At 40.9% G+C, this 72,089-nt stretch overlaps 1 protein-coding gene across 4 annotated transcripts; it reads left to right on the top strand.

Moving 5' to 3' along the window:
• Nucleotides 1-365: 365 nt before the first annotated feature.
• Nucleotides 366-32,145, top strand: LOC131243304 (CBL-interacting serine/threonine-protein kinase 23-like). 4 transcript variants are annotated; one of them, XM_058242546.1, is made up of 15 exons: nucleotides 367-1,114; nucleotides 13,677-13,739; nucleotides 22,139-22,210; nucleotides 22,296-22,403; nucleotides 22,501-22,581; nucleotides 25,580-25,633; nucleotides 25,759-25,884; nucleotides 25,970-26,059; nucleotides 26,247-26,369; nucleotides 26,455-26,571; nucleotides 28,812-28,928; nucleotides 29,660-29,716; nucleotides 29,877-29,951; nucleotides 31,493-31,637; nucleotides 31,975-32,145. In XM_058242546.1, exons 1-14 carry the CDS (start codon nucleotides 947-949, stop codon nucleotides 31,571-31,573), a joined length of 1,332 nt encoding a protein of 443 aa, XP_058098529.1. In that variant the 5' UTR covers nucleotides 367-946; the 3' UTR covers nucleotides 31,574-31,637; nucleotides 31,975-32,145. The 4 variants fall into 4 exon arrangements, with proteins under 4 accessions (XP_058098538.1, XP_058098554.1, XP_058098529.1 ...); XM_058242555.1 differs by lacking the exon at nucleotides 13,677-13,739 and having other exon boundaries at nucleotides 366-1,114; XM_058242563.1 differs by lacking the exon at nucleotides 26,247-26,369.
• Nucleotides 32,146-72,089: the final 39,944 nt, after the last annotated feature.

Genomic DNA, 72,089 nt, shown 5'->3' on the forward strand with positions numbered 1-72,089 from the left:
TTAGCCTTTTCCAACACCGACCGAATCCGAGTACGCGAATCGCACGCTACGGACTGTGCAGAATCTTGGACCTAGAAGTAATCATACACTACTGTTTCCTATGGTGTGGTCTATATGATATTTGGATAAGCTTAATTTTTAGGCTATTAACCTAAAATGATCTGAAAAAACTGATAGACGGCGTCGATATATATATATATATATAAATCATAGTGGACCATACAGAGTTTACTCAGTACGTCGAGCGTAGTGAGTTACTCAGTACGCAATCCGCTTCCGTTGTGTGAAGCCTGGGTCGCAACTAATCCGCCCCCCCTGTCCATGTATATCCAAACTTCCCGCCTATAAATACTCCAATCGTTTGTCGCCATTTCAAAGAGAAACAGAATTTCAGACGAGAGAGAGGGAGAGAGAGAGAGATGGAAAATCTCGCATCTGAATCCGTTCTTCCTGTCCGATTTTTCTTCACCGCTTATCAGATCTCGAACGTTGTCTAAGAAGCGTCCGATCTCCCTAACAATCAACAGCGGCCGTACGATCCTACGAGAGTCGAGATGAACGTGGTGAAGTCGCAGGTCTGGCAGCCCTGCAACAAGAAGAGATCTTGAGCGCGGTTTATTTGTCTAGGAAGCGTCCGATCTCCCTAACAATCAACAGCGGCCGTACGTTCCTACGAGAGTCAAGATGAACGTGGTGAAGTCGCAGGTCTGGCAGCCCTGTAACAAGAAGAGATCTTGAGCGCGGTTTATTTGTCTAGGAAGCGTCCAATCTCCCTAACAATCAACAGCGGCCGTACGATCCTACGAGAGGCAGGATGAACGTGGTGAAGTCGCAGGTCTGGCAGCCCTGTAAGAAGAAGAGATCTTGAGGGCGGTTTACAAGAAGATATCTTGAGGGCGGTTTATTAAAGCTAGGGTTAGGGTTTCATTGGCAGAAGAAGGAGAGGATGAGCGGTGGTGGGAGATTGAAGGTTGGGCGGTATGAATTGGGGAGGACACTCGGAGAGGGTACATTCGCGAAGGTGAAATTCGCTCGGAATGTTGAGTTAGGGGAGAATGTCGCAATCAAGATCATCGACAAGGACAAGATCCTCAGGCACGAGATGATTGGTCAGGTAATTTCATTTCTTCTTGGGGAAGATGAGTGTAGGCTGTTGATCTTGTGGAGATGTACTGGAGATGGCGGCCTATGGTGCCAAAGAACACACTGATTGGACGATCCTGGCAGGCTGAGTTGTGATCATTATCTGTTTGAAGGCCATGGATCAGACCATCTGTCGACAAGTGTGGCCGATCTCTTTGAAGAAAATTTTTCATTCCCACATGTATGGGAACACCAAAGTTTATTGCTAGATATCTTTCTCTGTAGTTGTAGTTGTTGTGTTTTTTTTTTTTTTTTAGTTTTTGTTTTTTTACACAAGAACACACAGACCACATGGGCACTCGAACCCACAACCTCAGTGTTGAAATACACTGTCTACCACTGAGCCATCGTTTGGATGCCTGTAAAATCCTTAAGTGGTAAACACTTTACATGTATGTAGTGTTTTGGATGGAAAAGAATAAAGGTTGAAAAGTGTTTATAACTTTTTCCTGCAAAAAAAAGAGAGATTCAAATCGCAGGTAAAGAGTTTACATACTCAAGCGGACCGTGGCTGCTTTCACTTTGGTCCAGGTTGCCCCTTCCGTGACCCGAACACGAGACGTGGTGTTGGCTCTAGTACCAATTGTTAAGAACCTAACCAATACTCCAAAAGCCCTAGGACTGACAGAATGTGTAAAGTTAGGCTATTAAACCCTTGGGATCATAACGCATGGACCCTTTTGTGTGGTGCCTGCCATGATGGGTGCAGGATATCGAATCCATTTATCATGTATGTCCCCTGATTTGAGCATTTTTTCCAAAAAAAAATCCAAAAAATCAGGCTGTTTGAAAGATCAAGTAGGCCACATCATGGGGAATAGTTTAGATTGGGATACTCACCATTAAAATCCTTCTAGATATTTTGTGGGGCTCACCATGTTGGCCTTAAGACATGTAATGTGTCCATCATGTTCGTTGAAATTGCCTCAACCCAATGGCATATATTATATTAGGTCCTCTTTTGTGATTGGAAGATTTTGGCGGGATTTACTGCTCCAAGCTTTGCCTGGTGTCAATATCTACTTTTTAACTTACTTTACAAGTTAGTAAAACATGGAAAAATGTTAAGTTGTAAACACTTTACCACTTAAGGCCAAACATGATAGGGTCTTAATAGTTTACCTGTCAAACTCTTTACAAGTATAAAGTGTTTATGACTTTATAGGCATTCATGTGATTTTTTATATGTTTTTTGCTATATTATGTATGCTGTTGATTGCTTCAGGGAAGTTGATTGTTAGTTATTCTTTGCTTTCAATAAACTCAGATGATTTATTAAAAAGTTCCTTTCTTCCTTTTTGCATGTAATTCATGATTTGATTACCTTTTTTTTTTTTTTTTTTTCTTTTTTCTTGGCTATACCTTGCTGCTAAATTCCTTTATTTTTCTTTAATTCATTTGGACTTGAATTTTGTTATATTATTCTTTATTTGATTTATGATGACGATGATGCTGTTTTAAGGGAAATTTATCAAAATATAATCATTTTGAATTTCTTTGTCCAAAATTGGTTCATTATTAAAGATTTTCCAAAATTCAAAATTGTTTACCAAAATACACTTCCCCATAACTTCCTCTAGCATGTCCATTATCTCTTGTGATGAGTTGGCCTTGTTTTAAGCTTTTGGCACATACTACCAACCAAAGTTCGGACAAGTTACACTTTTCCTACATGTGCCAACAAGATGAACATTTGTGCGATCCAAGCCACTCCTATGAATTTCTTAGCCCAAAAGTTGTGTGGATTAGTCAGGTAGGCTATGTGTGTATAATGTATGTAGACCATTGGCCAATTTCTTTCAACAATCCGTTTTCAGTAGTCCACATGGGCTACCTGATGAGTGAACCTTCCTACTTTTTGGTCAAACAATCTGCACTCTGAGAGACACATGGTGAGTGTCTTGGATCTTGGGTATACATGTCAGATTGGTACACGTAAGAGGCAAGTACAAACTATATACTTGCTTGAGTAGGAACATTTACTCGGCTTTACCTTTGGCCTTTTCTGCCACAATAAAGTATTGTTATATCCTTATAGGATAAGTGAGGACTAAAGTCTTGTATCTGGGATCATGTTTTAGTGAAACTGTTTATATGATTAGCCTCACCATTGATGGGGGAACTAAGACTCTCAGATTGGAACATTTCAACCCTTTGATCTTAACGCTTATCCTCTGAATATGGACCATTTTTTATGCAGTCAAAGTCTAGCCATATGTGTGAATTGTCTTCAAAGTGGGCCTATCTGTCCGCATGAGTGACCAATCTCTTTGAAGAGTAGTTGTGTGCCATGTGTACCATATTTTATGCATATTATTTACTATTTTATAGATTATGCTCCTGCTTTTAGGAAAGTCCAGGCTCTAGATGGTGAAAATTTTAGGATAGTATAGTTCCAATCCAAAAAAGAAACTTGGGTATGTAGGCTTTATATTTGGGCATAGCCCTATGCATGTTTATGCTATTGTAGAATTATATTCATGGTAGCATATTGAGGGTGTTGGTAGCATATTTGAGGGGGTTAGTTTTCGGTAGCAGTAGGGAGGAACTGAAATTGTTTTGTATCATGTTTATGAATCTATTTTATTTTTGGGTGATGTTTGCTGAAATTTCTTGTACATCTTGTTTTCAATTTCTGGACTAGTTTCCTTTGATCCTGGCTTGCATTAATTTCTTAACTGTTGTTTTTGGCCATCGATCTAAATCTAGAATCTTCCAATCTTGAAGATTTTTGAGGCAACCATCATTGGTTATGCATCTTGTTAGATCAATAGTTCAGACATTGAATAAGACCCCATATCAACAATATTGTATACTAATCCTATAGTGGAAAATGGCATCACAAGGTAGTCATGGCGTGGCTCCATGCTCTATCAGGAACCTGCTATAGTTTAGGAAAGAGAGGTGAAAGGTATTCCAAGGGCTAGACTCCTATGATGGTTAAACACCATTTCAGAAACGATGGTGACTCTTTACATGGAAAAGTTCTAAGGCAATCTAGACTGTCCAAAATTGTTGACTAAATTATGGTTGGAGCATAACCCAAGAATGACAATGGTCATATGATAGTTACTATCTGATTTGTCTGTCAGAATTTGTACAAGTCACTATTTACTTATTACCATCCACTTGATAATTGTTGTTTAGATGGTTAGGTTGGTTGATGAGTGTTGTTTTTGAGATATGTTTGATCCACAATGTGAATCTCAACTTGTCATGTCATCTTGACAAGGTTTGCTAATTCCACATGCATGTGAGACCTACCCATCCTCGCAGAGTATGACGTGTTAACATGTTACTTGCCTTTAGGATTTTGACTTTCCACTTGCTTGGAAAAAAAAAAAATGCTTAGGTCTTATGCCTAAAAGATGAAGCCGTTTTACTCAAGCGGACCACAATGTACAAAGTGAACTGAGTTTTAAACAATTTTTTATTGGCTGGTCATTTTTTTGTATGTTGTAGTCCACCTAATGGGCTGTTTCATAAAACTTAATTTCAGCACTTATCACTGAAATTCGATATTTTCAGTGATTTTAAATGGTTCAGATCGTTTTGTAAATTTAAAATTTTAAGTGCTGAAATTAATTTTCACTTAAAATATGAGGTTTTTTTTTTTTCTCCAGCTACTCTCTTGTCACTAAACTCGAAAGGCTGAACGTGGTAAGTGGTAGTGCATTAATTTTGTTTCAAATTACGATTTTGTCCTCTCTCACTCTCTCTCCTCTTCTTTGACTACCTCTCTATCTCCTTCCAAACCACCTTCCCTCACAAACCCCGTCAAAACCCCTCTCTCTCTCTCTCTCCCCCTCCTTCCCCCCCCCCCGCAAAAATAAAAATAAAAATCCATCTCCCATTTTTTATGTGTTCTTATTGTGGCTTGAGCTTGGACGACGGATTCTTTTCGCCCTACTTGATTTTCAAGCCTTCCTGGGGTGTTTTGGATTACACACAGAAAAGGGGATTTGATTAAGGAGTAGGGTGAGGAAGGAGATCATTGCTTTGCTCTCATCGAGAATGGGTATTCAGATCCATCGAAATTTGATTACTTGTCGGACCGTGATGAAGATCGAATCGACAATGGAGACAAGGTGGCAGAAAACCAAATGCTTTCTGACGTTTCTGCCAATGAATCTTTTGTAGAAGGAATGGAGACATGGGAATGATGGAATTTTGAGATTGGTTTGGTCAAGTCAAAGTAAGATTCTGCCATTCGATCTTGTGGTGACACTGATAATATGATTAGGGTTTGTTGTAAACATGAAAAAATCTTTTGAAATCATTACTGAATGTTATGAAAAAGGCTCTGAGTCCCCTGTATGTTTCCAATCGGATTAATCGATTCAATGACTGTGAATAACCAATGTTCGTCTAAATATGGAGAACTTGATAGGTAGCTTGTCAAATACTGAACCGTATGAATATGAGAGATTGGAATTTGGTCATTTTCAATTTTGCAATTCAAATCAGTTCACCCAAACTCATCCTTTCATTTTTATAATTCAACTATATTTTCAATTTTGCAATTCGATTCATCCAATTGAAATTCGATTAACAATTATAATTGATTCAATAGTGCATCCAAACACTTATACTTTCATGATTCTAACATGCCCATGTTCTTTTCCTCATCTCCATCTCAAAGTACCATTTTGTGGGGCCTTAAATAGCATTCCCATATTACCTACATCTCAATTACAATTACGTACCTTGTGATCTTTATTTCCAAGCCCATGTCCTTATTTACAAGGGCACGCATGCCCACATAGCAGGTCTGTGGGACATTTGAGCCATCCTAATGGTGGCCCATCTGGTGCGAAAATTAAGCTGGCCCACTCATTAGATGAGCAACATTGATGCTGGACATGAAAATTTAATATGATATGCAAGAATTCAGGCTTTAGATCATACTAATATTAAAATAATCACAAAAATTTCACATCTCACATAAAATCAAGCATTCAATTAGGGTAATCTACAAGGGTCCAAGCCTACACGTGTTAGGGCTAGATCAATTGAAAGTTATAGACCAAACAATGATAAAAGGAGAGTAGATTCATCCACACATGCAAAAGATTATTTCCCAATCCAAGGGATTCACATGTTTCAAATCGGAAAAGCCTAGGGTTTGCAAAAGTGGAATCGAACTTGGGATTTAAGATTATCTAGGGTTAGTGTTAGGGAAATAAGGTGAGAGGAGTGAAATAAAGGAGAGAGACGAACCCAAGATGTACCACACGTGTGAATAGCATCAGGGTCCAGACGTACGTGTGTGGGATCCTGCTCGCACGTGTGGGGCCCACAAACCCCAAAAAGGCAAGCTTGGGTTTGGTCGGCTAGGGGTGGGCCATACACACACACACACACACACACACACCAAATTTCAGGATGATCCGACGTTTGGTCTATGCGCGGTGCTCCGCAAAAGTTTCAGCCTTCCTGCAGGGCCTGATTATGTAAATCTGCTATAGAGGAAGGATCGACTGCAACAAAGGGTGGATTTGATGATTGGATGGTCGTAGGAGATGATGAATATTGAGGGTAGGAGGTGGGGGTGATTTGGGATGGATGTGGCTTCGCACCACGGTAGTTAGCATTTCGAAGAAGGGAGGGTTTCGCACCCAATTAGATTTCCACAACTCAGAGAATTAGTGAAGCAGAAAAATGCAGAATTTTATTAATAATCTTCAATGAGAAAAACCCTACAAGGGGTTGCCTATTTATAAGAAGACCCTATACCTCAAAAGCCACGCCATCTAAACCATCCATGATATTCCTAATAACAATAATAAACAAAACCCAAAGTACTAGATTAATTAGAATAGTGAGCCACGATCATGAGAACCCATTGTGGGATTTACATGACTATCAGGCCCACTCTAACGAACCAAAACGCAGTCCTCTAACTAGGAGGCCCTCCTTAGACGTCGCCATCGATCCAGATCGATGGTGGGGCCCTCCTCCTCCTTGCGTACGTGCGTAGAGGGGGCGTGCGTGTGATGTCCCCATCATACCTTTCCTACATTTCTCTCTCTCTCTCTCTTTCATTCTCTAATCTCTACATTATCTATTACTTACCTTCTCCTTTCAAGTGTATTTTTTGAACTCAAGTATACACACCAAATGTCTAAATATCCTCTATCTCCTCTCTGGGTATGGGAAATATATGTATGAGAGGTAGAGGCTGAAAAGAAGGGTCGGGGAGAGGCCATGGATCAAAGAAAAGGTCTGGAGAATCAGGATGGTTAGGTAAAAGGCTGGACAATGTATCAGGGGTTTCCTGAGAAGCATCTAGATCCTCCACATTGAATGTGGAACTAATTCCTATGGAAGGTGGAAGATCTACCACATACGCATTGAGACTGTTTCGTTTTATAATTTTGAATGGTCCAGTGCTATGCGCGTGTAATTTACGAACGGCTCCCTGAGGGTACCGCTCTGGCTTGATGCGGACCATCACAAAGTCCTCTACATTGAATTCCTTGAAACGTTTATGCTGGTTTGCAGAAAATTTGTGATGTTCATTACTAGTAGTGATCTTTCATCTGATTTCTTGATGCAATGAATAAATGTGATGTGCAAAAGACTCTGTAGACTCCGATGGCCTATGGGATGGGGAGATAGGGACAAGATCAATAGGTTTCCTAGGTTTATCCCAAACTGAATAGGAACAACATCACACCAAAGTGTCTTTATATGATCCAAACTGAATAGGATCAAGACAATGGTGTAAGACTAGAATGAAAGTTTCATCAACCTAAGACACTCTATGGGGTTGAGGATGTGCTTCAAGCTTCAAGCCCAGACGGCTCACAGTGCCAGTTGATGCCACGTTGGCACAACTATCACTATCCATGATCATCTTGCAGCTCTTATCACCACATTTTGTGTAAGTATCGTAGATCGTGTTGTGGCGCCAATCATCGGTATTCTTTGCTTGTATAAAGGCGCAACACACAGTTGCAAGGGTCGCGGACTCTTGCGCTCCCTCTTCCTCATTACTAGAGGTTTCTGCTGGCTCATATTCTTCCTTCTCATCGTCACTTTCGAGGGGCACTACTTCTACCTGCCTCTCAATAAGGAACACCTTGGTGTTCTCTTTCATGCCACACTGGTGGGCAAAGTGACGAAACCCCTGACATCTAAAAACACCTAGTCGCATCGCTTCTGCGCGAGCTAGATCCGACAACTTTTTTACCCTTATTATCCTTGGGCCTACATTGAGAACTATTGGAAGGCTTGTACTGATATCCAGTGCTAGGTTTATCCCCAGAAGGGTTGGCCTTAACGTTAGAATCACGAGACTCAAACCGCCTTCCCACAATGCTTTGAGGTATTGCTCGACCTCCAACACTACTTGATACATCTATTCAAGAGTGTCTATATCCTTGATGAGCAATTCTCTCATAATGTCAGAACCGAGGCCCATCTTAAATCGAGTAAGAGTGAGTACGGGATACTCATCAACTTCACACCGGGTCAAGTACTCTTCGAACTTCTCAATGTATTCCGCTACACTCATGGAACCTTGTTGAAGAGACTGCCATTCCTCAACCAACCTCAAGTGACAAGAGAAAAGGAGGTACTTCTCCTTAAGAGTTTCTTTCATTTCCCCCTAATGGACTATTGGGGGCTCCCTCGACCTTTCTTTCTTTCGCTATACAGTAGCCCAAAACCTCTTAGCTTGACCCACAAGCTTCATCTTGGCGAATCGGATCCGACAAGCATCCGACGTGTCATACCATTCAAAATAGTAGTCCATATCTGCCAACCAATATAGAAAAACCTTAGGGTCCAAGTGACCATCAAACGTAGGGGCTTCTACTCTAACTCCCTTGAGGAATTGTGCATCTGGGTCATAATGATCATGATGCCCTCGCAATATGGGTGCACGGGTATGCACTCATGATTAATTCCTTGGCCACCTCCATTCCTTGGTCTATCCTCCTGACTACCTGCTTGAGATTGGGCATCTTCCCTAATGGTGGGGTTTGTCCGGACGAAGGTCTCTAATTGGGTAACGCGCATATTAAATTGTTCAAAGTGTTGGTCAATACATTATTCTAAGTGTCTACCCAAAGACTCAAATTGCCGGGTTATATTGTTTATTGATTCTTGTAATTGCTCCATGTTTAGTGTAGGGTGTAAGCCAAAACCACGACCAGTACGTGTGGGCATCAAGGTGTCCCATATCGGTATCGGTTGGCATAACGGTGCCCTCCGAAACCGATACGGATACGGGGGCGTAACGGCGATACGGGGGCGAAACGGCCCGTAATAGCGCAAATTTTTTTTTTTTCCAAAAAAAATATGAAAAAATATGGATTATGAGAAGTTGTATCGAATTGTCTGATGAATTTATGAACCATATAACCTGAATTTGACTACAAAATTCATATATTTAATTTTCTAACTATCTACTATCAATGATAGATATATTAGAATAAATGTAATATGAAAATATCTTACATTTAGGTGTTTGCAATTATTTTTGAAAAATGCGTAAATAGAAAAAAATATTAAAAAAATATAAAATGGCACCCCAAATATGGAAAATTTACTAGGATTAACACATCATATGGCATGCAAAAGAATCATTAAAAATGATTTTTCGAATTTTAAAAAAAGGGCGAAATAAATGCGTAAATAGAAAAAAATATAAAATGGCATCCATTAATATGATTAACATATCATATGACATCATTAAAATAACAAAAGAATCACAAATTCAAAAAGGGCCGAAATAAATGCGTAAATAGAAAAAAATAAAAAAATAAAATAAAATGGCACCCCAAATCTGTAAAATGCTCATTAACATGTTCTACTATGATTAACACATCATATGATATCATTAAAACAGCAAAAGAATCATTAAAAAATAATTTTTCGAATTTTCAAAAAAAGGACCAAAATAAATGCGTAAATAGAAAAAAATATAAAATGGCACCCCAAATCTGTAAAATGCACATTAACATATTCTACTATGATTAACACATCAAATGGCATGATTAAAACAACAAAACAACCATTAAAAATTGATTTTTTGAATTTTTTAAAAAAAGGGCCAAAATTCATGCGTAAATAGAAAAAAATATAAAAAAAATTATTAAATGGCATCCCAAATCTGTAAAATGCGCATTAACATGTTTTACTATGATTAACATATCATATGACATGATTAAAACAGCAAAACATATTAAAAAAAGTATAAATACGTATTTTTGACGAATTTCTAAAAAATGCCCCATTGAGCTTTGATTCAAGAAAATCCATAATGTAATGTCTTTTTATCTCAAATACCTAGCTAAGGTTGGTCGAAATTAGTAGTAGTAGGAGTGAGAAACAGTTTGGAAGCAAGAGGTTTTAAAAAATCAGCAAAAACAGAGCTTAAAATGAAAAAAAAAAAGTTACCATTATTCGGCCGATACGGGTTACCGTTATGTATCGGCCGTTACGGCCGATACGTAACCATTTTGGCACACCATAGTGGGCATACAACTACTCACTCAACTCAAAGACCCTCTAACACAACTATATGCACCTAAATGGGACTAAATGATCCTATTGGACTCTATATGAGGGAAACTACACAATGCTGCTAAAATTCCAGCAAACTAACTGCCTAAAGAGTTTGTTAACAGAAAATTCAGCTAAGAAATTTGAGGATTTTCTGACAGCAGAAAATTCAGCAGCCCCTAATATGAATGATGGGTCCTAAACAACCCTATATGATGAGATTTAATGCAAATTAAACGTGAGTAGACTAAACCTTAAACATGCAATGCAATCCCCTATAAAAAACCTAAGCTTTGATACCAAATTTGATGCAGGACGTGAAAATTTAATATGATATGCAAGAATTCAAGCTTTAGATCATACTAATCTTAAAGCAATCACAAAAATTCCACATCCCACATAAAGTGAAGCATTCAACTAGGGGAATCTATAAGGGTCCAAGCCTACACATGTTAGGGCTAGATCAATTGAAAGTTCTAGACCAAACAATGATCAAAAGAGAGTAGATTCATCCACACACGCAAAAGATTATTTCTCAATCCAAGGGATTCACAAGTTTCAAATCGGGAAAGCCTAGGGTTTGCAAGAGTGGAATCGAACTTAGGATTTAGGATTATCTAGGATAGGGTTAGGGAAATAAGGTGAGAGAGGAGGGAAATAAAGGAGAGAGACGAACTTGAGATGTACCACACTTGTGAACAGTAGCAGGGTGTAGACGCACGTGTGTGGGATCCTGCCTGCACGTGTGTGGGGCCCACGAACCCAAAAAAGGCAAGCTTGGATTTGGTCGGTTAGGGGTGGGCCACACACACCAAATTTCAGGATGATTCGACGTCTGGTCTGTGCATGGTGCTACGCCGAAGTTTTATCCCTCCTGCAGGGCCTGATTATGCAAATCTGCTGCAACAAAGGGTAGATTTGATGATTGGATGGTTGTAGGAGATGATGAATATTGAGGGTAAGAGGTGGGGGCGATTTGGGATGGATATGGCTTCGCACCACGGTAGTTAGCCCTTCGAAGAAGGGAGGGTTTTGCACCCAATTAGATTTCCACAACTCAGAGAATTAGAGAAGCAGAAAAACACAGAATTTTATTAATAATCTTTAATGAGAAAAACCCTACAAGGGGTTGCCTATTTTTAAGAAAACCCTATACCCCAAAAGCTATGCCATTTGCGCATCCTATTACTTGGAGACGAAGTAACAAAAATAACAACTAATCAAAGCAATCTAAACCGTCCATGATATTCCTAATTACAATAATAAGCAAAACTCAATGTACTAAATCATCTAGAGTAGTGGGCCACGATCATGAGATCTAATGGTGGGATTCACATGACGATCGGGTTCACTCCGAGGAACCAAAACATAGTCTTCTAACTAAGAGGCCCTCCATGGATGTCGTCATTGATGTAGATCGATGGTGGGGCCCTCCTCCTCCTTGCGTACGTGCGTAGGGGGCATACGTGTGCGCAAGATGTTCCCATCAAACATGAATACGTTGAATGTAGATGATTGACAAGCTTTTCTTTTAAAAAGCGTACATTGGTGGCATGGGAATAGCCGGTTTTGTCTTGTACTCTACAAAAGATAGAAATTGAGGCAAGAGGGGCAAATATGACAAATTGCCGATTTTCAAACATTTGTGGTTTGTGTTTACCAAATAGGTTTTTATGAAAGAAAGTGCTTATTTTTAGAAATCATGACTTTTTTCAGACAAATTACCAAACAGATTTTTCAATACTTGCAATTACTGAAATTCAGCACTTTTAAGTTTTCAGCACTTAAATTAATTTTCAGACCTTATTTTTCAGTTTACCAACAGCACCTAAGGGTGAGAAATGACCTGATATTTTGGTCAAATGATCTAACCAGTGTCGTCCACCTGATGGAAAGCTCTGATTTTGCGCACGCTTCATATCGGCACATGTGCCTGTGTGGTTGGGTTATAGTTATGCCCCACAAGCATGCGGACTAGGAAACCTCTAATCTAACTGTTAGATGAATGCTTTGGTCAAGAGCATGCACATTAGCCTTGCATTTTTTATGTTTAAAAATGAAGAGTGATGCAAGATCTGACCATTTTACCATCGGCCCCACTGTAGATGGCCCGTGAACCAACAATCTTCCAGTTAGGGAAACCCTACACCTTCAATCGTATGGCCAGAAAAATAAATGGTTAAAGGGAAAAAAGGTCTACGTTCAACTAGAAATGGCAAAACATTCAACCATCCACATTCATCACATGCGTGGGACATCCCAGCCGACAAAGGTTTGTCCGGAGGTTGAAGATACCCTATTTGAGAATCAGGCCGATCCAAGCTTGTCCCCGTGATCAAGATCCCCTATGTGGAAATCAGGCATCATGTTAGCCAATCATGTATGTTGGGTTAGATCGCTGGCGTTCAGTTCACCTGATGAATGGAATGACCAGATTCTCAGGCCTGGTCATCTTTATGATTAGTCCAATCATTTTCATGGCTTAGATGTCCTGTGCATATGATACACTTTGGCAAGAATAAAGGCACATGGCACATATATGGTTTGTCTCTCTTTGGCAGGTATTATGTGCAGAGCTTAATGGGGGCAAACTCATCACAAGAGTCAAAAGCTAATGGACATGATAGTGATAGTGGAAGTTTTACAAAAGCAATAAATTCTGGGAAATCTTTAATAGTGGAGTAGATTTTTGGATAAAAAATTAAACTGGAGTGCATCTTGATAAGTTTCCCTTTCTTTATTTGACTTGTGTACAGACTGTTTCTGGTTCTCATTGTTACTTTTGTTTTGGGTGTCCATGCTTTGATTGCATGCAGGTTCTTTTTGGTATATATCTTAGTCGTTGTGTAATTTCAATATGAATTTCATAGTATAATGTGTGTAGCTCTCTGGTCTATCAAAAGTTCATGCTTCCATTTCCACGTGGATTTTCCTTTTTGGTTATATCTTTGTCAATTATTTATTTACTGTAGATAATGAAGATACCTGAGAAGCAATACTTTCTTGTCTGTTCCTTGTAGATTAAACGTGAAATTTCAACCATGAAGTTGATCAAACACCCGAATGTTATACAAATGTACGAGGTAAGATGCCAATTTCATGGTGGAACTCACGATCCACGATCGATGATAAGGTCCCATAATTTGTTCAATGGATTGTATTGTTCCGTTTCTGTTCAACAAGGAAGCCTATGATCAGATTACTTGACTGTTTGTGATCCCATGATGGAACCAATCGTTTTATAGGTTCATATGGCCCACACGTGTTGTCTTTTTTAATTTAGCACTTTATTAGTTGGTTGTGCTGATTAGTAATTCTACCCAGTTTTGGCTTAAGTTGGTGGGCCACTTTTCAGGCATCAAATGATGTCTGAAATTGGTCCCATTTGAAAGCCCATCGAACCTAATATCATGCGATTCTGAAGTCATTTGAATGAGTTATGCCGATTCATGGAAGGGTTGCTTGGTTATGACACGATTTGGGAGTATTTTAGTCACGTTTATATTTTTAAAAATAGATAATTATGAATAGAATTAATGAATAGTTAGGATTAGATTTGGGGCTTGTCACATGTGTTCACTGATACTCATTATGTATTTTCCAAGATCCATTTCCTCATAACCTGTCAGATAAACTCTGCAGGTACTGTATCTTATGCTTTGTGTACCACATACTGCAAGAAATTTCAACATGGAAAATCACAGTTTCCAAGGCTATCAACAATTTTTGTATACTATCAAAAGATCATCACAGTTCGATTTAAAATGATGGAGAGCCAATTGAGGCAGTTTGGTCATGTGCTAAGAAAACTGCAGCCTGCCTGGTAAATGAGGGAACCTTGATTAGGATTGAAGGGCCTGAAAAGAGGATGGGAGGAAGACTTAAAGACCTTGTTTGATATACAAGAATTTTAAGTTCCATGAACCAGGATCCTAGAACTTGAAAAAAAACAAAAAGGTTTGGCTTCTGAAGTTCCTGGAACTAAATACAAGCAAAAATGTGCCCAAAAGCATGGTGTATCAATTCCTCTTGGAAAAGGTATTATGTCATTTTGGGGAATAAATCACCTTCTCATTCCTCAAACAAGCTCTCCGTTCCTAGTTAGATATTTGGATGACATCTATACCACTCATTATATGGCCCCACGATGGAGGGTTCACAACTTACAATCAAACTAATGACTAGTCACATTAACCTAGTTGTTTGACAGAAGGCTTGCTGCATATGATGGATGATCTAGATCTGTGACTGGATCGTTTATAGTATAATTAATATGAACTACCCATTTCCCTAGCCATTTATTTTATGGTTAGGATCATTTGACCAAGAACAATTTTTCAGAGGGATGGGCAATCAAAGGCAGGACCCACCGCAGCACCCCTTCTACTATATAATCAATATGTACCATCCATTTCCTAAGCCATTGATCGGACAATAAGGATCATCCATCCAGAGTGTTTTTTATGTGGATGAGCAATCCAAGGTGGAAACCAAGTGATGGATAATCTAGATCAATGATCAGATAATTTCTTGTCTTATAAATATGGGCCTTTGATTTCCCTAGCCAATGAATGGTTATGTGAGAGGATGGAAATCAAAAGTGGGAGTAGGACCCACATGATGGATGGTTTAGAACAATGATAAGAACTTCTCTTGTATCACCGTATGGCCCACCTTATGGGACCATCAGGTTCCTTATGCTGTATGGTGATTGCGAAGAAATGCATACAGATCAATTCTTGGAATGGAGTTCCAGGACAACCAAACTGAAACCACTGTGATTCGGGAAACATTGTTCTGGGTCAGGCTGGTCAGCCAAACAGAAAATTATGATTCTAGGAACTGGAATTAGTTCCATGATTAACCAACTCTAGGAACAGTGGATTCTATTACCAAATGGGGCCAAAAGGACTTGGATAGAGGTTGTGAGGAGATGTGAAGCCCTTTCACGTGTTGAATAGGGCCTCAGGAATTATTGAAGTGAACCTTGATATTTGCGACAATGCTATGATGATAATCAAGAGTTTGTTACAAGGCATGTGCTCAGAAAACTGGAGACTACCTTGTTAAATGAACTTTGATTTAGGTTGAAGGGCCTGCTAGGGGGATGAGAGGAAGGCCTAAAATGACTTGGACAGTTGGATAGAGGTTGTGAGAAGGGAAATGAAGACCCTTTTCAGTTACGAAAGATAGTGCCTTAGGAATTTTTAGCTAAAAGGGAATCATAAAGCTGAACCCAAAATAGCTGCAAAAAATGCTATGATGATGATGTTGATCAAAAGTTCACTCCAAGGCATCACATATGCTTAGCACACTGCAATGAGTCCGCTGTCATTGTTCTAACATATCTTTTTTCCCCTCCCTCCCTCCCTCCACACACACACACACATGTGTGTGTGTGTGTGTGTGTGTGCGCGTGCGGGCATGTGTGTACACATGTAAATCTGATGTTTGCAAGGTGTTCCATTGCGGTAATGGTGGGCGTAACGGTCCTTACCGTTACCGATTCAGATATGCCCCGTATCGGCCGATATGGGGTTGTAACAGCCGATACGGCGCGTGTAACGGTCGATTTTTTTTTTTTTTGTCAGAAAAATCTGGAAAAATATCCATTAAATCCGGAATATTCTAAATATTCCAAATACACATTGATTTATAATTTTGAACATGTTTATGGTGGTGTAACAGTCCACTCTTTGGTGAGAAGTTGTATCGGATTGTCTGATGAATTTATGAACCTGATAACCTAGAATTGACTGCGAAACTCATATGTTTAATTTTCTAACTATCTAATATCAATGATAGATATATTAGAATGAATGCAATATCAAAATATCTTTCAATTATTTTTCATTATTTATTCTATATTAAGTTATTAACATACCTGAGGAGTGAGTACTCCAGACTAGAGTTCAGACTTGCATAAATTCCAATGGTCATTCTATTTTAAAGTTTTCAACACGTCAGAGACTTCTCCTCCTATCATGTGATTCCTGTTCTATCATCCTTAAGTCAAGAATATAAAAAAAAAAATAGTAGTGTCTGATATACTCCCCTGCAACTTGATTAAGGATTACTCGATTGGTTGTCAGGGGAGTTATTTTAAGTACAAGTTCGGCAGTGTCAAGTGTGTGCTTGCTTGGTGAATGTGTAGGTAATGGACTAATGAGTATATAGCAATACTTACCTTAATAAAAATATATACTTACAGTTACTGTAATAAAATTCACAAGTCACCACTCACCACTAAAATGAAAATCTGCTTTGTTGGGGTTGCTCGACCTCCACATCATCATCATCGTCATCCTCAGGCTGCGACTATGGAATAGGTGCTGCATATCCATAATATCCAGTGCCAGAAGGAAAGACCAGGTCAATGAAACCAGATGATGACTAATCCTGACTAGGCAACGACTCCAACCCGGAGTAAGGATATCCACCTGTGCCTGTCGAATAGCTGTACTGGTGCCCGTACTCAGCCTGTTGAGAATCTTGAGATTGAGAAAGTGTTCGTGATGAGTAACTTGGATTTGGATATCTATAATCATATGGATATAGATTAGGAGGACTACTCCAACATTAATGTGATGGAACAGGCTCAGTATAACAATCATAATGCCCGGGACCATGGGCCTGCTAATGTTCCGGACCTCTCAGTGGCGGTGCACCACTAGACCTTGCCTCTTGCTGGCTATATCGTGACTTAGTATACTCATAAGTCTGACCTCGTGTACTATCTTATCGATGTTCATTGGCCTCGCGATCTATAGACGATTGTATAGTGTGTTGAGCAAGACCAGAAGTGCCAGCACCGGGGGCGTCATCACCATCATCGGACTCAGTCTCGCTACTACTGCTCGTACTCTTCTGTTGAACTTGAGCCGGACTTTGCATGAAAGTTGCCCCTCTTTCTGGGTCCAACATAGCTGCACAACTCTCTTGCTGCGTCATGCACAATGTTGTCAAATCGCATATGCGATCAGCATATGCTATTCGCATATGCAATCGCACAATCGCATATGCCATGGCATATATATTTTTTTAAATAATAAAAATTTGAAAAAAAGAGAGGAAAAAATTAAAAAAACTGAAAAAATTCTTAAAAAAAAAAGGAAAAACTCGTCTAATTAGTACACATGATTGGATTGGGTTATTTTACTTATTTCATTATAGTTTGAGTGTTTCATTAAGTGATATATTTATTTACTTATATTATATTATATAAATTTTAACAAAACAATCAACAAGCTACATTAAAAGATAACTAATTATTATAAACTTCGAACAAAGAAATTTTAATGATAAATGGATAAACTTGAAACAACTTATAAGTTATAACTTACAACTTAATTTACAAAAAGTAAGCACAACTTATAAAATACAAAAAACAAACATAATTGAAATAATTGTAGAGAGATTAGAGTAAGAAAGAAAGAGGTGTAAGAGAGAAAGAGTAAGAGATTTAGAGCTTTGGAGTAAAGAATAGTGAAGATGGAGGGGATATGAGTGCCTATTTATGGGCAAAAGTTCTCTAATTTTGAAAAAATAAAAATAAAAATAAAAATCTTCCACTCTTGGCTATTGGGAAATATGCAATTACATATGCAGTATGCGATCGCATGCTCGCATATGCGAGAGAAGTGGGTCCTCTTCATCATAAATATTGTCTAAGTTTATTGGACAGTAGTTTCGTGTCACCGGCGCCTGTAATGCTCTTATGATGCCGTCGCATTCTTAGCCTCATGTTGTAGTGCATGAAGACAAGGCTATTCAACGTCGTAGTTTGCAATCTATTCCTATTCTTTGAATGAATAAGTACAAAACAAATCCAATTCCTTTCAAAGCTAGAAGATATTGTCCGGCTCAAAACTTATACTATAATTTTTTGCAGAGCTTTCGTACTCTCTCCGAAATTCATCCACCATTTGGCCGGTTGCAATCTAGATACTGCATGTTGTGCAAGAGTATCTCCAAAGCTACCCTGACGATTTTCAAATGTATCTAATTTATCCAACGCCTTTATTTACATATCTAAGTTAGGCTCTAGTCTTTTAATCACATTCTTTAGCCCGACATGAACTTCATTATCCGCAACAAATGATTTGACATATCTGTACCTAAGATTTATGTAGTAACCTGCTGCATGAAGATTGTGATGGAGTTGTGTTGTCCATCTCTTGTCGATCATCTTCCAATAAGACTCCCAGCTTGTACTGTCACAGTGAATTGCCAACTTCGCCTTATCCATGGCATCGTAAAGGAAGCTCATGGTAGGTGCTTAGACGGTTTTAACAAGAAGGAGTACCCTTATTAGTGGCTCCATCACCTTTATCCTCTTGACCTTCTTCTAATATTTGTTGTCCCGTATAATGTTCACAACTTCAACCGGTGTCCCTGATGTCTTCTTCCCATGTTTGTGTTAAGCTAATCTCGAGAAGCGAACATCTCACTCAAATCTCCCCTATGTTGGTATAAACTCTTCAAGGCTATAAAGTTTGTTGCAAATCTAGTCCCCGCAAGCCTCAATAACTCTCGTCCCTTCGTGAACTTTCTCATTGTTGCGACTATTTGATTATGGTTATAAATAAATGTCATCACCCGTCTTGCCCTTTCGACCATTTCCCTAACACTCTTCTTCTTCCCAATTCTTCCAATATAAGATCAATACAATGGACAACACATGGTGAACAAAATACATGTGGTCTCTTTATCATCAACTTATCTCCTACAACCTTACATAATGCTTCGTTATTTGTCACAATTTGCATCACATTCTCCTTTCCAATCTCATCCACTACTTTATCCATTAGGGAAAAAATATAATTAAATTTTTTTTTTTGCTTCGGTCGGGGCATCAATTGACTTATGGTACACAGTTCCCAAGTGACAGTACACCATGAAGTTGATCATGCTGCGTCTGGTTGGGCCAGTCCAACCATTGCACATGATCGCACATCCTCTGGTCTGCCATATGGGTTTAAAGGTAGTCACGTATGCTTTCACATTCACATACTCTGCGTTTGTCCATTTCCCCCTAATCTACCTAGCCATGAGAGCTTTAAATTCTTTACTTGCTTCTGCTGTTGCATCAATTACCACATGCCAATATGGAGAATTGGCCGCGTTAAGAGGTATGTTGGTACGTATAAATAACTATGCTGTTGCCCTACGTAGCTTCTGAATGGAAGTTCTACTCCACATTTGTTTTATATTCTTTTGTTTAGTTGATTCTTTCCTAAACAAGATTGGATCAATAGAGGGTCTACTGGGCTCATTTACTTTTTCGTCCAAATGTACAGGGGCATCATGTGAAGATGCCTCCTGTCGGCTCCCAAACATACGTCGTAATCCACCCAATATACCCCCACCACCACTTGTAAATGCAGTCGCACTACCAACTGCACTCCCACTCCCACCACCCCGTATTACATATAGACTCCCTTGCGCCAAACATACGCTAACATTCTTCCTCTTCATGAGTAAGACACAAGCTCTCTCTCATAATTATAGTTACTTCCTAATTTGAGTTTTTGTCAGAATCAATAATGTCTTTATCACGAACGCCCATATATTCAGGATCAAACACCTCCTGCTGGGCCGCCTCCAAAATCTCATCTTTCTTCTTCTGCCCAGCAGTACGTTTACCATTCAACTTATCCAAACTGGCTTGCATTAAGATCATTATCTCTTTTGATGCTCTAGTACATTTCGCAACTTGACCCTTTCGATGTGCCAAATGTTGTTTGAGACGCGTAATTCTACCAGTTATTAGTCTCTCACAATAGTTGCACTTCATTTGGTGCCTAGTACCACCTACCCTCTGACAATATTGTCATCCAATATCCTCATTTCCTTGTTGGCCAGACCCAGACATTTTCTTAGGTAGATATGACTTATGTGAGAGTCTACTCGATTCTCTAAGTTTATATATGGTTTTTACTTTTTATAGGAGAATGAATTAATTAATTTAAATTTCGAAACTTAATGTAAATAGATTAATAAAATAAAGTTCAAATTTCTGAATCTCTTCAATAAAGAAGAAATTATGTTTTAAACCTTAAGAAGCTCCAAAACCTATCCAAAAGAAGAAAATATAAACATAAAGTTATTAATCCAAAAAAAAAAAAAGAATACAAAAAAATATAAAATCAGTAGTATAATCTGTTAAATGCACATTCATATGTTCTACTATGATTAACACATCATATTCAACTATTAAAACAAAAATACATTGAAAAAAAATGATTTTTCATAATTTTTTAAAAATTGGCAAAATAAGTCCTAAAATAAAAAAAATAAAAAAATAAAAAATCACTAGCATAATCCGTTAAATGCACATTAATATGTTCTACTATGAATAACTCATCATATTCAACCATTAAAACAGAAATACATTGAAAAAAAAAATGATTTTTCGTAATTTTTAAAAAATTGGCCGAAAATTAAAAAAAATATAAAATATAAAATCACTAGCATAATCTGTTAAATGCACATTAATATGTTCTACTATGAATAACACATCGTATTCAACCATTAAAATAGAAATACATTGATTTATTATTATTTTTTTTTTGTAATTTTTAAAAAATCGACCGAAAATAGTCCCAAAAAAAATAATATAAAATCACTAGCATAATCTGTTAAATACACATTAATATGTTCTACTATGAATAACACATCATATTTAACCATTAAAACAAAAATACATTGAAAAAAAGATTTTTTGTAATTTTTTAAAAATTGGCTGAAAATGTTCTGAAAATAAAAAAATATAAATTCACAAGCATAATATGTTAAATGCACATTAATATGTTCTACTATGAATAACACATCATATTCAACCATTAAAACAGAATTACATTGAAAAAAATGAATTTTCGTAATTTTTTAAAAATTGGCCGAAAATAGTCCGAAAATAAAAAAATAAAAAACCACTAGCATAATCTGTTAAATGCACATTAATCTGTTCTACTATGATTAACACGTCATATTCAACTATTAAAACAGAAATACATTGAAATAAAATGTATAAATACCTAATTTTGAAGATTTTTCAGAAAATGGCCCCCGGAGTTTCGAATCAACAAAATCCTTAAAATAACTTGTTTTGATCCTCAATTTCAAGCTAAGAGTGGTCGGAATTTGCAATAGAATGGTTTATGAAGAATTTGGAAAAGAAAAATATCAAAAAACATGAAAAATCAGAACTTAAAAAGCAAAAAATAAAAAAAAAAAAAAAAAAAAACACACACTAGCCATGTTCTGACCGATACGGCCCTGTAACGGCCGTTATGGGTCGAAAATTAGGGGGGTCACTGTTATGACCCCATAATGCGTAATGGTACCAGCTGTTAACGTTACGTATCGGCCCGTTTTTACATACCTTGGAGGTCTGAACTTTGTGTATTATTGGCAACACATCTCTATAGTAGTTATCTGGACCAGCTTTGATGTTACTACTTTAAAGTGATTTTGTGTGTAGGTGATGGCGAGCAAGACAAAGATATACATCGTTTTGGAATTTGTGACGGGAGGTGAACTGTTTGACAGAATTGTAAGTTGTTGGTTTTCTTTTTTCTTTTTTATTTATTTTTTAATTGCGCTTAAGGAAAAAAAAAGGCAAAATTCTGGTTATCCAGGCTAGGCATGGAAAGATGAAGGAAGATGAGGCAAGAAAGTACTTTCAGCAGCTTATCGATGCTGTGGATTACTGCCACAGCAGAGGTGTTTTCCATAGGGACCTGAAGGTGAAAAGAGTATATGGCTTACATTTCATTTCCATTCCCTGGAAATCGGATGACGAATTAAAATGACTTGAGCGCTTTTTTTTTTTTTTTTATACAGCCAGAGAATCTACTGCTTGATTCCAGTGGCGTTCTTAAAGTCTCTGATTTTGGATTAAGTGCACTGCCTCAGCAAGTTCGGGTGAGTTTGATGACTTCTTTTGCACGAATTCTGTTCAAGAATCATACAAGGATCCTGTTCTACTTCTCAGTACAGTAAAGATATGTGTTCTGTTAGACTTGACATTATTCTTTACCCATTTTCTCATTCCTCAATTGTTACATTTAGTTGTCCCCACCCTGCACTACGACCAAGTGACCACAAATGCCACATGCAGATGCATGCATGGGCATCCAATCACATGTGAATGCATAGACATTGATCAATCAAATTCTTTATGATGAAGAAAATAAATTTCAAAAGGGATCCAAAATACAGAAAAAGGATCTGTTGAGCCAGAGCATTCCATCCTGTTTACTTCCTTGTATGTGGATGTTTGGACAGCCATAGCCATCTTGGCCTAAGATAAAATTTCAAGAAAATTCTTGGAGAGCTCCTTGTGCCCATCAATCTCCTTGAAGCCCATCTGATCATAGGAAAATGGCTCCAATTAACCATTGGCCAAGAACATCTTGACCTGTTTGATTATTTTGCCTTTCAGAAGTCTTCCAAGAATGACGTAGAGTGCCATTTTATACAACTCATTAATTGACTCTTTCCTATCAAAGAAGATACTAAACTTTTCCTTTTTAAATATTTGACTCTTTGCTAGCAATTGTGCATCTACTTTGCTAAACTTTTCCTTTTTAAATATTTGACTCTTTTTAAATTCTTCATGGAAAGAATAAGGTCTAGTGTGTGAAATGGAAATAACGTAGCTTTTGGGAAGACTCATCTTGTTAAGGGAGGCTTCTGTGCATTACGTATCCATTCCTATATCGGTTGGCTCTGGAGAAGGAGGTAGTGGTCAACAATGCTTCTTAAAGATGAGGGGTGGTTTGGAGCTCTTTCATGAGATGGAATGTAAGGGACGATAACATACCTAATTTATGGGCCTCCTTATAGCAACTAAAAGCATTTTTATGCCTACAGAAGTCTATGATAGTATAGTTTGGGCTTTACAGTTGGATGGGATATTCTTGGTTAGGTCATTTTACGATTGGCTATCTTGGAAAGGGACAATAGTGGATCCTCCTAGGATTTGGGCTGTTGCTTCTTATTGAATAGCTAACCTTGACAAATGCTCTACTCCTGACTATCTAAGAAATAGCTCCAAGTTTATTATAAATTATTATTATTTGTGCATGAAGGATGCTAAACCGGTGGATCATTTGGTTACACACTACTAATTTGCCAATTTGGTGGGGACAAGAATTTGTAGTTTATTTGGGGTGGATGGGTGATGTTGGTTACTTTGGTGAGGCTCTTGGAAACTTCAGAGGTTTTGGATTCACTCTTCCAAAGGCTATATCTTATGGGATCTTTGCTTGGTGTCTGTCTACCTTGTGGTCGATATGGAAAAAGTGAAACAATCGTGCCTTCTAGAACAAACATGAGAGTGGATAGGGTTGTTGACAGAATCCTTGCAGTGTAGCTTGTTGGGGATTTGTTTAGGAGTTATTGTTAGTCTTATGGGTTCTACAAAGCCAGTTTGTTAATCTTAACCGTTAATTTGATTTTCTTGACCGTGAATCATGATAATCTTGGGTCATGGATGGACATGTCATTAAATGCCATGACTAATATGTGAGTATATCATAAATTGTTCATTTATATGGGTTAAAGGAGAGGGATTCCTCTAGTTGTCCTTGAGAACTTAAGTTTGGACACAATGGCCACAGGTAGGGAGATTTGTGTTCCATGGATCTTAGTACCTTGTTATTCCATGGCCACCTAGCAGGTTGTAGGGTAAACCTGTGGTTGCTATTGTTCTTATGTGGTTGTCCTGTGTAAGGGAATCGATGGTGAATCAGGATGGAAGGTCTCCGCCATCAGGTTCAACAACGAGTCTGTGTGCCTGTGCTGTACCCTACATAGGGAGTGTACGTGTGCAATGGGAATAAGCTCCTGGTATTGGACCTATTGGAAACTTGAGTTGGGCGATTAATTTAAGTCTCTAGACCAAGAGATCCATTATGCCCGGGCTATGATTGGCTTGTATATGTACTAAGTTTGACTTATCCTTAGACCTATGGATGTATGTGGAGTATGAGTTCATGTCCGCCTCATGAAGTCATTTGTATTGGCTCATATATAGGTGTTGATGGGTTCATACATTAGGATACAATTGAGGTCCATATAATCTAACAAGGGATTCATTAGTTTCCTAAGGACATTGTTGTGGCTAAGATCTATAGATTGAACTATCCATCAAGTGGTTTTTCATTAATACTAGTACCCTAAAGTTTTCAAATGGTTTTACGAGTGTTTTCACCTATTAATATTTTGTTTTAACCCTTAAAATGATTTGATTACACTATTGTAATTCCAACTATTGAGATCTTGTGGTCCATCACTGCATTTCCATATGAATTCGATTGAGGATAGATGGCCATATTTACTTTTTTAAAACTAAAGATAGACGGCTATATTTAGTGGAGGGATTTAGTCAATTTGGGTATATGGTTCGGCAAAGATTACAAACTTTAGATGTAGTGGGGAAATATCAAAGTTTCAAAGTTGTGGGCCCCATACCGGTGTGTGTCCTTGAAACCTAACTCCTCCAACATCGGCAAACGGGAAGTGGTGTGGTAGGCAAGTTGGGGTCTAGTTCGGTCTTGTGGTGCTGTGGAGGTAGAGGTCAGATCTCTTTAGACTAGGTGCAAAAAGGTGTTCTTAGTTTCCATTTGGGCCTGGCAATAAAAGAGGGTGACTCCTTGGACTGGCTGGTTCATTCCTGTGAAGATTTGCGAACTGGGTGGAAGAGATAAGAGAGCTGTACAATGCCTGAAATTTTTAGCTTTCACATATTCATAGGGAAGGCAATGCCGAAGAAGTTTTCTTGCTTGGAAGGGTGTTTTAGACCAGTACATGTTATGGGGATTCCTTACTCCCTGTTGTAAATTTTCAGCTCTTTGCAATAAATCCTGATTCGTTGACAAAAGCAAAGATATTAAAATTCTTAAACCTTTCAATACAGGAAGATGGGTTGCTACATACGACATGTGGAACTCCAAACTATGTTGCTCCAGAGGTACCTATATAACTCTCATTGAAGATTTAATCTGTGAATACAACTACAAAGCTATATGTGTATCCAGAGGTACTTTATCCATTGACCCATCTCTTTTTATTGTGATGGATTCTTCTCTTCTTCAGGTGATTAACAACAAAGGTTATGATGGTGCTAAGGCAGATCTCTGGTCATGTGGTGTAATCCTTTTTGTTCTTATGGCAGGTTACCTGCCCTTTGAAGAATCCAACCTTATGACCTTATATAAAAAGGTCAATTTGGATAACCAGCCTTATGTGTTAATGAATGCAAACAAAAATGTGTGTTTGTGCAGCTGACTTGTTGCTGTGGTTGCAGATCACCAAGGCAGATTTCACTTTGCCATCATGGTTCTCTTCCAGTGCAAAGAAACTGATCAAAAGAATTCTGGACCCCAATCCCTCAACTGTATACCCTTTGACACACAATATGCATTCAGCTTGTTAAAATGAAACTTTTTATTATAGATAAGAAAAACAAGAAACAGCTTTTTAGAATGAACCGTTTATATTGTAATCAACATACTGACTTCTTGGTTGAGGACTTGACTTTATGTGTCCAACATGCTGATGTCTTTCCCTTGGGGTTTGCACAGCGCATTACAATTCCTGAGGTCATTGAAAATGAATGGTTTAGGAAGGGATATAAGCCAGCCAGTTTCGAAAGTTCAGATGACACTAATCTTGATGACGTGCATGCCATTTTTGACGAATCTGGGGTAATATTTACCAATTCTTCTGCATTGAAGTAAAATTGTTGGAGGAAACTAGGTTAATTTCTATTGTCGTTTTCTTTGTTTACAGGAACCTGAAAATCTCGTCGTTGAGACAAGAGAAGAAAGGCCAATGATCATGAATGCCTTTCAACTTATTTCCACATCTCAGGGTCTCAATCTCAGCACTCTATTTGAAAAAGAGATGGTATTTGTGCATTTTTTTTGTGATTATATTGTAACTTAAACATGAAAATGTGTCGGAGTTAGATACAATCAAGGCATCAAAGGTGGTGTCCCTGCAAACCCACCACATTGGATTGTCTGTACAGTTATACGGTCCTATCAAATGATAAATTACGTGTACAAATATTAATTCATAAAACAGAAGAAATAGGAAATATATCTGGATTATTTGAAAGAATTTAAAGCTACATAAATAGTGTTTATTTAATACCCTCAATACTAGTAAAAATGCTGATTAAGGTTTCTTCTTACTTGTGAACATCTTCATCATAGCTTGATATGTAGCATCTAAAATTTTAAGGCCGAAAGATGTGACAATGTAGAAGTAAGTTCCCCAGCGTGTTGTGATGCGATCTTTTTTTTTTTTTTTTTTTTTTTTTTTAAAAATTTTAATTTTATTTTATTTAAATCCTCTTTAGTGATTCTAATCCGGTTGTGTCCTAAGAAACCTTCCGTGAATGATAGTATCTCATGGCGGCGAACGTACTATCACTAGAACGTTGATATGAGGTACGGTTGACCTGTATTTTCTTCAGGGATGGTGCCTTCTTAATACTAGTCAGAGTTGGAGTCTATTCGTCCATTCTTTCACAATCATAACTGAATGCTCCATTGCGTATGTTGCAAACCATTTCATGACTTTCGAGGATGTCTCTGTTGATTTCATCATTTTCCTAGGAAAGTGCAAAAATACAGTCTAGTTCATTTCTTCCTTTCCATTTCTGAATATGTGCTTTCCTCCCCTCCCCCCCCAACCCCCCCCCCCCCCTTTTATATGCTTGGAATATGCTTTCCAAACTAGAATCGTCAGAAATTTTCAAGATGGCCACTCTAGAGTACATTTCGGTCTTCTCAATCAATAATCCTAACTCCTTGGTACATGCTTTAGCGAATAAGGGTCCCAAACAAAATTTGTTACCTTTCATGTCAGACTTGCAACATTGAATCTCCATCATTCATGATCCATTGAGGGGCTGCTTGAGTGAAGGGGCCTAAATGTGTCAGAGATTTTGGCTGTTCATCAGGTTGTGTGCACTATGAACATGCCATATACCAAAAATCAAGGTAGTATGCTCATCAAGCGAGCTACACACGTACATTGAATCGGGCAGTTGGACTCCTGTTTCTAACTGTTCATTTTTCTCTTCCACCTGCCTGATCAGCGGTCCAAGTTTATTTTTGGTCCTTGTCATGTTCATTGTACCCTACCTGATGAATGACCCTGATCTCTGACAAATGTGCCATACGCCTGAATCACTGATGTGTCTTCCACCCACATGTGAGCAGCTCCTCAATGAATTGCGACCCATCTCTTTTTGGGAGTAGACTCCTAAATTAGTTTAACACTAACTGTGGAATGTGGAGGGAGCATAATTGAAATTTTACAATGAGAAGATAACTATTCATTTGGTCCATGTCATGTTCATTGCACCATACCTGATGAATGGTCCTGATCTCTGACACGTGTGCCATACGCCTGAATCTCTGATGTGTCTTCCGCCCACATGTGACAGCTCCTCGTTGAATTGCGGCCCATCTCTATTTGGGGATAGACTCGTGCATTAGTTTAACACCATTTAAATGGTCGTGATTCTTCAACCATACATGTGGTATGGTTGTACAGCAATCCAGGCCGTCCAAATTGTAGACCCAACTGTGGAATGTGGATGGAGCATAATCGAAATTTTACAGTGAGAAGATAACTCTTCATTTGGACCATGCAGTAGTTCACTTCTAACCATCCATTTGATGGCCATGAATTGGATGGTTAGGATTGCATGATCAGTAGAGATATGCTCCATCCACAATGGGACTCACAATTTGGATGGTCAAGATAGCTGCACATCAGTGCCATCTGTCTGTACGTCTCACCATCATTTTCAAAGTGGTTCTAAACTAACATGGGCACCTAGCCCCTCTATTTGAGGTGAAAAAGGTGGAAAAATGGAAATCTGTCTTAAAGCAGTTTCCTTTTTCTGCACTGGTCCAAATGCCTTGAGGAACAGAAAACAGTCCTTTCCACCATGCAAATCTACATCCAAACGGGCCCTAAATCTGATGTATGCATGCTACTTTCTTAAGCTTAGTGTGATAAACCATGTCTAACTGTGAAAATGTCTCTACTCTTTTTTTCTTTGAACTAATCACTGAAGTTTAGTGTAGACATTGTGCTTAACATTCCATATCTCCTGTGATGACCAGGGTATTGTTAAAAGGGAAACAAGATTTACATCCAAATGTCCTGCTAATGAGATCATTGCAAAGATTGAGGAAGCTGCCATGCCTCTGGGGTTTAATGTGAAGAAAGATAAATACAAGGTGCTATAACTATTCTACCTATGCCATGGTTTTAGGACTCAGACAAGTCCCAACCAGTCAAGTCACAACTTGACTGAGGACCAAACAAGTGATTGGAGTCTTAAAACCATGACCTATGTGAATGTGCTCATGCTTTGGGTATTTGACATGGTGACCTAGCAAACTCAGCTTGCTGATGTGTCCATACAAAGTTTTATGATAGTTTTTTAGATATATTTTTTTACATAAATGTTATATTTTTTATCCAATAGAGGTTTAGGACACCGTGTTTACCTGATACTAGTTAGTGAATGGCACTAATCCTACAAACCCATTGATTGGTACTCATGACAATGGACCCAGGCTGTCCAATCATGGACTATGATGAGCAATAGCCCAGAAATTGTGCCAACTTGAAGTACGTAACTAGACCAGCCCATGGCACTCTTACCATCACACGGTCAGTCTGGATAATGGACATGATGATATTATGAGTTGCAGGATTGGTACCGTTTACTAAATGGAACTGGACGTGCATTGGATCGGGCCTCGGGTGTAAAATACAGAAAACAAACATCATCCATTTAAAATTTTATTTAGTTGTATTGAAGCTCAATTTTTCAGAATATTGAGTGTCATTGATACTTTGGTGAAACCTTTCACTCTTTCTTTTCTTTTTTTTTTTTTTTTAATTTTTAAATTTATTGTATTTTATTTTATTATAATACATATATATATGTTTGCAATCTTAGATGAAGCTGCACGGGTCGAAAAGTGGAAGGAAGGGTCATTTATCCATAGCAACCGAGGTACCTCTGTTTAATAGATTTCTGTAATTGTTGGGTCTCTTGTTGAAAATTGGATATGGATTGTGCGGAGATTAGGATCTGAGAGGTGCACTTGAGAAACGCATCTTTGAATGTCATTTAATGAATGCAGAGTTTTTCCCCCACCCCTTAATTTCCTCAGGTCTTCGAGGTAGCCCCTTCCCTCTGCATGGTAGAGCTTCGCAAATCCGGAGGCGATACACTGGAATTTCACAAGGTTTGATATTAAAATCTCCCTCCTCGATGATGTTTTGTTTTACTGCCAAATTGTGGTTGGCTGGGATTCCAAGGCATTCTTAATGCCCTTGTGTTCGGGGCCAGCTTCAAGGTATTCTGTATCGGTAACGGTGGCCATAACAGTCACCACCATTACCGATACGGGTATCGGCTATAATGGCCGATACGGGGGTGTAACGATCATTACGACCCCCTGTAATGGTTGAAAATTTTATTTTGCCCAAAAAATTTTGAAAAAATATCTAGAAAATCAAGAATAATATAAATATTTTAAACATGTATTCATTTTTTGTTTTGAACATGTTTACGGTAGTGTAACGGTCCACTCTTTGGTGAAAGTGTTATATCGAGCTGTCTAGTGAATTGTTTAATATGATTATGTCTTTAATGTTTACACATCACAATCAAGCATTAAAACTAGAAATCAGAAAAAAAGGCATAAATACTGCTTTTTCAATTTTTTGAAAAAAAGGCCCTTGGAGAATCTATTCACTCAAATCACTTCAATCCACAATTTTAATCTTAAAAGCTATAGTAAAAGTGAAAAAGAGGAGAAAATTGAATTTAAATAGGAAAAAAAAATATTCGTTTTACGACCATCACGGGAGTAACGGTCGTTATGCCCTGTAACGGCCTTTACGGCCACCGTAACGGCTAACACAGTCTCAAAAAACTAACTGCCTCTTTTCACCCCCGTATCGCATAATGGTCATGGCTGTTACTTATACGTATCGGCCTTTACGGGTGTATCGTAACGGATACGGAACACCTTGGCCAGCTTGGGAAAAGGAACCTGCAGTAAGTAGTTTCTCAAAATTTCCTCCCCAAATCATGGTTGAGAAAAAAATGGGAAGCATTCTTATGTCCACCATGATATACAGTGGCGCATTCTGTCCATAGTTCTAAAACCTGCTGACTCCACTTGAGACTTAGCCGAGTCAACTCGACAGGACAAGACTTTGAACCGAGTTTGTTGGAAACTTGATCACAAGCCTGACTTGGTCTGGCCTCAATGAGACTCAGCTCAAGAACTTGGCCAACTTGATATGACTCCGCGGGGCTCAAAACCAAATCAGTCCCCCTGGCGGGTATTTTAGTGATAAAAAATATTAATGCGGCCCATGAGAATCGAACCAAGGAACTCACTGCAAGAAGTGCAAGCCTCATCGGCAATCCAAAAGCTCGAGTCATGTTTCTCTTTGGCCATTTTATATATTTATCACTTGTATTTGTTTTAAATATTTATTTGCATTTAAAATCTTTCATTTATATATTGTAAATTTGTAATATCTAGTCGAGTTTAACTTAAGACTCATTCGACTCGTCAAGTCAGCCGACCCAACTAGAAATCGAGCTGAGATTTCGGGTTTTTCGAACTAGGATCCTCTCACCAAAAAAAAAAAATAAAAAATCCTTTCATACTTTGGAATCCCTTAAGAAAACCTGATCTTATGGTTTTCCATGAAACATTCTACTAAGCTGGATGTGCAATTCTTGTTTCTGGGCCTTATTTGCTTTCAGTTCTACAAGAACATATCAACTGGCTTGAAAGACATTGTCTGGAAATCGGGAGGGGAGGCAGAGGGAACCTCTGGCAGCTAGCATTTCAGTTGCTGCTGCATATATTCATATTTCAAATGTGCATGTTATCTTATATACATACAAGGTAAATGCATGAGTTTTCAATTTTGCTTTGTATCTCTACTTGATGCGGGCATGTTCATCTACACAGGTGTTTGAAAGATCACCGATTTGACATGGAATTTGGACGAGTTAACTTGATCCAGCTTAAGCTCTGATCACTGAATCAAAGCTCTAGTTTAGGAAATGATCAGATATCTGATCCAGTTGAGTTAAACTCGAAATTCAGAAGATGAGTATGAATTTTTAAAACCAGGATCAACATGCTTTCGTGTGGTCTTTTGCACTAGTTTTTTTTAGTTCTATGGGTGTTATTTTCCATTGCTGCTTTTTGATGCATGTATGTCTGGTTTGTATTGCAGGTGTTGTGCAATCTTCATGTTTCACTTCATTGAGTTCTAGCTGGAGTCCGTTGTGTTTGGACTTGGGTTTTTGGAGTCTGTTGTGTTTGGACTTGGGTCTTGTGACTGTTCTGCATGCAAAACGTTTAGATTGAACGTAATATTTGTTTTCTTGTTTGTTTTTGAATTTCACATCGGAGGGTTTCTTTTGCAATTTCATTCTCTAGGAAATTATATGACATTGGATGCGGGTTTCCAATTTTGACAAGTGGGACCGATGGTTAGGTAATCCAGACCATCGGTCTGTTGCACCCCATTGTGGAGGGACCAGCCTCAAATTCTCCAAGCTTGGAAGAAGGTTTTAGCCAACCATCTTGCAATTTTGATTTTAGTGGAGCATGGCCCCAGTCCTGTATTTCTCTTTTAACCATCCATTTGTGGGCCACAAATTGAAAGGTTACGATTGTCCTATAAGATGTTTCGTGCATGGTTGGGGTGTGGTACACCGGTGGTTTAGATTACTGAGCCATCATTCCCGCTTATCAGAATTCGAAGGTGTGCAAAAACGCAGGTTTTATATATATATATATATATATATATATAAAATTTTATATATATATATATATATATATATATATATATAAAATTTTATATTTATTTATTTCTCGAGTGTTTTTTTTTTTTTTTTAATGCCTCCGGTCTGCTGGGAGCCCTAAAATGGCACTCTTTAAAAGGGATTTTGACCTTACTAGCATTGTGGTATGATCAAATTCGCGAAAATGAAGGGATGTTTCAAATATTCTTAGGCTAGTCATTTGACCGGTCTGAAAATATTTTCAGACCAAATTGCCCTTGCACACCAGAAAAAGTAATGATGAATGAATAGAGGACGACGACTCTAAGTCATGTGCCAGATGGTAATGTATCTGGTTGTGGGTCCATTGTGATTTGAGTTTTTAATCTACAGTCCAATTGTACGAGCTCATCATAATATCTAACTCAAAAAACGAAGCTTAGTTATAGATGAAGTGGACCACACGACAATAAATAGTATGAGTTGTATGCAACCGTTGAAAACTATCCAGCGAGCCATAGACCTTTTCGATAAATATGATATTTGTGCTTTCCCTTCATCCATGTATCTGTGATATTATGAATAGGTTTGAAGACATAAACATCACCGGGATATGCTTACACCACCTTACGAGATGAGGTCTCAACTTTTCACTTGTTGGGTAGTTAAGATTGGTTAAACCCACCACACGACAAAATCACAATCTCACCACTGAGACATGATCCATTGGTTAACTTCATTGCACCATCATCCTCTCTACTTATGATCCATCAATTGACTTCATTGTGCTGTCATCCTCGCACTGAGACATGATCCATTGGTCGACTTTATTATGACATCTTCTCGATTGAGACAATCCATTGATTGACTTTATTGTGCCATCATCCTCTCGACCAAGAAATGATCCATTAGTTGAGATATCCTTGGACCATCAACCTCTCCATCGATACATACTCCATTGGATTTCGTGGTCGCACCATCTTGTAGCTTGCTAATTAATGATCAATAGACAACTTTAAATGATGTTGCATGCGTTAATGCAGATCATGTAAGATATTCGAATGTGGTGGATGACCCCAATGGAATATCTGACGGCCAAATATACAAGGACGAGCTAGCTATAAAATATTTTTAGCAGGTATCGTGATGTAAAATCCCTTCCAATATAAGGTATTGTATTCGAACAACTAGAGATATAACGTAAAGTGTCTCGACGCATCGAGTGTGGATGGTGATAAGGTTTTTAAAATAGAAATATATTGGTACTAACACCCATGCATCTTGTCTTCTGAGGGGACAACTCTTGGCCAATTGATTTCCAAAGAGAGGGACAGAGCTCATCACCAAGTAAACAATAAGATAAGTAGTGAGCATAATGTTAGCCATCTCAAGTTGAGATCGGAATGTAGGCCAAGAGATATTGTGCAATAAATCTTTACAAATTATGGCATTGATATAAGCAATAAGAAAGCATGAATGGGTAAGGAGATTTCGGTAAAATAGGTGATGGGATCATATGAAGATTCATATGCCAAACTCCCGGCCTATTTTTATGAGATGAAGAAGACTAAACCATTGACAGTGATGAATGTGCTTGTAAATGAATAAACAGAAAAATTGTAGAGATGTTTTGTTACTCTTAGACAGTACCTTGAAAGCTTTGAGAAATCATTGCGAACGGTTCAGACAATCAATGAGACACATTTAAAGGGGCAAGTGCAGGGGTATTCTCTCCGTGGCTGCGACATTGAGTGAAGACAATTATATCTTCCTAGTAATGTATGGGATTGGAGAATTGGACAACAATAACAGTTGATATTAGCTCCTCTGCAATTTACATCGTGCATTACGGTTGACGTCGGTATTTATTATATCAAATCGTCATAAAAGATTGATGAATGAAGTAAAAGGCATCTTCCTCATATGCAACCCATGGTTATTGCGCGTATCATATTTAGACGAACATGATTGCGACAATCAAGGATAGGACAATGGAGCGTTATTGGCTAGTTATTAAGGCATTCGAGCAAGTCACATTTGAGGAGCACATGCGATCTTTGGAATTGGACAACCCACCTGCACATAAATAGTTTGCTTCAATAGGTAATGAAAGATAGACGTCTTCCTTTTTTTTTTTTTTTTTTCAGCCATAAGGTACAACATCATAACCATGAACATAGCTGAGATTGTCAACTCATTGTTAAAAAAAAACAAGAGAATATCCCATCACAAGGCACATGAATGCGGTAAGATACAAAATTAGCACATATTCTACCCAAAAAGAGAGTGCATCGGCTTTTAAAGGAAGACTAACCCCATGGGTGGAGAATAAATTGATACTACTTTATTCAGCAGCATGCAATACAACTTGTAATATGATTTCTCGAGATGAATTTTAAGTCATTGGGGTGGTTTAGTGACTAGGTGAGGTTGAGTAAAATGATGTATGGATATGTTAGTTCAATATAATGTTGTTGCCTTATGTGCATGTCGTTGTAACTTGTGATAAATACAATATTGTGCCTTACTCTTTATGTTCGTTTTACTACACAGTAGAAAATGATCAAAGCACCTAACGAGAATCAGCTTACCCTACAGGTAGATGCCAGACGAAATAAGAGTGTTGTGTGCAAAAATTAAACTACTGCAACAAAAGATTCTTGTCGGAAGAGCGAAGAAGGTTAGAATTCTTTTACAATGAGGAGATGGGCTAACTGTTCTTTGCTCAGGTGCAAGCAAATAGGACATAATTGGCAGGGGTGCGGGTTCCTCATCCGCCAACAAAATGAATTATGTATTATTGAAAAAATATATTTCAAAAGAATATTTTTTGAAATATATATTTAATTAGGAATAATTTTTTCTATGAATAGTGTGTGAGGTAAATGATTTTTTAATGCATGTACAATGGGTTTTTAAATGTATGTATGTACAATGAGTTTTTAATTGTATGCACAATGAGTTATATGCATGTACAATAGGTTTTTGCACGTGCCGGTGTCCAACCAGTGATTGCTAAGGTGTACTAACCGTGATTGCTAAAATGCTCAAACAACGATCGCTAAAGTATTCAAACCACGATCACTCACATGTAGTTTAAGAGTGTTCCAACAACAATCACTTGAAACAGCAATCAGAAGCATGAAATAAGAGCGATCACTCTCTTGTTCCGACAGTGACTGCAAATGCTTCCAAACTGCGATCGAATGCACGTTTAACCATGATTGCACAATCGTACAAACTACGATCACTGTCTCGTCTCTCTGTCATCACTCACTCATCAAAAGCACGATCGCCAGTATATTCCAACATTGACTGCTCTTTCATTTGTAGCACGATCACGCTATCATCCATACAATGATCGCTTGCCCTAATACTGCGCTTGCTTTTAGAAACATGGACATTTATACTTTCCTAGCAGGGTCCTCTACCATTAAGGAACTACACGAGGACTCAGTCGATGGAACATTGAAAAGGGCTAGATGGTGATTTGATTGTTGGAACATGATGAGGAAAAAGATAGAACATCACAAATAACGATCGCTATCTTATGCAAACAATGATCATAAACTCAAGAAAACAACAATCACTCACAACTTACAACTGCAATTGCTTTCTTGTTACAACAACGATCGAACACTTGTAGAAAATGAGATCGCTTCACCGTTCCAACATTGAATGCACACTCATGTTGAAGCCACAATCGCTTACATGCTCAAACCATGATCATTATTGTGTTGACACTGCGATTGCCTGGTCGGTCCAACGTCGCACGTGAAGCGATCATTCTTGTGTTAAGATTGCGATCGCTTGTGTGTTCAACCATGATCGCTCTTTTGTCGACACTGTGATCACTCCTGTGTTCAAACCACGATCTTTGAAGTATTCAAACAACAATCACTCTCGTGTTCAAACCACAATCACTTAACAATACAACCCAAAAAGCATATCCATTTACATGATTTCTGTTCCTGTTACAATATGATATAAAACACTTAAGAACCCATACATCCAAAACATTACCATATGCTACACAAGAACCCATACACTGTAACCATGTTACAATTTTCATAATAACGTGCTTACAATATTCCGTCAATAACACATACATAAAAAAAATGACCATATGATTAACACTAATGATATTCTTACAGAAGGCCATACCTTTTATAAATTTCACATTAATATTACAATTTACACAATTTTCAAGAAGTTAACAAATATCACTCAATATTTAAGAACCACACCTTGTTGTTTTCCTTCTCATAAGGAATCCCTCCATATTTTCGTTTTCTTCACCAGCTTGTTCGGTTCATTCACCGGCTGGGTCATTAGTTCCTTTACTAGTTGTCTTGGATTCCTTTAATTGCTCCTTTATATTATATTTTCTTCCTGCTTTTTTTGCATTGGGATACTATTAAAGGAGGGGGTCTTTCTGAAATTAGGAATTTCTTCGTGTAGGTTAACATACAACAACATAATTAGATACATCTAAATAATACATATACGATGAGCATATCCACATGTGTATTTGAAGCGTACCGGTTGAAAATCCGAACCAATATTATTATATAAGAAGTCAATGAACTTCATCATGTAAACCTGCAATCATTTCCATTTATTTGCTTTGGGAGAAAATCTCACACAATAATTTTCCAATTATCCTCCAATGAATTCATGTCAAGCATATGAAAAAAACATGGGATTTCATCAACCAAAAGGCTCACGTATTCATCGTATCTCCCCTTCCATTCATCAAATAAACTATTCCATTCATCAAATAAACTATTGACAAACACAATTTCTCTTTTGGAAGGGTCGATAATGACCAATAACTAGTGACTATCGCACGTTGCACCTGGCAAGGACAGCAATAACAAAATTATAAGTTGAACTATTCATGAGATAAACTAAACAACTAATTATTTAACTATGAATGATTACTTTATTGTACTTCCACAATGGCTTATGCTCACCATCGTCACTAACCATATTGATCAAACCTTTTCTGTGTATGGAAGATCACATCTCATATTGGGTAGGGCGATCTCCGTTGTGATATTTTCTTAGATTATAAATATCAAAACAGAGCATTAGCTGCCACAAGATAATTCAAATTAGGAAGAACTATAATTACAATGCACCTTCAATGATAAAGTGAACTGCGATGATGGAATTAGCCCTTACCACAGAAAATGTTGTCATGAATATACAATCTTGTGGGTAGGGTCGGGAATGTAGAAAGTGACGCTCGTGCCAAAAATTCATATGCAAATTGACTCCATATGTAATAAAACAAGTTAGTCTACAAAAACTGTATAATAGAAAATTTCAACTAAGGTAAGAAACTTAAGTTTACTTCATCATTTATCCAATTGCACTCTTTCCACAAACAATCCAACCATGGGTGCTTCCCACATTTATTTGCCACATCTACTTCATGTAGCTGATCATCGGGTATTAGCCTTTTATGCAAGTCCATAAATTCCATAATAAGAGCAACAACCTCATCAAGATCAGGGCGAGGTTCTTTGTATGGAGAGAGGTGGTATTGAGATGGATTTACATTCCACTTCACCTCCCTTCATTGGCCTCCTTTATCCTACGGGGAACTTTATCCCTTGCCTCATCCATGTCACCCCTTCCATGTCTCTCCGGGGGGCTCATCCATGTCAGAGAATTGGTCACCCACCTCATCAATGTCAACTAAGGGTGGGCTCCCACCTCATCCATGTCAGTGAGTCAGTCAACTGCCTCATCCTTTTCGGCAAGTCAGCGCCAACCTCATCTATGTCAGTCTCCTTTCCTTGTAGAAAAAAAAAATATTCATGGTAGAATTGAATTATGAGCAAGTTCTATATTAAAGTAAAGACACGATGGAATAAATCTAAGAGTTCTATATTTTATTCAATTTCATAATCCTCAACTCATCCTTTACCTCCAATTCTTTGCACGCTTTGTTATACATTTCCTTCCACTGCCTCAACTCATTCACTTCTTCACATGCCTTGTTCAACCACACCACACGATTCATCTTCTTCAGGTGAGTAAAGACTTTATCAATCACTTTCATCATCATGTCCAATAAATGTTTAACATTATTGGAGGCTTATTTATTTATTTATTTATTTATTTATTTATTTTTAATGTCTTTTAATAGGATAGTCTTCATCTCCACTAGCGGTGTACACGAACCGAGCTAGCTCGGTTAGCTCGCTTGACTCGGCTCGAAAAAGCTCGATTCGACTCAGTTCGATGCTGAGTTCGAGCCAAGTCGAGCTGATTTTTTGAGCTCAAAAATGAGTTTGAGCCGAATGGATGGAAAGTGTGGATACAACACATACATCATGGTGGGCCCCAAATAACTTGGTGACGTCACTTCCGTAGCGAGTTTAGCTACTCAACCTCCTATCGGTAGCTAATCTGCCTCCAATTTCTTTCTTCTAAAATTTGATTATGTCACGTCATCTCATGACAATTTTAGAAGATAAAAAATTATTTACAAATTCTCTGCCTGATTGGCAAGGAAATGTTAGCTGTGACCCAAGATGAGTGATGTCCGTAGGATCCATACCGTGGGCCCACCTTGATCTATGCGTTGTATATCTACCCCATCCATCTGTTTTCTCATATTATTTTAGAGAATTGTACAAAAAATGAAGCAGATACAATTCTCAGGTGGATCACACCACATGAAAAAATGGTCATTGAATGTCGACCATTGAAAACTTCATTGTCCACTGTAATGTTTATTTGCCATCCAATCTGTTGTTAATAAGGTCATATAGTCTGGAGGAAGGAAAAACACAAATATCAGCTTGATCCAAAACCATTTGTGGCCCACAAAAAGGTTTTAATAATCAGTGACTATGGTTCTTATAGTGTGGTCAACTTGAGACTTGGATATGCTTCCCTTTTTGGCGTACTCTGTAAAATGAGCTCCCAAAATCGATAGATGATATAGATATTCAATGTATACAATTAGATGAGTCTCACTCACATTGGGGGATTTAGAGATGTCGGGTTCTTTCTTTTACGCTCGGATCACGTGGCATAATACACAGCACCAATGTTGGTATTGTGTGCTACTAAAAATACAAAACCTTTGTGGGCTTCACCATGATTAGGGATGGGCAAGCGACGACTCGGTAAACTTGACTCGTCCAACTCGATACGAATAGAGTGGGTGAGCTGATCCTAATCGAGTTGGCTTCGTCCAATTCGAACTCAAAACGAGTTGAGTTCGAGTCACCTAGTAACTCGACTCGACTCGACCCGAAATCCAACTTGGTACTCACTCGACTTGATCTGAAACTCAACTCATATATATATTAAATTAAAAAAACTTAGATATGATGTTTCAGATTTGAGATGTCGTGTAGCTATGGAAAGGTTGCAATTCTAGCAAGTGAATCTCGATTTTGAGTTGTGATTTCAGCTGGTGGATACCCACTGCACCCGACCCAACTCGGTCCGACTCAACCCGAATCGGTACTTGTGATCGGGTCAGACTCGGTCTGGATTAGTCCAGGCCAGATTCGGACTCGGATTGGGTTAGGCATGCTGGACTCGATACTGAGTCATGTCGAGTTCGGTCAGGCCTATTTCAAAACCGAATCGAGTCGGGTCAGCCCTAACTCGGTCCGAATCGACTCGATGCCCACCTCTAACCATGATGGTTGTTTTTTTATCCACATTGTTTATCCAACTTGCCCGCTTACATCAAGGCATGAATGGGGGATTGAATTTTTGGCGGGGGCCCACCATGATGTGTATGCAAAATTGCAACACCCTGAAATTTGGGGGTCGAGCAACACTCGACTTCTAAGTTCCTGGGTGTCACTTATTTCTTAATTTTAGTATTTTGCATATAATTCAATTTAAATGAGCAATAAAGGAATCAACTGGAACATAAACCACAGCCACAACTAATTTACTGAAATAAAGGCGACTAAGAAATATGAGTAAACAGGAAATATCTAACGGGTCGCACAAGGCGTCGCCTGACAAAATACACATATGAAATGACCCAAAGAAATGGTGCACTAAATCTCCTCGCTCAACAGCCCATAATCAACCCGTACAGTCTACAGTGATCCGCCCATAAGCTGGAAGTAGGAAAGCTCCTCTTTCTCGTCTATGCTCACTCCGCTCGGCTCGTCGAGCTCCACCTCACCTGCATCTAATGAAGTGTCTAGTTGGTGTTTTAAAACACCATCCCAGAGTGGGAGTGAGTAGCTAACTCAGTGGGTGCCATTAGCCATAAGTTACATCAAATAACAATTCCATGATGAATTTAATGAAAAACACATATTCACAAATCTCTAACTAATCTTTGTTAATGCGTGTGCATGAATTATGGTATGATGCATGACCTCACCAACAACACTCCCTCAAGCGATTGCGTTTAACGTTCGCACATGACCAACACTTTCTCATTGTGACCTCAACTGCCGAGTTGCCAACCTAACTAATGCGATGTGATCATGAACGTGTTAGCCGAGTATTTAGTTAATTCCGTTCATCTAGCAGATGCGATCATGAACGTGTTAGCCGAGTATTTAGTTAATTCCATTTATCCAACAGATTTGAGAAAACTGGTACACCCTGACAATATCATTGCCCTTATCCATTTATAAGGCTAGGGCCCCGTGATCCTTGATCCTATCGGGTTCCTCACCCCCGATGAAAGCATGTGAGGAGTGCTGGGAAATGGGATCGATCGCGGTCACTACAGGGAGGCTCATCACCCCAGCGTAGGCCGACAGCTCGGACATAGTGTCCCATTCCACCATGCCGACTCACGAGTCTATGGATCAATTCTAGCTATTGTCAGTAGCTGTCAGTGGGCAAGGAGTGTTCCAAGTTCCAAACAGGCATGAGCAAACATGGTTATTAAACACGGTTGGTCAGTCGGTGAACTAAACTGCCCAAATTCAGGTGAGCACGTAATGCATAACATCGGGTGCAAGCAACCCATGTAGTCCTACTACTGTCGTCCATTCGCGTCCGCCCAAATCAGTCAGTCTAGTCACGGGATGACTCAACCTACGGGACCGCCCTCACAAAATGTGGATTCCTGACCAGCCCAGAGAATAGGCTATATTCAATAACATTTCTAAGAAGATAAGATTCATCCTCAAGTACAGATAGAAATAAACATATAATAAATCAAAGCATAAATTTCAAGATGTTAAAATGAATGCAAACTACTCTTAGTAGCAGAAATTAGACGTGTATGCATGCAGTGTCGGGTTGCCTAAGTGACAAGAAGATCATAAGTTAACCATACTGCAGGAAAATACAATCATGCATGCAACAAGGAAGAATATGCAGGAAATAAGATACAAGAATGAACATATAACATAGTTTCTAGGTCCAAACAATATGAAGACTAATCTAACATCAATCTATCAGCGTATGCATGTTAGGTAGACTTATCAGACAGGATCCTAATTAGGTTTTCCTCTAAATTGCACATGCACATCAATCTAGCATCCACAATCATTAAATTTATCTTAGAATTGGTACTTGGCCACCTAAGGATAAAGGTTCGCACCTAAGGATCGTTGAGAGCTTGCGGAATCGCCCTAGGGGTGCCGAACTCGGGGGTCAATTGCTGAGGTCCTGAGTCAATTGAACCCGCATGTTAGGATACATGCAAGGGCCTATCTTAACAAAATGAATTTCTAGAGAAAAATGGTGATTACCTCTCAATCAGTGGAAATTTCACCCTTGTGGCTATGAATGTGAGATTTTTGGAGGAAGGGTAGGAGGATCTTTAAGACTCAAAATCCCTTGGGCCTCAACTCCTTCTACACTCTCCTTCTCTCTCTTCTTTCCCTCCTTTCTCTCTCTTCTCTCTCTTCTCTCTCTCTGTTGTTGTTGGAGTTTTCTGTGGAAGTGAGTGAGAGAGAGAGAGAGAGAGAGAGAGAGAGAGAGAGAGAGAGAGAGAGAGAGAGAGTTAAAGGGTTTTATACCCTAGATCTGAGCTAAATGGCCCTGAGTTCTATTAATCCCTTCAAATGGCCCTGTGGGACCCCTTTTTGGTTGCTGGGGCTGCCTTGATGGCCCCCTGGCCATGAAATTTGTAAGATAGGTGTCCCATGGCCCAATGAAGGGCCGTGCAAAGTTTGAAGGCAAACGGATGTAGGGTTTTGTCGTAAGGGGCCGATTTGCGATCAACGGTCACCATTCCACGATCAAGGTTTAGATTTTATGGATGGGCATAGAGAAATGTTTTCAGTCTTTGATGTAAATTTAGAAGAGATCTGCAGCTGAAATGTTTCATTTCTCTGTTTCAAGCAAAAGGGCTATTGATTTAAAATTTAGACTTTTTGGTTAAGGCTGGGGCGAGTCGCACTTGGCAAGTTGCGACTAGACGGCGCGGATATTTCATTTCCAAGCATCCTTTGAGTCCGTAGTCTGTGATAGACTACAAGCCCAGTGAGGCCCACGACCTCCCCAAGTTTTAGGTTTTTCTGCCCTTCGTTGGGCATTGCACGGCCCGTACAGGCAATTGCCATGTACAATCAGGCGAACTGACTTTATGACCTGCACTTGGGCCGAACATAATCGAACTCGTCCGCATTTATGGGATAGCTCGGGTTAATTTGTTAGTGGTATCCCTCACACGAGCGATTTAATCGAGTGGTCCTGCGGCAGTTCCCCCGTGAACGCCTTAGAACACTGTTCTGGTTGGGCTGGGTGTTACAAAAATCCACTCTGACAATTAGATGCGCAATCATTTAGGCCCGAATCTAAAAAAATTAGGTTAACACGAGATTCATGTGAGCCATACCAAAGAAAATATTTGGAAGAGAGACATCCACCCCTGAAACTTATAAGATCCACCATGATTATTATATAGAATGGACACATTAGTTTATCTAATGACACTTTTCTTAGCGTTTCAAATCATTATCACCACTACTTCTAGTGTGGCCCATTTGAGCTTCAGATCTACCTAATTTTGGACTAAAACCCTAAAATGATTTGAAAAAATTGGATGAGCGCATGGATAAAGCCCATACACTATGAAGAACCCAACATAGCCCCTACCTAGAGGGAATATGGTATATGTGGGAGCAAGATGTAATCTACTTCCCCGCAGAGTTTACTTAACACATTATACTAGTTAGCAATATAACTTACATGATTTGGAGCCCCAACCTCCATTTATGTTAGGGTAACCTTTGATGTGGACCCTATATTATATAGGGCACAATTCAACGTGGGCCTTAAATCATGTGGGGCCACCGACAATATAGACCATCCATTGCCGATAATTTTTTCTTAGTCAGTAGACAAAATGACGGGGTTCATTGGACAAAGTGACGAGGTTATTAGACGAAGTGGTAGAGTTATACTAAACAAGGAGACGAGGTTGCCCGACAAAGCAACATGATTCCACTAAACAAAGTAATAAGGTTAAACAACACAAAGAAAATAGGGTTCCATTAGATAAAGTTACATATTGTTAGAAAAAGTGATGGGTTGCCGGACAAAGTGATCCAGTTCCATTAAATGAAGTGACGAGGCTGGAAGGCAAAGTGATTGGGTTTTACTAGACAAAGTGATGAGGTTGTTGGACAAAGTGACGAGGCTATTGGACGAAGTGACGAGGTTCACTAGACAAAGTGATTGGGTTACTAGACAAAGTGATGGGGTTCTACTAGACAAAGAGACTATGTAATAGGATAAAGTGATAAGTTCTACTATATTAAGTGACGGGGTTTTACTAGACAGAGTGATGAGGTTGCTGGACAAAGTGACGAGATTTCACTAAATAAAGTGAAAGGGGTGCTAGACAAAGTGACAAGGTTCTACTAGAGAAAATGACGTGATTATTGGACAAAGTAATGGGGTTCCATTAGATAAAGTGATGATGTTTCACTAGATAAAGTGATGGGATTGCCAGATAAATTGATAGGGTTTTGCTTGATAAAATGACGAGTTTTCGAATAAAGTGACTTAGTTCCACTAGACAAAGTGACGATGCTACTGTGCAAAGTGACAGGATTTCACTAGATAAAGTAGCGGCTTGTCAAATAAAATGTCGGGGTTTCAATAGACAAAGTAATGGGTTCATTTGACAAAGTGATAGGGTTCCATTAGATAAACTAATGTGGCCATTTTATATAATTATCATGGTAGGTCTTATAAATTTCAAGCGTGGATGTCTCTCTTCCAAATATTTTCTTTTGTGTGGCTCACATGAATCTTATGTTAACCTATTTTTTTTTAGATTCGGGCCTAAATGATTACGCATCTAATTGTCAGAATGGATTTTGCATACACATCATGGTGGGCCCAAGCCATAAATTTAATCCCCCATACTTCCCCAATTGTATAGAGAGTATATATATTTGTATGGGGCGTGACTCTTGATTTTTCCAGGGCCGACTGTGATGTTTATGTAATATCTACTATAACTGTCACGCCCCGAACTCAAAAATCGGGCTCACAAAATTTTCAATTATTGAATCTAGTGTCGACAGCCTCCGTAGTACCCCATTCTCAGCTCCCAGTGCACATACGCCAGATTCCGATCCTAGGATACTACAAGGAGGATTTTTCAATGTACATTTATCTCACAATAAGTATAACCACAAGTTTACTTAAATCACAAAGGCAACATCATCATCACATATCCACTAATATAAACATTTGAATACAGTGTTGAAAGGAAAATACATATATTGAAAATCAAAGCTCTAGAAGACAACTACATGCTCCAAGCTCAACGTTGCTGCGACTTAACGCCACCTGCACGCATCTATCGTACATAAGCTTATAGAAAGCTTAGAGGGTAGTGAAAGTGTGTGTGATGCACGTGCCAAGTATATAGATATCAGAATAAGCGAAAATACTGGCAATCCATAATCGTATAATATCAGAGTAATGCAGAAACATGCTGGTAAGTCTATAGATATCATCAGCCGTATCCAGGCTATGCGATGTAAAAACATAATAGGCCAACATCATATACTGAGGAAACAATGTAAATCAGCTATGCAATGTGAAGACATAGTAAGCCAAATATCAGATAGCGAGTCCAAGAATACCATCAACCTTAATCAGGTTGTGCAATACAGAAACACAGTAAACCAAATGCTATGTGATGAGGATGCAATGAATGCAACATATGATGCGAATAAAGTGAGCAAACTGGAGTGTGAAGTCGGGATGATAATATGTAGTATCGCAGGCTATGGGGTCCACCATAAGGGAATTTTATCTAAACCAGTCCCATACCCAAATTTGGATAGTCAGACTCAATGTGGTAAACTCTTGATCTCATGTCATGCCCCAAACTCGGAAACCGGGCTCACAAAATTTTCGATCGCCGAATCTGGCGCCGACAGCCTCCGTAGTACCCCATTCTCGACTCCCGGCACCTATACACCAGGTTCCGATCCTGGGATGCTACAAGGAGGATTTATAATCATCAGTCTGATTCATAATGAGCATAACCAAAAGCATAACCCACGAACAATAACCACAAAAACACCACCACAAAATCCACTATGATCAAAAACTTTTGAGTACAATGCGTCTGAAAGAGAAAAATACAAGATAATACAAAAGATAGAAACTCCAAAGCTAGTCTGCACGCTCCTGCTACTACTATGCTATGAATGCGTCCTGGCGTCACCTGCACGCATCAATTGTGCATAAGCTTATAGAAAGCTTAGAGGGTGGTGTAAGTGCATGCGCAATATGAGCGTGCTCAGAATGCATGGTTAGAGTAATATGGAATCATGGTGATGAGTACAAGAATGCAAACAATCGTACCAAGGCTATGCGGTGCAAGATATGAATGCTATCAGCCATAATACGGCCATGCGATGCAGATGCTACTCAAGCATGTCAATCCTCATATGTATCAGTACAGTTCTCATTCTGGATAATCACCAGAGTTTAGTACACTCCAAGAGGTACTACCGCTCTCCAAGCCACACAGTCCAAATGAGCGTAAGAAACCTCATTATCCGCCTGGCAATAGTCTGCCAATACCTATCCGGCACGTCGATAGCGGACCCATTCACGAGCTGGTCAAACTCAGCCTAGTATTGCCCCATACCCTCGGGCAAGTAAGGCCACACCCCTTTCCAACCGACCAAGACACAAAGGGAGACATGGCCTCCTGGTATTCGGCCCTCGTGCGCTCATATATCCACTCGGTCTCGACGTTGGAGTCATTCTCTGGTACCATCGGGTTTAGGGATTTTTACCCAAGGACATCTATGATGCCTGTATGCTAGAACCAAACATTTTCGGTATCCAATCCAGCCACCCACGATGTGTCTGTGGAGGCTATGGCCATGATGTTGCTAGGGCATACAATGATCATGATCACACAAATGCAAGTGCATGAATCACCCTACCAAACATGCAACAATCCTGCGCGTATCGAGCGCTCATGTGGGGCGACTCCGCCTATCCGGGAGCCCATAAACGATCTGCCCGAAGGCATATGCTATGATGAATCACTTCTCATATGAGGCATACATATGATGCGTATGATCATGAATCATGAATCTATACTAAGCACGTTATGTGGTGATGGGTTCTGATCAAAACGAATATGGGCCTAGACGGACTAAATGCTACAGGTATGGGCCTATTAATGGGCCCTAGGGAGAGAGTGACAATGCGGACATTTAACCAACATCATCCTCACAATGTGGACATCAAACCATCATTGCTCCCGAGGTATAGCCCATTATAAAATCAATATATATATCATGGTGGAATCACACTACAATGGGTCTTATGTACGTCCTATTAGGCCTTGACCCATGGGCCTCCAGTACATCAAATGGGCCTCATAATATGGGCCTAATACAAATCAAGGTGGACCTCAACAAGGATCACCAGTAGATGAAGATGGGCCTCCACAATGGGCCTTAAATTATCTCCAAAACGGTTGGACAGTTGGATGAAACACATGCATCATGATGGAGCGCACACTAATGGAGGGTGTGGTTTACAATACATACATAAGTGGGGCCCACCATAATGCTTATTTTCCACCCAGCCTAGGGTCCAATATAATGTTTATTTTCCACCCAACTTAGGGCCCAACATAATATTTATTTTCCACCCAACTGTTCATAAAGCCACGTGGACCAAGGTAGGGCCCACTGTAATATTCATTTGCAATCCAATCTATTCATAAAGTCACGTGAACCTTGGGAAACTGGGGCCCACCTTAACGTTTATTTGCCATGCAACCCATTAACAGGGTCACACGGTCAGGGGAGGGGTCCCACTGCAATGTTTATTCGTCATGCAACTTGTTTACAAGGTCACGTGGATCGGGGGGTGGGCCTGGGGCCCACGGTAATGTGGTCCACAAATCCAGTCCACCCACTATGCGTGTCTCACTGGATTGACAGTCCAGACCAAGTTTCAGCAACATTCAAAACTCAGGTAGGCCCCACCAACTGGTTTTATATGTTTTAGCATGCCTTCACATGATTTTAAATGGTGTGGGCCACCGGAGTTCCGTATACGGCTGATCTTTGGGGTGGTCACCTGGTCCGAAGGGACCCATCAAATGCATGGTGTTGATGGTCGAAACGCATCAAGGTGGGGCCCACAGCTGGGGCTGTGAGCCCCAGCCCGTCCGTCTGTCAGCGGCCAGCGTAGGCGCTGCTTCCTCCCTTGCTTTTTTTTTTTTTTTTGAAAAAAATCATTTTTCTGTGGTTTTTCATAGACGGGGCCCGCATCAGCAAGATCCATACCAGCCATTGAATTCCTTGGTCCAAGACCGACCAAAAGAGTCCAATATGCACCCCGTTTTGGGCGAATAGAAGCTTCAAGGTGTGTTTTAATGGTATACCCTATTATTCCCTATGGTATGGCTCGCCTGAGAATCAGATTAGCCTCAAATTTTTGCTCAACACCTAAAAACACGTGGCGAATAGAATGGACAGCGTGGATCGGATTCATATATCAAGGTGGGGCCTACATAAGCGGTCCCCCCAAAAGCAACCTTCCTTCCCTTTTCTTTTTCCTTTTTTTTTAAAGTACACACCCACGTCTGTGTACAGACTCCAGGTTAGCCTCTCCCTCCCACGGTTACACGTCCAACGTCTTGGACAGTGTTGCTACAACACATGCACCATGGTGGGTCCCACATGTACATGGCCCACCACCATGTATAAATATATATATATATATATATATATATATATATATAAATATAAAAATAAATATAATATACTATATAACATGTGAAACTTTCCACCATCCCAAAATGGACGATGGATTTCGCCTAAGATGTGGTGGGCCACACCATTGATGAATGGAGTGGATTTAACATGATTTGGTGGGGCCCACTTCATTCTAGGGAGAGAAAAGAAAGAGAGAGAAAGAGAGATATACGGTGATAGAGAGGAGGGACCCTGCCACTATGGGCCCTCCATTGATACAACACATACATCAAGTGGGTCCCACAACAAGTGGCCCTTAAAATTGAAAACAATGGTAGATCACCCACCTTATCTTCCTTCTTCTTGGTCTCTTAGACTCCAATGCTCCTTAGCTTCCCTTTTAATGGAGGTTGATGGGAGATTGATGGTGTGGATGAGAGATGAGAGGGTGGGCTACACTTGTGGTTTGGGAGAAGCATGGATATTGGAGCTCTCATGAGATTTTGGAAAATTGCTAGAGAATGAGAGGGAGAGATAGAAATAATGGATGAAGGGATGGGTGGAGTGGTGGTTGTAAGAAAGGGTGATGAGAAGTATTGCTTAGTTTGAAATTGGTGGGAAAGGGAGATGGTTGTGGTTGAAAATGAGAAAAAGAGGAATGGTGAGGTGGAAAGAGAGTGGACTTTTGAAAAAGTAGGGATGGGTTGATGTACTTGAGGTGTGGAGTGTACTTGACATTGATTGATGGGACATATCGTAGAGATTCCCTGGAGATTTGCAACGCGCAGCATTTTTTCGAAATAAACGCAGATCGATATCTTCTAGCCTGGGTATCGGTTCGGTGCACGAGTCGCGGCATTGGAACCGCGGCGACGACGCGGTCGCCAAGATATAGTTTTCGGTTTGAGCCGACATCGATGTGCGGGACCTGGCTTAGGATCGCGCGCAAACATCAGATACAGTACGAAGGTTGCCGGAATTTGACCGGAAGGACCGCGGAAGCTAACGGAACGGTACGGACTAAGATACGGGTCTTACAGCTCTCCCCTCCAAATAAAAATTTCATCCTTGAAATTTACACAATCAATGCAACCAGACTTAACTCATGATAGAAGAGGAAACAAGGCATCATCAATAAAATTAAAGGCAGCGTACAAGATACAACATATGATCAATCATCAAAGAGATGAGGATAGCGCTCTCGAATCTCAGCCTCGCGCTCCCATGACGCCTCATCGACAGAATGGTGACCCCACTGAACCTTCACCAAGGGAATGACCTTGGTTCAGAGGACCTGCTCCTTCCGATCATGGATACGTACTGGCTGCTCAATATAAGAAGCGTCCTCACGAACCTCCAACGACTGCCAATCGATAACAGGAAATATGTCTGACCCACACTTCCTCAACATAGAAATGTGAAAAACGTTGTGGACGCCAGACAACTGAGATGGTAAGGCAAGCCGATAGGCCATAGCGCCAATGCGCTCAGTGATCTCGAAAAGTCCTATGAATCTCAGGGCAAGCTTGCCCTTCGCTCCAAATCGAACTACGCCCTTCATGGGCGAGACCTTGAGATACACGTGGTCCCCCACATCAAACTCCAAGGGACGACGCCGACGATCAGCAAAACTCTTCTGCCGGCTCTGAGCTGTGCGCACCTCTGCCTGATGATATCAATAACCTCTGATGTCTCCTGCACAAGTTCGGGACCTAGGAGACGCCGCTCTCCAACCTCGGTCTAACAACTTGGAGATCTGCACGGTCTGCCATATAATGCCTCAAAAGGAGCCATGCCAATGGTCGCCTGATAGCTGTTGTTGTATGCGAACTCAGCTAATTGCAGATGCTCATCCCAGCTACCCCCGAAATCGATCACGCAGGCCCGAAGCATATCCTCAAGGATCTGGTTGACCCTCTCGGTCTGGTCATCGGTCTGTAGATGGTATGTGGTGCTGAGCTGCAATTCAGTGCCCATGGCTCTCTGAAAGCTCCTCCAAAACTGAGATGTGAACCTCGAATCTTGGTTAGAAATGATCGAGACTGGTACGCCGTGCAGTCTCACAATCTCCTCAATGAATAACCTCACAAGCCGGTCCAAAGGCCAAGTCGCACGAATCGCAAGAAAATGTGCCGACTTCGTCAGACGATCGACGACGACCCAAATGGCGTCATGACCGTACTGAGTCCTCGGCAAACCTATAATAAAATCTGTAGATACGTGCTCTCACTTCCACGCCGGGATGCTCAACGACTGCAATAGACCAGGGGGTCTCTGATGATCAGCCTTGACATGCTGGCATGTGTCACACTCGGCCACTAAACTGGTAATCTGGCACTTCATCCCTACCCAAAAATACTGTCTCCTCATATCATGATACATCTTTGTCGAGCCAGGGTGGATGGAAAATCGCGATCGATGTGCCTCGGTCATAAGATTTCTGCGCAACTCAGGAATATCCGGGACACACAATCGGCCTCTGAAGCGAAGTCCACCATCAGAACCAATCTGCCAATCTGTCTGACTCTTAGATGTCGCCTCTGCTCGGTAATCCTATAACGACTCATCTGTCTGCTGAGCCTCGATCACCCTTGCGATAAAAGAAGGTTGAATCGATAGACTCGATAGTTGAACGATAGAAGACTGTAGACCAAAATCAAAGTCGTACTCTGCTATATCCTCGAGCATCCTCCACTCCTGAATCATCATATGTGCCACCAGGCCTCGTGGCTAACGGCTGAGGGCATCCGCCGCCACGTTCGCCTTGCTTGGGTGGTACTGGAGGTCAAAATCATAATCCTTCAGAAGCTCCATCCAGGGTCTATGTCTCATGTTCAGCTCGGATTGAGAGAATAGATACTTCAAGGTCTTGTGGTCGGAGAAGAGCTCGAACCTAACCCCATAAAGATAGTGTCTCCACACCTTCAGTGTGAAGATGACTGCTGCCAGCTCCAAATCGTGCGTGGGGTAGTTCAACTCATGAACCTTGAGTTGACGAGATGTAAATGTTACAGGTCTGCCATGCTGCATCAGGACAACACCCAATCCAATACGCGAAGCATCAGTAAATACTACGAATCCATCACTCCTAGAGGTAAGAGTGAGGACAGGAGGGGACGTCAGACGGTCCTTCAGCTCCATAAATGCTAGCTCACAGGCGTCACTCCAAATAAACTCTGCGCCCTTCCGAGTCAACGGGGCTGCAATACGGGAGAAGCCCTCAATGAAATGCCGATAAGATCCCGCTAAACTAAGGAAACTGTGGATCTCGGACGCAGTCGTGGGCTGGCCCCACTGACGCACTGCCTCAACCTTCGAAGGGTCCACTGCGACACCCTCCCTCGTCACCACGTGACCGAGGAATCTCACCTCCTCCTGCCAGAACTCGTACTTCTCTAGCTTCGTATACAACTGGTAGGCACGAAGGGTTTGTAAAGCGATCTTCAGATGCTGCATATGGTCCTCACGGGTCCTTGAATATATCAGAATGTCGTTGATGAAGACTACAACAAACTGATCGAGATATGGATGAAAGACCTCGTTCATCAACTGCATGAAGATCGCGGGTGCATTGGTCAGTCCAAAGGACATGACCTGAAACTCAAAATGATCGTAACGCGTCCTGAAAGCCGTCTTCGGGACGTCCTCCTCTCGGACACGAATTTGATGACAGCCAGAACGCAGGTCAATCTTTGAAAAGAACTGTGCACCCTGTAGCTGATCAAATAAATCATCTATCCTCAGGAGCGGGTACTTGTTCTTAATCGTGACCCGGTTGAGCTCGTGGTAATCCATGCAGAACCTCAACGAGCCATCCTTCTTCCTAACGAAGAGTACCGGCGCTCCCCACGGAGAACTGCTCGGATGAATAAATCCCAACTCACGCAACTCGTCCAACTAATGCTGCAGCTCAAGCAACTCCATCAGTGCCATACGGTACGGGGCCTTCGAGATAGGCACGGTACCAGGCATAAGGTCTATCTAGAACTCAATATGACGGTGCGGAGGCAATCCTGAAATCTCCTGGAACACATCGGGAAAGTCGTAGACAACCGGCCACTGATCAATACAAATGGCAACAGGCTCCTCAACGGCGCAGGACATCAAGCAAGAAAATGGCTTTCCTCGGGGCTCTGTAACGAACTGAAACTGCGGCAAGCCTGGTATGCAGAATGTGACTGTCCTCGCAGAACAGTCCAAGATAGCGTGGTACTCGGCAAGCCAATCCATGCCCAAGATAACGTCGAAATCTGTCATCGGCAGCACAAATAAGTCAGTGGGCAAAAGGATATCTCCGACCAGAACAGGGCAAGATGAATAGAAACGGCCTAATACTATGGTCCTCCCCAAGGGCGTCGATACGGTCAACTCCTCGCGAGCAGACTCTGTCGGCAATCCAGTCGATTGGCCGAAACCCTTGGACATGAATGAGTGAGAAGCACTAGAATCAAATAATACTCGGGCGATGCATGAAGAGACAGGAAGTATACCCTTGACGACTCCTTCGGATAACTGCGGGTCCTGCTGAGCCGCGTAAAATCTAGCCTGAGCTGGCTGGGGAGGTGTCTGTCCCCTCTGAGGTCCCTGGTGCTGCTGCTGTCTCTGCGGCGGCCTATACTGCTGCCTCTGCTGCTGCTGGGGTCTCGGCGGCTGAGGTGGTTGTGGTCGCTGCTGTGCTGGAGGCTGCTGCTGAGGTCGCTGCTGTGCTGGAGGCTACTGTGGTGCTCTCGGCGGATGTATATGAGGCTGCTGTGACCCTCTCGACTGCTGCAGATGAGAGCGAGGGTACTCAGACAAGCGATGCCTTGTCCCACCACAACCAAAACAAGTCCCTGTAAACGGCTGCTGGAGTGGTGCTGGAGGTGCTGCTGGGGTTACTGGTGCTCTAGCGGGTGGGTGGCTCCTATACCTCTGTGGTCGTCGCTGCTGCTGGGAGCTACTGGAGGGGGTCTGCCTCTTTTGACCCCTCCTCTGATCTCTGTCGGCCTGCATGCCGGCCCACTCTGTCTCATAAATCTGAGCCCTCCGCACTACTGCCTGAAAAGTCGGGAGCTCGTGCCTAATCACATGGCCTCGAAGACCGTAACATAAGCCGTTCTCAAAACGGCGGGCCTTTTGCCCCTCATCATCAACCATATACGGCGCGAACCTCGATAGTGCCACGAAATGGGCCGCGTATTGTGCCACGGTCATGTCCCCCTGCACCAGAGTCTCGAACTCTAGTGCTCTCTGACGTTGTATGTGGTCAGGAAAATACTGCTCCTCGAACCGGTCCATAAAGTCATCCTATGTCCAGACGTAGTCAGGTCCTACGATGCGGGTAACCGAGGTCCATCAGTGCTCGGCCTCGCCCTGGAAAAGAAACACTGTCAACCGGACTCGCTGCTCGGTCGTACATGACATGGTATCAAAAATCTTCTCCACATCGGAGCACCATCTCTCAGCTGCTGTCGGATCTGGCTCGCCCTGGAAACGCGGAGGATCAAACTGTCAGAACTCTGGAAGTAGGGCACTCGCGCGTTCCTGCTCGGTCTGGGCTGGAGAAACAACTGGGCGCCTGCCCTGCCCCTAAAGCGCAACCGTCACAGCCTGCAACATCTGCTGTAGCTGCGAGGCACTCACAGGCACGGTCGGGTCCACACCAGCCTCTGGTGGAGGAACGACATCCTCAGACAGGGGAGCAGGGATCTTTGGCTGTGGAACAGGAGGTGCAGGTGGTAAAGCTGGAGCCTCAGGTGGTGGAGCGGGGTGCGCTCGGATCGCTCTCCTGGGCGGTATGTCCTATAGGAAAGAACAATGACGCCAATCACCTTTGAGAATTGCACTTGGAACCTAATCGCCCTACACTCATAGCAAACTTGTTCTCAGTTATTCCCAAGTTATGCTCTAATACCAACTTTTGTCATGCCCCAAACTCGAAAACCGGGCTCACAAAATTCCTAATCACCGAATCTGGCGCCGACAGCCTCCGTAGTACCCCATTCTCGGCTCCCGGCACCTATAGACCAGGTTCCGATCCTGGGATGCTACAGGGAGGATTTATAATCACCAGTCTGATTCATAATGAGCATAACTAAAAGCATAACCCACGAACAATAACCACAAAAACACCACCACAAAATCCACTATGATCAAAAACTTTTGAGTACAATGCGTCTGAAAGAGGAAAATACAAGACAATGCAAAAGATAGAAACTCCAAAGCTCGTCTACACGCTCCTGCTGCTACTATGTTATGGCTGTGTCGTGGCGTCACCTGCACGCATTAATCGTGCATAAGCTTATAGAAAGCTTAAAGGATGGTGTAAGTGCATGCGCAATATGAGCGTGCTCAGCATACAAGGTCAAAGTAATGCGGAATCATGGTGATAAGTACAAGAATGCGAACAGCCGTACCAAGGCTATGCGGTGTAAGATATGAATGCTATCGGCCATAATACGGCCATGCGATGCGAGATGCAACTCAAGCATGCCAATCCTCATCATATATCAGTACAGTTCTCATTCTGGATAATCACCGGGGTTTGGTACACTCCAAGAGGCACTGCCGCTATTCAAGCCACACAGTCCAAATGAGCGTAAGAAACCTCACTATCCGCCTGGCCAATAGTCTGCCAAGACCTATCCAACACGTCGATAGCGGACCCATTCACAAGCTGGTCAAACTCAGCCTAGTATTGCCCCCTACCGTCGGGCGAGTAAGGCCACACCCCTTTCCAACCGACCACGACACAGTGAGAGACATGGCCTCCTGGTATTCGGCCTTGCTGCGCTCATATATCCACTCGGTCTCGACGTTGGAGTCATCCTCTGGTACCATCGGGTTTAGAAATTTTCACCCAGGGACATCTATGGCGCCCGTATGCTAGAACCAAACATTTCCGGTATCCAACCCAACCACCTACGATGTGTCTGTGGAGGGTATGGCCCTGATGTTGCTAGGGCATACAATGATCATGATCACACAAATGCAAGTGCATGAATCACCCCACCAAACATGCAACAATCCTGCGCGTACCGAGCGCTCATGTGGGACGACTCCGCCTATCCGGGAGCCCATAAACGATCCGCCCGAAGGCATATGCTATGATACTTCTCATATGAGGCATACATATGATGCGTATGATCATGAATCATGAATCTATACTAAGCACGTTATGTGGTGATGGGTTCTGATCAAAACGAATATGGGCCTAGACGGACTAAATGCTACAGGTATGAGCCTATTAATGGGCCCTAGGGAGAGAGTGACAATGTGGACATTTAACTAACATTATCCTCACAATGTGGACATCAAACCATCATTGCTCCCGAGGTATAGCCCATTATAAAATCAATATATATATCATGGTGGAATCACACTACAATGGGCCTTATGTATGTGCTATTGGGCCTTGACCCATGGGCCTCCAGTACATCAAATGGGCCTCATAATATGGGCCTAATACAAATCAAGGTGGGCCTCAACAAGGACCACTAATAGATGAAGATAGGCCTCCACAATGGGCCTTAAATTATCTCCAAAACGGTTGGACAGTTGGATGAAACACATGCATCATGATGGTGCCCACACTAATGGAGGGTGTGGTTTACAATACATACATAAGTGGGGCCCACCATAATGCTTATTTTCCACCCAGCCTAGGGTCCAATATAATGTTTATTTTTCACCTAACTTAGGGCCCAACATAATGTTTATTTTCCACCCAACTGTTCATAAAGCCACGTGGACCAAGGTAGGGCCCACTGTAATATTCATTTGCAATCCAATCTATTCATAAGGTCACGTAGACCTTGGGAAACTGGGGCCCACCTTAACGTTTATTTGCCATGCAGCCCATTAACAGGGTCAAACGGTCAGGGAAGGGGTCCCACTATAATGTTTATTTTTCATGCAACTTGTTTACAAGGTCACGTGGACCTGGGGGTGGGCTTGGGGCCCACGGTAATGTGGTCCACAAATCCAGTCCACCCACTATGCGTGTCTCACTGGACTGACGGTCCAGACCAAGTTTCAGTAACATCCAAAACTCAAGTAGGCCCCACCAACTGGTTTTATATGTTTCAGCATGCCTTCACATGATTTTAAATGGTGTGGGCCACCGGAGTTCCGTATACGGCTGATCTTTGGGGTGGTCACCTGGTCTGAAGGGACCCATCAAATGCATGGTGTTGATGGTCGAAACGCATCAAGGTGGGGCCCACAGCTGGGGCCGTGAGCCCCAGCCCGTCCGTCTGTCAGCGGCCAGCGCAGGCGCTGCCTGCGCCTGCTGTCAGTAGCAGCAGCAGCAGCGCTGCTGTTGAGTTTTTTTTTTTGAAAAAAATCATTTTTCTGTGGTTTTTCACAGACGGGGCCCGCATCAGCAAGATCCATACCAGCCATTGAATTCCTTGGTCTAAGACCGACCAAAAGAGTCCAATATGCACCTCGTTTTGGGCGAATAGAAGCTTCAAGGTGTGTTTTAATGGTATACCCCCTATGGTATGACTCGCTTGAGAATTGGATTAGCCTCAAATTTTTGCTCAATGCCTAAAAACACGTGGCAAATAGAATGGACGGCGTGGATCGGATTCATATATCAAGGTGGGGCCTACATAAGCGGTCCACCCAAAAGCAACCTTCCTTCCCTTTTCTTTTTCCTTTTTTTTAAAGTACACACCCACGTCAGTGTACACACTCCAGGTTAGCCTCTCCCTCCCACGGTTACACGTCCAGCGTCCTGGACAGTGTTGCTACAACACATGCACCATGGTGGGTCCCACATGTACATGGCCCACCACCATGTATAAAAATATATATATATATATATATATTAATATAAAAATAAATATAATATACTATATAACATGTGAAACTTTCCACCATCTCAAAATGGACGATGGATTTCGCCTAAGATGTGGTGGGCCACACCATTGATGAATGGAGTGGATTTAACATGATTTGGTGGGGCCCACTTCATTCTAGGGAGAGAAAAGAAAGAGAGAGAAAGAGAGATATATGGCGATAGAGAGGAGGGACCCCGCCACTATGGGCCCTCCATTGATACAACACATACATCAAGTGGCCCTTAAAATTGAAGACAACGGTAGGTCACCCACCTTATCTTCTTTCTTCTTGGTCTCTTAGACTCCAATGCTCCTTAGCTTCCCTTTTAATAGAGGTTGATGGGAGATTAATGGTGTAGATGAGAGATGAGAGGGAGGGCCACACTTGTGGTTTGGGAGAGAGCTTGGATATTGGAGCTCTCATGAGATTTTGGAAAATTGCTAGAGAATGAGAGGGAGAGATAGAAATAATGGATGGAGGGATGGGTGGAGTGGTGGTTGTAAGAAAGGGTGATGAGAGGTATGGCTTAGTTTGAAATTGGTGGGAAAGAGAGATGGTTGTGGTTGAAAATGAGAAAAAGAGGAATGGTGAGGTGGAAAGAGAGTGGACTTTTGAAAAAGTAGGGATGGGATGATGTACTTGAGGTATGGAGTGTACTTGACATTGATTGATGGGACATATCGTAGAGATTCCCTCGAGATTTGTAACTCGCGGCGTTTCTTCGGAATAAACGCAAATCGACATCTTCTAACCTGGGTATCGGTTCGGTGCGCGAGTCGCGGCGTTGGAACCGCGGCGATGACGAGGTCGCCAAGATATAGGTTTCGGTTCGAGCCGACGTCAGTGTGCGGGACCTGGCTTTGGATTACGTGTAAACGTCGGATACAGTGCGAAGGTTGCCGGAATTTGACCGGAAGGACTGCGGAAGCTAACAGAATGGTACGGACTAAGATACAAGTCTTACAGGTTAGTCACGCACCCCAACTAAAATTTTGGCCATTGTGAAGGTACACGTAATAAATAGTTACGCACCACCTACCCAAGTGGATAGTGAATGAATGAATGAATGAATGAGTATGCAACTCCTGCTCAAAATGTCCACATATAAGTACTGTACATCTCTAGGATCATCACTGGAGTCTAGTACACTCTACATGAAATCACCATCCACTGGACGCGCAACCATGCAAGTGGAAGAGAACTCACTATCCGCTTGGCTTGTAGTCAGCCAATATTTACCCGGCATGTCGATAGTAGACCTAATCATGATCTGGTTAAACTCAGCTTAGCTATGCCCACTACCCTCGAGCGGGTAAGGCCACCACCCCTTCCCAACCGACCACGACACAGTGGGAGACACGGCCCGCTGGTATTCGGCCTTCATGCGCTCATATATATCCACTCGGTCTCGACGTTGGGGCATCATTTGGTACCAAGAGGGTTTAAAGATTTTCACCCAAGGCCATCTATAACTGCCCGATGCTAGTAACAGATTTTCGGTGTCCCATCTGGCCATCCACGATATGCCTGTGGAGGCTATGACCCTGATGTTACTAGGGCGTGCAGTAATTACAACACACAATGCAAGATGCATGAGTCATACAATCCAGTCATGCATCAATCTTGCGCATACCGTGCGCTCATGTAAGATAACCTCCGCCTATCAGGGAGTCTCATAATAACCTGCCCAATGATATATGCAATGTTCAACCACAAACAAGCAGATGATGCGTATGGGCATGTATCATGATGTTATACTCGTAATCGGTATCGACAATTGGCACTGATAATCAGCATCGATAATCGACCTATACAATCGGCCTCGACAATCGGAATCAGCCTCGATAATCAACCTCGACAATTGGAATCAGCCTTGACAATCGGAATCGGTCTCGATAATCGGAATCGGCCTCGATAGTCAGCCTTGATAATCAGAATTGGCCTAACAAAGGGCATAAGGGAAAGGTCACAATGTGGACATGTAACCATCATTGCCCATCAATGTGGACGTTCAACCAACATTGCTCCCAAGGAGTGGCTCACATAGAGCCTAACATATAGTGGGCCCATGGCCTCACATAAGGGCCCAATACACATTCCATTGGCCGCATGCAAAGGCCTCATGCATAATACAATGGGCCTTACGCAAGAGCTTAATATACATCACAATGGGTCTCACTCAAGGGCTTAATACAATCATGATGGGCCTCAGTCATGGGTCACATATACATCTCATTGGGCCGCACATATGGGCCATAATACACGGGCCTTAGATACAACACAATGGGCTATGACCCATGGGCCTCAGTACACGTCATAATGGGCCGTAACCCATGGGCCTCAATATACATCAAGTGGGCCGCATCAATGGTCGCACCAATGGGCCTCATAAATGTCAAGTGGGTGGCAATATACGGGCCTCATATACATCAAGTGGGCCTCACACATACATAGTGGGCCTCTTACCTGGGCCTCATATACATCAAGTGGGCCTCACACATACATAGTGGACCTCTTACCTGGGCCTCAAATACATCTCAATGGGTTAAGCCCTGCCCATTCCAAATGGGCCCATCAATGGACAACTTGGATAAAACACGTACATCACATGGGGGCCACGTGAATGGATGATGTGAATACAAAATACATACATTTAGGTGGGTTTCATAAGCTCCATCCAGAGGGACGGTGCAGATGTAGTTACATCAACGTGGGTCCCACATGGGGCCCACCACACATATATAATATATATTTATTATAAATACATCAACGTGGGTCCCACATGGAGCCCACCATGAATATATAATATATATTTTTTATATTATTATAATAATAAAAGAGGTCCAGCGTCCAGATGGTTGGACGTTCAGCGGATGGTCTGGATGATCACCTCATCATGGTGGTCCCGTGATCTGGCAGAGTGGACGGACGATGAGAATACAACACTTATATCACGACACATCCCACACAGATGGACGGCACTGATGCAACACATGACCATGGTACAGCAGCATCGTCCCATGCCTGGACGGTGCAGATGCACGTTACATCAAGAGGGCCTCACCTGTCCTTCATACAGACAGTGTGGATTAAGAATACATGCATCTGTTGGGCCCCACCCCCACACATGCAGCACGTGTGGGGTGGGTCCCACAGAACTGCAGCATCAAAATAACAGCTATATAGCTGTACCATCCAAGCCGGTTCCAGGCAGGTGGGTCCCACATGGGGCCCACCATAAATACTATTATATATATATATACATATATCAACGTCCAGCGTCTACGAACGCTGGACGGACGACCTGGTTGTAAAGCACATCCATAAGTGGGTCCCACTGTCCACGGACGGTGAGGATGGCATAAACATCAAGGTGGGTCCACGCGGTGGCCCACCAAAGTTCTGAATCAAGCTGGTATTTGTTTTTCCCTACTCGTCTAGGTCAGCTCAAAAACGGGCAGCAAAGTGCGGCTAGACGGTGGCTACAATGTGGGCCCCGATTTTAGCAGCAAAGTGGGTCCATTTATGGACAATGGGTCAGTCCGCTAAATGGGCAGCGTTGATAAAATGCATACGTCATCAAGGTGGGCCATCAATAGGGAAAGAGGGAGATAGAGGGAGAGAGGTGCGTAGTGATGGAGGGAGCTCCGCCACTATGAGCTCCCTTCTATAATATAATACATACATCAAGATGGGCCCCAAATACATGTGGGCCCTACATCAAAGTCAAGATCTAGTGATAAAAAACACCCACCGATCGTTTTCTTCTTTAGTTCCATGGACTCCTTAGCTCCTAAGCTTCGATTTTGATGGAGGATGATGAAGTTTGGAGGGTGGAGATAGAAAATCTTAGGGTAGGAAGCTGGGCCACACTCTAAGCCCTCTCATGGGAAACTTGGATGTTGGATCTCCCTTTGGGATTTGCTTGGAATGAGAAAATGAGAGAGGGAGGAGTGGTGATGGGATGAAAAGGGATGAGTTCTCTTGACTTTTGGTAAGAAAGGAATGGGTTAAGAATGGGTTGCTTTGACTTTGGGTGAGAAAGGGATGGGTGTGATGGGATATGTACTTGACTTGTACATTGATTGATTGATGTGACATGTTGTAGAGATTCTCTTAGGATTGCAATTGTGCGACGTTTTCCTCGAACTGAACGCGAGCCCACATCTCTTGGCCCGAGTATCACTTTAGCGCTCAAGACGCGACATCGGAACCGCGGCGACAGCACAATCGTAAGGATACAAGTCTCGGGTCGACCTGAATCTGAAATACGAGATATGACTCAGGATAGGGCGCAAATGCGGGTTACAGATCGCGGGTCGTTGGAATTCAACCGAGAGGACCACGGAAGCCTACGGAACGGTACGGGATAGGATACGGGTCTCATAATAACCATTGGCTATTAAGTCTCATATTGAGCTTATAAATATGCATTAAAGGAAATAGTCGGGAGAGAGATGTCCACCCTTTATTTTAAAGGGTTAAACATTATACTTACATCAAAATCCACTTCAACAACTAGATTATTAAAAAAAAAAGCATTTTGTCAAAAATCATACCGATACATGAATCACTTGGGCCAGACTGAGGGAAACAATTTGGAAGGTAGGATTGTCTATACACTGTTTACAATCATGTGATCAACCTGAATTATAGATAGAATTGATTTTTTCGGCCTGTGACCTAAAATTGGGTAACGCACCTTGTGGTCCAGGTTGATTTTTCAAAAAACATCACAGTATGGCCCACCTGAGCCACTGACTATTTTCTCATACAAGTGGCTTTAACAAAGGGGACACTGGTAGCATATACCACCAAATGTAGTACTGTGTTATTGGAAAAGCTCTATTAGCTCCACCATGATGTATGTATTTTATCCACGCCGTCCATCCATTTTTACAGATCATTGTAGTTCATGAGCACACAATTGAGGAAGATCTAAATCTTAGGGGGACCACACCACAAGAAACATGGATGATTAGAAGATTAAAAACTTATTGGGGGCTACAAAAGTTTTGGATCAAGCTGATATTTGTATTTTCTCTTCATCTATGTCTTTGTGACGTTATTAGTTGGTTGGATGGAAAATAAACATTACATTGGGCTCTACGAAGTTTATAATAGTATGTGTTCAATCACCACTTTTCCTATGGTGTGGTCCACTTGAGATATTGATCTATCTATTTTTAGACTCATGACCTAATTTAAGTGGGCAAATGGATAAACATTGTGGATAAAAAATAACCATCATGGTTAGAGGTGGGCATCGAGTCGATTCAATCTGACTTAGGGTTGACCCGACTTAATTCGATTTTTATATAGGCTTGACCCGAACTCGACCCGACTCGGTACTGAGTCCAGCATGCCTAACCCGATCTGAGTCTGGGTCTGGCCTAGACTAATCCGGACTGAGTCTGCCCCGATCACAAGTATCGATTCGGGTCGAGTCTTAAAATAATATGAGAAAACGGATGGATGGAGTAGATATACAATGCATAGATTAAGGTGGGCCCACGGTGAGGATCCTACGGACATCACTCATCCTGGGTCGCAGTTAATATTCCTTGCTAATCAAGCAAAATTTGTAATTTTTTTTTATCTTATAAAATTCTTGTGAGATGACATGGCCTAATTAAATTTTAGAAGAAAGAAATTGGAGGTGGATTAGCTACCGACAGGTTGAGTAGGTAGACTCGCTATTGAAGTGACGCCACCAAGTTCTGTGGGGCCCACCATGATGTATGTGTTGTATCCACATTATCCATCCATTTGGAGAGATCATTTCAGGGCATGATCAAAATAATGAGGCAAATCCAAAGCTGGAGCGGACCCCACCACAGATAACAATGAGGAGAGTGACGTCCACCATTGAAGCCTTCCTAAGGTCCATCGTGATTTTTATTTGAGATCCAACCTGTTCATAAGTTAACACAGACATTAAAGAAGTGGAAACACAGATATCAGCTTGATCGAAAACTTTTGTGGCCCTTAGAAGTTTTGAATTGTGAGCGTACTCTCTTCATTGTTTTCTGTGGTGGGGTCCACTCGAGTTTTGGATTTGATTCATTCTTTGGCTCACGCCCTAAAATGATCTATCCAAATGGATGGACAGTGTGGATACAAAACATACATCATGGTGGGACCGACATAACTAGGTGACGTCACTTTAGTAGCAAGTCTCGCTACTCAAATGGAAACTTAAATAAAAATTATGGTGGACCTTAAGTTAACACAGACATTAAAGAAGGGAAAACACAAATATCAGCTTGATCGAAAACTTTCATGACCCTTAGAAGTTTTTAATGGCGGGCGTGACTCTCTCCACTTTTTTCTGTGGTGGGGTCCCCTCGAGTGTTGAATCTGATTCATTCTTTGGCTCATGCCCTAAAATGATCTCTCCAAATGGATGTATGGTGTGGATGCAAAACATATATCATGGTGGGACCCACATAACTAGGTGACATCACTTTAGGAGTCTCGCTACTCAACCCGCCCGTTGAATCCCCAAATGGAAGGAAGCGGATTGCGTAGTGAGTAACTCACTACGCTTAGTGTACTGAGTAAACTCTGTGGAGTCCACCATGATTTATGTATTTTATTCACTCCATCCATCAATTTTACCATATAATTTTAGAGCTTGATACAAAAAATAAAGCATATAGAATGTTCAAATGGACCACACCATAGGAAACAGTTGAATTGAATGTTTACCGTTGAAAATTTCTTGGGGGCTACAAAAGTTTTAGGATCGAGCTTATATTTGTTTTTTCCCTTCATCCATGTCTGTATGATCTTATGAACAGGTTGGATGACAAATAAACATCACTGTGGGGCCTAGAAAGGTTTCAACGGTGGAAATCATTATCCTCACTGTTTACTGTACCATGATCCACTTGATATTTGGATATACTTCAATTTTGGGCTCAACCCCTTAAATTAGATGGAAAAATGGATGGACGGCATGGATAGACCACATACATACAAGGTGGGCCCAATTGAGTTTACTGAGAAGGATAAGAGCGTACTGTACTCAGTATGCAATCCGATTTCCAAATGGAAACCGTCTTAAGTTCTAACGTTTCCGTTAGACTTCTCCTTAAATGTATTTTTTTAAATATATTTAAAAAATCTGATGATGTGGCACTTATAGTGATGTGGACCAATAATAAAGCTGGATTCAGGTGCTCGCTATATCCACGAAACAGAGGATCCGCACTTAAAAAAAGGGAAATTGACCATATTGACCTTGAAGTTTGGGCAAATTACCTAGAAAGCTACAACATTCCATATATCCGAAAAGTGGCCTTCTGACAAGCTTCTGAAAATTACTTGAACCAAAATGCCCTTGTCCTTGTTTCGGTAGTTGTACAGTTTTTTAGGGAATAAGAAGTTACGTCATATTTAATGCCAAGAAAGTGATGTGTACGGAACCTTTTTTACGCGTGAGCAAGTACCAAACTCATGGGGCTCACATTGATGTATCTATACAATCCATGCCACCCATCCTTTTTGCCGTGTCATTTTAGGGCTAGGGCCCAAATATCAGCCTGATCCAGAGCTCGTGTGCTAACTTGGACACTACCCAAGTTAGGACTTTTTGGGCCCATGATGAGCTGGCCGACAAGGTGGACGGAACGGATCACCCCATTGTAGGCCTTAGGCTATTGTACCAATGACTATCCTTTACCACATTACAACCACGACCCATATCACATGATAACCACGACACATTTAGCATGAGAACCACGACCCATATAACATGAGAACCACAACCCATTTAACATGACAACTACGACCCATATAACATGACAACCACATGACAACCACGACCCATATAACATGACAACCACGACCCATGTTAACTACGACCTTTACCACATTACAACCACGACCCATATAATATAAACCTTCAAATGCATCAAGGTGAAGTAACAAGATTCTCTTACCATGTGATCTCTGGAATTTGGATGTCTTTGAAATTCAAACTCATTAAACTAAAAAACTGGCAACAGTTCCACAACATTGATGCTGAGCTCCAATAGATATGGGATCTAGGATGAAAAAAATGTCAGACACATTTCATCAATAGATTAATGGCTTATTTAATGGTAATGGGCTAATGTAGTTTCACACCCTCATATATCCACTGGCCAACATAAGTATGCAATGAATTCAGCTAAAAATTGGTACATGGAAATAGGTTCTATATTTACCGTAGTTCAATTGATGGATGTATTGAGGGAAAGAAGTGCACTCTCACTCAGCAACATGTACTTTTGACAAAAAATAGACTGGGGAATGGCGATAAAAATTGATGAACCGCTACAAACTAGAGTTTTGTATAGTTGTGATTAATGAAAAAAAAAATGTAATACCACATTTCAAAGCAAGCTTAATAATACAAACATCCAAGGTGCAAATTCTATTACAACCCAAAAGTATAAAATGGTTGCCAGGGGAAGCGCAAAGCAGCCACTAATACGTGGTGTGCATAGAAACATGCTTTTATTTCCCATGACCTCATATAACTAATAGATTATTTTTATTTATTTATTTAAATTATTTAGGTTAAGGAAATATGGGCTTAAACCTATGACCTCACTTTAAAAGCGAGCCCTGTCTGCCACTGAAGCACGGTCTCGAACCCCAAGATAGCTTAATAGAATTCACATACCTTATCAATTACACCTAATAGCTGTCACGAATTTCTGGATCATGTCCACTTAATTCATCAGCAGTAAAGGCACGAACATTCATTTCGTATATAACAAGATCCTTCTGTATAAACATCAAGACAAAAGGCAAACGACAGATCATGGTGTAAAAAATGATAACACCAAATGGATTTCTAAGTAGCTTCTCAGGTATATCTGGAAACTTGTAATCAGTACCCCAATCAAAAGGCAAGGCAGTAAAATCATAAGTTCCTAGAAACTCAGACATTTTTTTATGGCATCTCCAAAATATCTGCACCCTCCACTAGCTTAGCGTAAGGATCTAGAAGAATAATACTTTTGGCAAACATGTGTCTACTAGTTTTTCACGAAACCAATTGCATGACAGGCTACCATGCCAAAAACATGCCATGCAATCAATAGTAGTCTCACTATGCCAAAATCGTGAATTTACGACGGACCAAATCCGTCGTAAAACCAAGTAAACGACACATTTCGTCCGTCGCTATTTACTGAGTCATTTTTTTGAACAGAAAATTCGGTTTAATCTGCGACGGATAAGGTCCGTCGCAACATAGCGATGGATAAGAGCGGTCGCAAATAATTAAAAATCCGTCGCAACAATTCGTAAAAATCGTCATCAGTGAAATTATTAAGATCCGTCGCTAATATGAGTAAGCGACGGACCTTAAATTCGTCGTGGATAGTTATTCAGAAATTAGTGACGGATTTGGTTCGTCGCTAAAATATCTGTAAATTTAAAAAAATATCATCAGATTTTATTTATTTATTTTTCAGATCTTACACCTGATAGTCATTCAAAAAATAATTTAATACAATTGTTTAATAAGAAATCTATTCACAAAATAAATCCTTTTCACGATAGTTTAATAAGAATCCTATTCATCAAACTAAAAAGTTCGATCATACTGAATAAAAATTCCTTGCCAAAGCATTATATGATACCTCATATGAAAAATACATGCACATAAATGGAATCCAGTAAATATGATACCTCATATAACAACATATAACCATTGACTTGCAAAAGCCTGCAACTCCCTAATGAAATCTAAATATATGCTTGCATACTTCTAGGAGACAGGAGCTTTTGATGGGACACTTCTTTCTTCCAGAGCACTTACAAAACATGACAGAATCAATAATTATCAGTATTTCTAGAAGACGGAACATTAATTAATTAAATACAAATAGAAAAGCCTCATTGAGAGTACGTGAATGTTTGAAGTGGTTTTTGTATCGATAAAAGACTACATTGTCCTCCATAGCAGCCTAAAACCAGGTCCAGCATTGATGATAAACATTCGACACAATGTCTGTACAAGAGCAAGTCCAATGTTATAGGCAAGCACTATCTAGATGCACATTTCATTAACAACTTGAATTCCTATTTAATTTCTGGTCTGAACCAAATAATGATTACACCCCATCTCGTCCATTTTTGTCCCAGTTTCAGTCCCCAATTAGTCAGGGGACTCATTTCAGGTCAAACCAAAAACGATAAGACTGGACGGCACCAAGTTGTATTGGACATCATTTAAAACCATGTTAACAGGTGGGTGATGTAAGGGAGTGTAGGGCTAGAAAAACTTTGTACATAAGAAAAATGAAAAAAGGTGCAGAAAATAAGAGGTAGAGCAGAATCACGACATCAAAACTTACATTTAAGCATTTTAACAAGCTCAGCTCACCCATTATAGATGCAACCTCCTAAGGAAGTTTGAGAGCCTTAAAGAACCAGGAATTTTGTAAGAAACAAATGCAAGCAGGAGGATAAAATGCACCAGATAGTGTGCTTGAATACCAAAAGAAAAATTGGAGAAAGTGATGCCAAAGCAAAGCCAAACCTGATATCTTTAGCTATCACAATGTTTCCATCTTCAGTGCCAAGATGGCATAGTACCACTTCTACTAACCGGCCATCACGGTATGCATGCCGAAATAACAAAATGCATGAAATCAAGCCCTGAAAAATTGGCATGCTGTAATGAAACAATTACCATAACAGGTATGCTACAAGTGGAAGACACAAGACATGGAACCCATAGCATGCAATTATCCGGGGAAAAGGCAATGATCCCTCCCGCCCTCTCAATCCCTTGAAAAGATTCACACAGGTTACAAGGAAGCTAGCACTTACAAAACATGACAAAATTAATAAAAACAATTTCATGATGGAGTTCCACATTAACTAGAGATAATTTGATTTCACTACTAACAACAAGGATGGATGTTTCATATGATAAACAGACCATCGATGCCACTAACCAATAGTTTGCATGGCGTATCCCTTCTCATAGATTACATTTATTATCTATCATGAAACTTTATGAGGAAGCAACTGGTTCCCGCCATGGAATTTTCAATGGGATAAGCTTCATAATTCTTGGACAGAGATCTATCCTAACTTTCCATACAATTTACAAAAACTTACAGGGAAAAAAGAGATACATTAGCTTCTGGATTTAGGATGCTTAAATCTTCTTTTCATGTCAGTATCACATTAGCCTAAGCTTCACCACATTTGGTCCTAAATACAGATTTGACTGGCTGCATTTTTCTGAATAGAACTGTAACGACCTTGGAATTTTTGTGCTAATCTTTCCTTAAGTAGTTGTTTTGGGGTAATTAGCGCTTTACTTGATTGCTTGTGAAATTCGCATCAATCACTTTAAATTGTATCTGCATGGCTCTAAACGTGTAGATTAGTGAGCGCTACGTTACTCTGAAATCTGGGATCCATCGCTAAATCCAGTTGTTCTGTGGATTTTTTGGAAGATCTGGATCGGATCTAGACCGCGCGTCGAAAGTCCGATGGCGATGATCTTAGGCTGTTGCGGTCACTGAGTTGGGCTTGGTCTTCACCTCAAAAATCAAGTCGATCTGATGTTCTGGGTCGATTTGGTTGAGTTCGGAGTGAAGAGTGTGAGAACGGTTGGAATTTAATAAGCTTTTTATGAAATCTGAGTCGTGTCGCTTGCGCGACGATTTTAAGCATTCTGACCGTTGGATTCTGACCCAATTTCACCCTCCGATCAGGATGTGGCCCATGCATATCCTAGTGCTTGTGGACTCGATCGAGTTTCCGTGACCGTTGAATTGAGTGTGGTCCGCCACGGCCGATCTGAAGTCGGTATGAAAACTCACCTGACCTAGATCCATGGTCATGAGCTTAAGTCCGACCTTTCGTGGTTATAGGCCCACCAAGTGCTTCGTTGGATCGAGAAAGGCGTACTTTGGTTATAACCTAAGTATACCTTGACCCTGGGGTTATTTCCATCATTTTAAGGCCTATATATAGTCCTTAAACCCTAGCTCTCATTTCCATACGAATTTTCTCTAACCCTAGCTTGGAAAGAGAGTGGAAAAGAGAGAGTTAGTGAGAGAGATTGGTTGGTGAATCATCTTGATTCTTCCTTGTTCTTCTTCACCTTTGAACCTTCACTTTGAATCGTTCCTCTGACGATTCTGAGATCTTTGGGGTAAGTTAACCTAACCCTAACCCGTGTTAGAGCTTAGATTAGACTTGGTGTTGTTGTATCTCATTTATATCCTTATTTTAGGGTTTTCTTTCGCCGTTGACTTAGACAACTCGTCTAAATCATTTCTGCTATTCTTTCTTCGCTTATGGTGCGGTCTTTTAGTGTATAGGTTATGGTTTTCAAGGCTTTCAATCCGAGTTAGTGATTTATTCTTGTTATGGATGAGATTTCACATGTCAAATGTTATGTTTACATTGCTTTCCGATATGCATGTGCTATATTGAGATTTGTGTATTCTAAGTGTATTTATAAAGTACCGTATACGTATAAAATACGCACTTGTGCTTGCCATGATTATTGGTCATGTATGTATGCTAGATGCATGTATGACAACTCCTTGATAAAAGGAATTGTCTAAGTGCACGTATTTCAACATGCGTCATGTATGTTGTTCCATGTATGCTAAGTGTTTGTAGAAATGCATGGATGATCTAAGTGTAACTGATTACACTAAATGCAGGCGTTGAGAAGTGATTCTCAATACTTCTATGGATGCGCATGATTTCCCTTATGCATTTACATTCCAAGTTATTTAAATTCAAGCATTCCTATGCTTACATTTATGTTAAGTTGATATTCTTCAGATGTGTATGCACCATGATTTGAGTGGTTGTTCCATTACTGTTTTACATTCCATATGAATATCTGTCGTAGTGTAAGATGTTTGGGACTATGTCTTAGTCCAGGAAATCGGTAATTGACCCTTTGGTCGTGGTTGAGATTGCTTTCGCCACGTGAGACGCCTTAGACGAACCCGAGTCGTATTAGAGTTGGCGGCAGTGGTTTGGCCACGCGGAGTGTTTGCGCACTCCATGTCGTTCATTTCGACGTGCGCTCGTGCTAGTCGAGTTCGTCAACTAACCCGATTGTCCAGTGTATGTTAACCATGTATGGACGCTACTGCTTGAATCTAGGGTATCGAACTTACCAGTGAAATCCTAATAACCATGGTACCTGATCCGCTAAGACTCATGAGCCGGACATGGTGGTATGGGACACCGTGGTCGAGCTGTCGGCCTACGCTGGGGTGACGAGCCTCCCCGTAGTGACCAGTGAGCACACCAGACATGTGAGCCGATTATGGTGGTATGGGACACTATATTCGTGTCGGCCTACATTGATTGGTGACGAGCCCTTTATAGTGACCTCGAGCATACCGTGATACCGCAAGGAGGTGACGAGCCGATCTGTGGTAGTAAAGGCATGAAAGGCGTGCATTGATTGGTGACGAGCCCTTTGCTACGACCTCAACTATATGATCGTATGAGATGTCTAGGATTGACGACCCTAGTATGGATCACTGTTGGATGGTGATATGAGGAAGGTATCTTAGCTTCCCAATCCTGCCTGTATGAATTGGACTAATAACAACTTGGTAATCATATCCATGCACCGCATTTGCATGTGCTTTGTAGATGTGGCGCACTTTGAGGCGATGTCATGCGTAACGTAAGATGAAGACGCCGAGGGTGTACGCGTGAGGGCACGCATCATATTGCATTCATACCGCATTAACAAGAGTACTTAGGATTTATTTAATTGTCCCGCTTTATCATTATCGCTGATTGAACTCGATAGCATGTTAACCAAAGGCCTTATTGTTCCACCGAGCCGATCACTCACTCCCACGTTCGGGCGGTGTTGCACACCCACCAGACTCTTAGGCCCTGATGTCGCAGATGTGGATGCGACGCCCGAGGCAGAGCAGCTGGATGACGACGAGGCTGCCTTCTCCTATATGCAGTTTTCAGACGGGTTCTAGCGAGCCTCGGTCTGTTGCGCGGGATCTATGGGATGATTATTTTGGGAACTGAAATGATGTAACTTGTACTTATAATTTTGATAAATAACACTTTTACACGATCTGGTTGTATATGTAATTCAGGGACTTACACTTGTACACATATTTTACTATAAGTCTTCCGCTTGCTTTATTCACTTACCCCTGAATCATATCTGCGTTTTGGCTTAATTTACCCCATGTTTATGTGCTAATACAGTCAACATACATCATTCATTAATTATGTTGCATAAGTGATGTTTTGGAACTCGGGAGCTGAGTTATGCTCGACCCCCGAATTTCAGGGCGTTACAAGAACATCAACAGCAAGGCCAGATTCATGAAACACACACAATCTGGTTGGTCAGGAAATAATCTCAATCACAATTTAACTATTTCTTTTAAGTGAATGGAACATTTACGATTCAATTTGGCTGTGCATGCAAGACAGTGTAAGTGAAAGATTGACTAACCAGAATTCATGTAGGGTCCATGCAAACTCTTCCAATTCCCATCATGAGCAACACATCAGTGTTGAAATTTCAGTCCGTAGGT

This window comes from Magnolia sinica, chromosome 1 (genome assembly GCF_029962835.1).
Source record: "Magnolia sinica isolate HGM2019 chromosome 1, MsV1, whole genome shotgun sequence".
Taxonomy (NCBI): Eukaryota; Viridiplantae; Streptophyta; class Magnoliopsida; order Magnoliales; family Magnoliaceae; genus Magnolia; species Magnolia sinica.

Coding starts and splice junctions, on each gene's coding strand:
- LOC131243304 (XM_058242546.1), top strand. CDS start 947: ATGAGCGGTGGTGGGAGATTGAAGGTTGGGCGGTATGAATTGGGGAGG. Junction 1,115..13,676: donor GGCACGAGATGATTGGTCAG/GTAATTTCATTT, acceptor TGTTCCTTGTAG/ATTAAACGTGAAATTTCAAC. Junction 22,211..22,295: donor GTGAACTGTTTGACAGAATT/GTAAGTTGTTGG, acceptor CTGGTTATCCAG/GCTAGGCATGGAAAGATGAA.